The sequence below is a fragment of the Trichosurus vulpecula genome, chromosome 5, assembly GCF_011100635.1.
Source record: "Trichosurus vulpecula isolate mTriVul1 chromosome 5, mTriVul1.pri, whole genome shotgun sequence".
In the NCBI taxonomy this organism is placed as follows: domain Eukaryota; kingdom Metazoa; phylum Chordata; class Mammalia; order Diprotodontia; family Phalangeridae; genus Trichosurus; species Trichosurus vulpecula.
In genome coordinates, this window is record NC_050577.1 from 291,325,745 (window position 1) to 291,397,075 (window position 71,331).

At 46.1% G+C, this 71,331-nt stretch overlaps 1 protein-coding gene across 2 annotated transcripts; it reads left to right on the forward strand.

Moving 5' to 3' along the window:
- The first annotated feature begins 12,999 nt into the window (after positions 1 to 12,999).
- On the forward strand, positions 13,000 to 34,172 carry FBXO7 (F-box protein 7). Of its 2 annotated transcripts, none has more exons than XM_036761739.1 (9): positions 13,000 to 13,287; positions 16,866 to 17,163; positions 20,913 to 21,140; positions 22,479 to 22,620; positions 24,715 to 24,798; positions 27,825 to 27,923; positions 30,259 to 30,435; positions 32,664 to 32,701; positions 33,403 to 34,172. In XM_036761739.1, the coding sequence occupies exons 1-9, from the start codon at positions 13,166 to 13,168 to the stop codon at positions 33,787 to 33,789; spliced, it is 1,575 nt and encodes a 524-aa protein (XP_036617634.1). In that variant the 5' UTR covers positions 13,000 to 13,165; the 3' UTR covers positions 33,790 to 34,172. The 2 variants fall into 2 exon arrangements, with proteins under 2 accessions (XP_036617634.1, XP_036617636.1); XM_036761741.1 differs by having other exon boundaries at positions 13,043 to 13,287; positions 27,828 to 27,923.
- Positions 34,173 to 71,331: the final 37,159 nt, after the last annotated feature.

Genomic DNA, 71,331 nt, shown 5'->3' on the forward strand with positions numbered 1-71,331 from the left:
ATTGATTCATTACTTTCTTCTTTTCTGTCTTTCTTTCTTTTTCTTTTTCTTTCTTCTTTCCTTTCTCTCTCTCCTTCTTTCCTTCCTTACTTCTTTCCTTCCTTCTTTCTCTCTCTTTCTCTCCCTTCCTTCCTTCTTTTTTCTTTCTTTCTTTCATCCTTTCTCTCTCTTTCCTTTCTCTCTCTCTCTCTCTCTTCCTTCCTTCCTTCCTTATTTCCTTTTTCTCTCTCTCTTCCTTCTTTCCTTCCTTCTTTCCTTCCTTCTTTCTTTTCTTTCTTTCTTTCCTTCCTTCCTTCCTTCCTTCCTTCCTTCCTTTCTTTCTTTCTTTCTTTCTTTCTTTCTTTCTTTCTTTCTTTCTTTCTTTCTTTCTTTCTTTCTTTCTTTCTTTCTTTCTTTCTTTCTTTCCTTCCCCCATAGTGGTATATCCTCATCCCACTCCATCCAAAAGCAAAGGGCTGGGCAATTGCCCTGGTTTGCTTTCTTGGGAATTGTTTTGCTGGGAGCAAACAAAGGCAAGAGTCTCTCAGAGCTCTTATCTATTGTCCTCATAACTCTGAACTTTCCTCACTATGTTCTCAGTTTCCCCAAGTTTCTTCCAACTGGGAGGTGAGAAGAACTTTGACCTGGTGCAGTGGGAGGTAGGGAGGTTAGCACTGAACTTAGAGTCATAGGAGCTGAGTTCTAGCTCTGTTTAAGTGGCATTGGGTAAGTCACTTAACTTCCCTTTACTTCAGTTTCCTTTTCTGTAAAATGAGGGTGCTGGATTACAGGACCCATAAGGTCCCTTCCAGATCAAAATCCATGATCAGCAAGTGGTCATTCAGTCTCTTCTTGACAGGATTGGCCTTAGAGTCAAATGTGCCAGGTTCAGATCCTGCCTTTTATACTTACTAAGTGTGTAACCTTGGGCAAGTAAGGAGAGGTTCCCTCCTTGGTTCTTTGTGTCCCTCTATGTAAAATAAGTAGGCTCGATTAGATGTCCTCTGAAGTTCTCCTGGCTCTGATCTCTCACCAACAGCCTAGATTCTACTGATCACTGGGGAAGACTTGCTTCATGTGAAGACTCTGAAGAAGAAGTAGGGTCACCTCTCCATCTCTGCCCCTGCTCCAGGACAGACCGTGCTCCCTTTGGAGCTGCCTAACTCCACAAACAAATGCTTCTTTCACCAGGAAGCACTTCTTTCTGCCCTATTTTCACCCACTGCATCTTCCCTTTTCCTTGCAAGGGAGGGACTCACAGAATTTCCATTTGGTAAAAGTCTAGGTTGTCTTCTGTCATCTCAAGGGTTGCCACAAGGTTTGCTTTGTTAAAGCATTATCAACATCAAATTAATTGGAATGGGTGGCAGTCTCATGCAACAAGTAGGCACTATTGAAGGGAAGGAGGTGTTCTCCTTCTATTGAGAGGAAGGAAGGGCACTTCCTTGGCAGACTTGGTAAAATCCCAAGTGTTTGATGGGTAAGACATTCACAAAAATTTTCACCTAGATTCAAACTTTTTTTTTCAGGGGGGAAGGCAGGACAATTGAGGTTAAGTGACTTGCCCAAGGTCATACAGCTAGTGTGTCAAGTGTCTGAGGCTGGATTTGAACTCAGGTCCTCCTGACTCCAGGGCCGGTGCTCTACTCACTGTGCCACCTAGTTGCCCCTATTTTTTTCCTTCTTTAATTTTATTTGTTAATGAAATATCATGTTTTAACAATATTTTTAATATTCTGGGAAATATTCATGAAAGAGTACAAAAATATTATAGTGAGTAAGGCTTAAGGTTCACAATGGCAATTATTTATTTTGAAGGTGAAAAAAAATCACTGAGGTGATCCTTAGACATGAAAATCTAGAAACAAAAACTGGCTTCTATGTGCATACATATCACACCTGCATATAATTTCCACCTTATTTTCATCCTTGGTCTGAATCTTGCAGGCAGGTCTCTCCACCCAGGGAAGATGAGACAAGCAAAGAGAGAAAGTGAAGAGTGGATGATGAATATTCATGAGTACATGCCCTATCCTGCCAACTGTTGAGTTGGGCATCATCTCACCCATCCAAGATTGGGGTAGTTGCAAGAGGCTGCATTTCTCTTGGCCCCCTCAGTATAAAACCTCACAGCCCCTAACATTCAGGGGCCAGGCTATCATTTTCTGTAGAGACACACCCTTTTCAGAATCCCTATTACAGACAAGGCCGGTTCTGCCCCGCAGAACAGGTTCGTCCATGTCCTCTTGGTCCATTCCTCAAAGAGTGAATATGTCCTTGTAATTGATATATTTACTCAGCCCTGAAGTTATATCAATTAAGGATGAGGCTGTCTTTGTTCCTTGAATCCTCAAATTTGGCTAGCCCACTGCTACTTACCAACTGTACAGCCACAGACAATTTATTTCTATGATCCTTCATTTCCTCATGTAAAAATGGAGGGGGTTGAAATAAAGTGATTTCCAAGATCCCTTAGAGTGACTTAAAATGGGTTGTAGAATTTCTGAATTTTGAAGGAACTCAGAGATCATCTGATCCAGGCGTGGGGAACCTGCAGTCTTGAGGCCACACATGGCCCTCTAGGTCCTCAAGTATGGCCCTTTGATGGAATTTGTTCTGTGAAGTTTGGATTTAGTCAAAGGGTCACACTTGAGGACCTAGAGGGCCGCATGTGGCCTCGAGGCTGCAGGTTCCCCACCCCTGATAATCTAATTTAAACCTGAACAGAAATCTGATTATAACATCTTTGACAAGTGGTCATCTCATCTTTATTTTAATAATAATAGCTAACATTTGTAAAGCACTATAAGATTTTCAAAGCTGCATATGTATTGCATACCTTGTTTGATCGTCACAACAGCCCTGTGAGGTAGGTGCTATTATTGGCCACATTTTGCAAATGAGGTTAAGTGACCTGCCCAGGGTCATGTAGTTCGTGTCTGACATAGGATTTGAACTTGGCTCCTCTTGACTCCAAGGCCAGCACTGTATCCATTGTACCACCTATCTTCCTGAGAGCTCTGTTAATAGGCAACTCACAACATTCCAAGGCAGGCTGATCCAACTGTGTTTAGCTCTAACCACTGGGAAGCTTTTCCTTAAATGGAGCTAAAACCTACCACTTTGCAACTTCTATCCCATTACTTGTTCTACCCTCAGGTGAAACAAATCTCCTCCCTCTTCTATGTGACAACCTTTCAAATATAGGAAGGCAGCTATTATATGATGAAAGGGTAGGAAAATTAAGATTCTTCAACCTGGAGAAGAGAACCCTAAGAGGAATAAAATGAGGAAATGAATCAACTTTAACACACAGGAAAGAAACAAGCATTTATTAAGCATCCTCCTCACAACCACCCTGGGAAGTAGGTGCTGTTATGATCCCCATTTTACAGTTCAAGAAACTGAGGCAGACAGAGTGATTTACTCAGGGTCACACAGCTAGTAAGTATTATCTGCAGTCACATTTGAACTCAGGTCTTCTTGACCTGAGTCGAGGTCAAGTATCAGGCCCACTAAGCCACCCTTCTGCCTTTGTAGGTGTGAAAACCAAGGAAAGGGAAGAATTTCTTGAAGCAGCCCGTCTCTATGTCTAGGAGCACTTGATCTGGATCAGAAAAATCTAGTCCTCTTCATTGTGTGTGTGTCTAGGGAGGGAAAGGGGAAGGATGGAGAAGATTAAGGGAGCTTTTCATTGTCCTTCCTAAAGTGTGGCCTGTAGAACTGACCACAGTATTCCAGATGTGGCCTAGGGAATCCTTTACATCAGTGGTTTTTAACCTGGGGCCTGTGAACAGATCTCAGGGGGCACGTGAAGTTGTCTGGGAAAATGCCGCCATCTTTCTCGAAACTCATCTTGGGTTTCCTCTATGATCTTAAGGTTTTTGTTTTACATATTTAAAACCATTATTCTGAGAAGGGTTCTATAAGTTTTGACAGATTGACAACAGGGGAGCTGTGATATATAAAAAGGCAAAGACCCCCAATTGAAGGTGCCTACTAAATGTGCTGTGATTGCATTAAACCACAGAAAACCATGGATTGTTGAAATCTGTGTGCGTTCCAAAATGAGGAACCTAAGGAAAATAAAATGGATGAAGAATGGCTTATTATACAGACACAGTATGATGGGCAGTCCATTGAATGTTCATTCATCTTACATTGCAGAGAGTTGATGAGCCAGGCCTAGAAGTGAAGAGGATGAAGAGAAGGGGGTGGACTATATGGGAGAAATTACATACTACTTTCAAATATCATAAGAGCTGTATGTGAAAGATGGATTAGATTTATTCTTTTTGGCTCCAGAGCTGGGAACAATGGGTAGAAATTACAAAAACAAAGCAAAAAAAATTTTGGTTTAATGTCAGGAAAAAACCCCAACTTCTAAATTAATCAATCAACAAACATTTGTTAATCTTCTACTGTATGCCAGGTGCTGTGCCAGGTGCCATAGGCATCTGATGTTTGTTTGTCCTTCAGTCTCGAAAAGGACCAGTCACAACAGGAAGGTGATGTCTTGACTTGCAAGGGAATTGGATCTAAGTGAGGGAGGGTTGTGCAAAATTATTGTCCTCACTGCCTCTATGGTCATCTGAGTCCAGTGGCAAGACATGGGTTGGCATGACTGGCAATGGCCCGGGATGCAGTGGCTAAGGTCTTGCCCAGGCCTCAGTGTAAAGAACGAAATAATTCCTAGCTTATTTTCTTACCAATCAGAGCCATCCCAAAGTAGGATGCCTTTCCTAGGGAGGTAGAGGGCTCTCCCTCAGTGGTGGTCTATGGTGAGGCCTATGTGATCACCACAGATCAGGGGATTTTTGTCCCAAGTGGTATCTGAGGTCTCTTTCAATTCTACAGGGTGTTCCTAAAGTCTGGACACATAGGTAAAAAATGCCTATTTTCAAGAAATGAAATAATGAAATTTTCAACAACATTTTATTTAATTAGCATATCAACAAATAACATCTTCAATTTGATTGCCATCATTTGTGATGCAAAGGTTGATGGGCTTTGCAAGATGCACATGACCTCGATGCAATAACTCCACATTTCCTATATGTCCAGCCTTTAGGAACACCATGTAGGATTATGAGTTAGAACTTGTCAGTATGAAAACCAAGGTGTTACCAGACTGATAGCTCTATTCCATGGTGACCTTTTTCTCTTCAGAACCCCAATAGTAGCTTAGTATCTTAGATTCTTGGAATTGTCTTTTTAAAAATGAATTTATTAATTAACCTTTATTATGAATTTATCAATCATCCAGGCACATGAACATTTCAATATAGAAATAAGGACAGAAACATTTTAATATCTAAAAAAGGAACAGAAAAGAGGCTTGCATATGACCCAGTGAACTTTTGTTAGGAATTTTCCTGGAAATCACTTTTTTTTTATTCCTTTAGAGTCATGAGTATTCCTGGAAAGAACCATTAATTTATGACATTAATTTAGAATTCAGCCCTTCAAGAGACTTCAGAAGGCTCTTGGCCAACTTCTGAAGCCCCCGTTTTAGCTTGCGGTATCCTTTGTGGGCTATTTCAAGTTTGTGTTGGGCTGAATGGCCTTCGAGGCTCTCAAAGACTGTTTTGTCTCAACACAAGCAAGATAATGTCACAAACAGTGACTCTCAGTCCTCTGGGAAATGCTCTGAAACTATAAGAAAAGAGCCAGACCCAAGGCTCATGCAACGTTCAGGGTTAAGAATGAGGCTCTTGTGTGGTACACAAATCAGGCGTTTCTGAAACTGCGATGAGTGGAGCAGTGATAACATGGGAGTGTGTGAAGGTTTCTGTTTTATTTCTTGAAATAAACTGGACCTGACTGGGCTGGTCCACTAGTGCCAAAGTGGAATGACATGGAATACTTGTAATCCCTCTAACAGTTAACAAGAGGTCTACTTAGCCACAGCCACAGAAAGATGTTCAGAGCAGGGAAGAAGAGATGCTTATCCAGGATAAAGTGTGGACGCCTTTAAGCTGGGCCTCCCAGTCTTGCTGTTACTTTATGGCCCAAAGGAAGCATCTGGGAGAGTCTCCCAGTCCTCCTTGTCCTGCCCCTTCTTGCACCCCATTTACCAATAGCTTTACCCTTAGTCCCTGGTGACAATTCTCAAGGATGGTTTCAATACCTTTGGAGGAAAAATTATTCCTTTCTGTTCTTCACAGATGGTGATTTCATTTGTGTGGGTGATCTCTTCACCCACAGTCCCCTCTGTGATCCTTTAGATGGCCTTGAAGAATGACTGTGGTCAGAAAACTCAGCGCTCAGTAAATCAACCTGATGATTATATGATTCTAGATCCAGAACGAAAAGAGACTGCAGAGACCGTATCCAACCTCACCATTTTACAGATGAGGAAACTGAGGCAGGTCATAGGATCCTAGATCAACTGGATGGGAGCTCAGAGGCCATTCCATGGAACCCCTTCATTTTATAAGTGAGGAATCCAAGGCCCAGAGGATGAAGTGACTTTCCTAGGGTGACAGAGTGTCAGAGGGAAGATTTCAACTCATGTCCTCTAACTCCAGAGCCAATGTTCTAGGTTGGTACTTGGACAACAGACATATAGTTTACCACTGGGTTTGCACTCAGAATCTTTTCGTTTGCTTGAACCTGCCATTGCTTGTGTTCCAATGGCAGATCCTTCAAGGCCCCAGGGTTATGTCCTTGTCATGATGCAACATTAGGGAAAGACTGTAATTAAGGATAATATATGGAGTTATATGAAAAGTGAATGGAGAGGCAGTGTGGAATAGTGGATAGAGTGCTGGCCCTGGAGTCTAGGAAGACCCAAGTTCAAATGTGACTTCGGACACTTACCAGCTATGCAATCCTTGGCAAGTCATTTCTCTGTGCCTTGGTTACCTCATCTGTAAAATGAGGGGGTTTGATGAGATGGCCTTTAAGTAAGGTCCAAACAGAGCCCTATGAGAAATTCAGAAAGGAAGAGATCAGTAAAGATTGGAGGAATCAATGAAGACTTTTATAATAGTAGCGACCCAGGGGCTAAGCCTGACTTGGAAGAAAGGAAGAGTTTCAACAGGCTCAGATGTGGATGAGAGGCAGTGTACACCTGGACAAGATTGGGAATGGGAGGTACTGTGCTTCACAACAACCCTGGGAGGGAGGTGCTGTTATTATCCACAATTTACAGTTGGGGAAACTGAGGCAGAGGTTAAATGACTTTTCCAGGGCTATACAACCAGAAAGTGTCCGAGGGTAGATTTGGGCTCAGCTCTTGTTGACTCCAGGCCTGGTGCTATATTTCCACGTTGGCCACGTCCAAAGAGATGTGTCTCTTTCTGCACCCTGTGTCCATCACCTTTCTATCAGGAGGTGAGTGGCACATTTCATCATCTGTCTTCTAGAATCAAAGTTTGGCAATGGAGCAGATCAAGTCATTCAAAGTTATTTGTCCTTACGATGTTGTTATTGTGGTAAATTGCTCTGGTTCTGCTCATTTCACTCTGCATTAGTTCATACATGTCTTCCTCTGTTTCTCTGTAACCACCCCCTTCATCATTTCCTGGAGCACGATATTATTCCCTCACATCCACATGCCACCTTTTGTTTGGCTATCCTCTAATTAATAGGGGTCCTCTTAGATTCTAGGTCTTTGCCCCTAAAATGAGGACTGCTATAAATGGCCAACCTCTCAATTCCCTCTTTGGAATCTTTTGCTTCTTAGCTTTTCTCGTGGACCACTTCTTCCCTCTTGCCTAGGATCTTTGACTCAATGTTGTAAGTATAAACCCATTTTGCATTTAACATACACATAATTGCTAAGTGCTCCTAGCAAGAAGACAAATATGCCATTGTCTTGTAGGAACATGGACTAAGAGAAGAAAAGGATCCTAGATATCATCAAATCCCACCCCATTCCATCCCTTCATTTCATTTCATTTTACTTTAGAGGGTTGTCAACCTGTTACATACAGCTTCCCCCCTTTTTAAACATATGCTGAATCCAGTCTGTTACTTCCAAAGCTGCTCATCTAAACCCCTTACTTTAAACATGGGGAAACTGAGGCCCAGAGAAAGGAAGCAGTTTACCCAAGGTGGCACTGATAGCATTAAGTTGGAGTGATTAAGCTGGGATTAGAACTCAGGTCCTCCAACTCCAAATCCATCATTGAGCCATTTTGGAATAGTTTTATTCTTAATTTCCATATTTCCTGGCTCTCAAATGAAGCCATAACCCTCAGTAACCAGCTCTGATTTCCCCCTAAAAACTTCCTATTAGCTGCACTTTGGAGTACAGTCTGACTTAGAGCCAGGAAGACCTGGGTTCAAATCTTGCCTGGAGTGAGAAAGATCTGAGTTCAAATTTGGCCACAGACATTCACAGTCTGTGTGATCTTGAGCAAGTTACTTAACTTCTGTCTGCCTCAGTTTCTCCATCTGTAAAATGTAGATAATGATAGCACCTCCTTCCCAGGGTTGTTGTGAGGAGCAAATGGGATAATATTTGTAAAGCACTTTGCAAACCGCCAAACATTACACAAAGGCTAGCTTTTATTATTTTTTCTTTTTTCCCCCACTTAATAATATTTTATTTTTTTCCAATTACATATAAAGATAGTTTTCAACATTCACTTTTATAAGGTTTTGAGTTCTGATTTTTTCTCCCTCCCTCCATCTCCTCTCCCCTCTCCAAGGCACCAAGCAATCTGATATAGGCTATACACGTTTCCGCATTAGTCATGTTGTGAAAAAAGAATCAGAACGAAAGGGAAAAACTACTATTTCTTCCAAGTGGCACAGGAGATAAAAGATAAAATGAGACAATATTCTTAAAGCATCACATAAAAGATGGCTATTATTCCTTCTTACTAGAGAGGATGGTTTGAGCAAAGTCAGTAACCTAGACAGGGATTTCTTACAGAACTTTGAAGTAATAGGAGGAAGTGGGGTGGAATTTATCCTACCTTAAATCAAAGTAGTGTCCAATCTGCTGGGTGGCCCATTCTCCAAAGGGATTTCCTCACTCTTCTTTAAGTCAGACTACTTTGTAGCAGGAGGAAAAGAAGCCTTTGGTGCAAACCTAATGGAACACTGGTTCCTTCTGGAAACAGGGTAAAGACATTGGTTATACTAGCCCACAGAAACATGATGTACCCAAATCCTACCTCAAAGTTAGCTCTAAAGGCTGGGAATCTTTTTGTTGTCCCTAGTTGATCAAAGGTCAAAGAATATGAACAGGCAGTTCCCAAAGGAAGAAAGCAAAGCTGTCAATAGGCATATGAAAAAATGCTCTAAATCACTATTGATTAGAGAAATGCAAATTAAAACAATTCTGAGGTACCACCTCATACCCATCAGATTGGCTAAGAGGACAGAAAAGGAAAATGACAGATGCCAGACGGAGTCCTAATGCACTGTTGGTGGAGTTATGAAGTGATCCAATCATTCTGGTGAACGATTAGGAACTATGCTCAAAGACCTATAAAACTGTTCATACCCTTTGACCCAGCAATACCCCTACTAGGTCTGTATCCCAAAGAGATTAAAGAAAAGGAAAAAGGTCCTATATGTATAAAAATATTTCTAGCAGCTCTTTTTGTGGTGGCAAAGAATTGGAAACAGGCTGAACAAATGCGTTGTAAGAAATGATGAAGGGGATAGTTTCAGAAAAACCTGGGAGGGCTTATATGAATTGATGCAAAGTGAAGTGAGCAGAACCAGGAGAACATTGTACGCAGTAACAGCAATATTGTAAAGATAATCAAGTGTGAATGATTTAGTAATTATAATTAGTGCAATGATCCACCTCAACTCCAAAGGACTCAGATGTAAAATGCTATCCACTTCCAGAGGGAGAACTGATGAACTCAGAGTGCAGATTCAAGCATATTTTTTTTCTTTTCTGGAACATGGCTAATGTGGAAATATGTTTTGCATGACTTCATGTATGAGTAAAAGCACCTGATTCGTTTTTCTGGGATTTATTCTTTGAACTGATATTATTTAAGGTTAAGTCCGGAGACAGACATAAGCAGTGCCCCCTAAGTCTTGGGAAGGCCTGGATTCGAAACCTGACTTTGCCCCTTATTAGCTGTGCGACTTTCATCGTCATTCAATCTCCCTGGGCCTATTTCTTTATGTATAAAATAAGTGGGGAGGGGGGTAATGGTAGATGCTCCTTAAGGTACCTTCGAGCTCTAGATTCCATGTGATGATGATAGAAAGGTACTCAGACTAATTTTGGAATGTCATGGAACGTTAATCACATTCATTCATATGTACATAGTGCTTTACGAATTCATTTGATATTCACAACAATCCAGTGGAGTAAATAGAGAATGGAGTCTCTGAGAAGTTAGTTGACTTGCCCAAGGTCACACAAACAAGTTGAAGAGGAAACACTTTCGACACCAATTGTCAGATTCCAAGTCTTATCCAGCATGCCACCATTCCGCCTCATTAGGTTTTGGGGGAAAGAAGCAAGAAGGGGGGATTTTGAAGTGAAGTTGCTAGTCAGTTATTGTGTGTGTGTAGTTAATTTTTCTACTGAATGATAAATTTATGTGTGCTTTTAACTTCCAAATTCAGTTCCTCCTTAACTGCAAAATGGAGCTAATACTGCCACTTACTTTCTAGGGTTGTTGGCAGGATCGAATGAGATAATACTTGTGCTTAGCATAATGCCTGGCCCATAGTAGATGTGATATAAAAATAGCTACTATTTCTATTATGTTTATTATTATCAATAATTTATTAGTGTAATAATAAAATATAAATAAGCAACATCATACAAATCTGTATGACATAGAAATAGAAAATACAATAGAATAATACTGTAATTAATAATATTAATGTAATTTATTATTATTATTATAGCTCCAAATTACACGCTCCTCTTTACCCTGTACCTGTGCATTTGTTTCTAAGTGGAATCAAGGAGGAGAGCATTGAAAAAGTGGACAATGCAGGCATTGCCACCTATAGGTAGAAATTTTATTACAATGGTTTTTACTCTAATCTGGATGCAGGACAACATAAAATGTACAGAGAAATCTCATTACAGTGCCTGGATCGCCATTCTTAACTTTGTTACCCTAATTTTTAAACAAAATTACCTTTTTTTCTGAATTTAGCAAATATCAAAAAAGGACACTTGTGTATGAAGATTTGAGAAAGGATTATATGTGAAACCTTTTTTTTTTGGTATGTAATTATCTCATTGTGTTACTTTCAAAGCTTTCCTACTTTTCTATGTTTCCTTCTGAACTTCTTCTACTCTCTTCTGTACATTTTAAAAATGCTGCAATGACTTTCTTTTGGAGGGGGGGAACCCTATCACTAGCTCTCCTCTTCCCCTTCAGCCCTTCCCCCAAATAAATACAATCCTTATAATAAACAAGCATAAACAAAACAAATCCCCACATCTTCCACATCCAAAAATGGGTTTCATTCTGCACCTTGAGTCCATCATCTTTTTATCAAGAGATAGCTAATATGCTTCATTCTAAGCCCCCTGGACACGATCAAAGTCCTTTAGTCTTTCAAAGTTGAGACAACAGAGTTGTTATTGTATAAATTGTTTGATTCTACTCACTTCACTCTTCATCATTTCTAAGATGTGTTTACAAATTTCTCTGAAACCATGATTTCCATCATTTATTCTAGCACGATTAATAGTCTACTACATTCATATACCCTAACTTAATCAGCCATTTCCCTATTGATGGGGATTAATTTCCAGTTTGTGTCACCATGCAAAAGACTGCTGCGAATATTTCTGTACATATGGGCCCTTTCCCTCTTTCTCCAATTTCTTTGAAATATAGTCCTAGTAGTGGTTCTAATGGTCAGAGAATACGTGTAGTTTGGGGACATAGTTTCAAATGCCTTTCCTTCAGAAGGGCTGGACCAGTTATAGTAGGGAGACTCTAGGGACACTGTGCACTCTAAAAGAAAAAAACCAAACGGCAGGAAATGTAGATTTATGGTTTCATATGGAATTTTTTGGGGGGTTGTCCTGCTGTGAGTATAGAAATATTCTTTTTCTGGTGTACAGGTTTGGAATAAAAAATAAGAAAAATATTCTTGTTGACTGAAGATAGTTGTCATATGCCCCCTCAGTCTTCTCTCCACTAGGCTAAATTTGATAATCTACTCCAAATCCAGCCCCACCCCATTTTATAGGGTTCCCTTCAATACCACCTTTTCCAAGAGGCCTTTCCTTGCCTGCCCCCCCATTAGAACTGTGCAAAAGTGGAAATGGGCTTTCTTGTTAAGTCATAGATTTAGCACTGGATGGAACTTATTAATTTAATAAATTTAATCCAATGCCCTCATTTTACAAAGGAGGTAACTGAAGCCCAGAGGTGAATAATACATTACAGCTGGCATTTATATAGCTTTGTAAGGGTTGCAAAGCATTTTACAAATATGATCTCGTTTGCACCTGACAACAACCCTGGGAGGGACATATCCCTTTTTTACACTTAAAGAAACTGAAGTAGGCTGAGGTTAGGACTTGTTCAGGGCTAAAAAATGGCTGTGTGAGGCTGGATTTGAACTCAGGTCTTCGGAGCCACCTAGGTCAGAGGTGGGATTTGAACCTGAGTCGTCTATTCAATAAACAATTATAAAGCGACTACTCTGTGCCAGGCACTACACTAAGTCCTGGCATACAAAACGAGGCAAAGACGGTCCCTGCCCTCTGACTCCAAAGTCGGTGGTAGTGTTCCCCTCAGGACCAGGCTGTACGCCCACATATCGGGTATGCTAGCGGGGATTCGAGCTTGGATACAGGATGTCCAGGATTCTGGACTCATAGCAACGGTATCCGTGGGGACCAGCCGAGGGCGGCTCGCGCCTGCGCAGTGCCCTCCGGGGGGGGAGGGGGTGAGGTGGGGCTCCTCCCCCTCCCTCCGGCTCTCGGGGGCGCGCACGCAGCTCAGCGGCGTCCCTCAGCCGCTGGCGCGCGCGCTCCCGGGGCCGCGGCCGCAGCGGCCCCGCCACTCCCCCCCGGCGCCCGGGGTCGGCGGCCCGACAGCAGGGGGCGCCCTCATGGGAGGGGGCGGGGGCGGGGCGGAGCTCCCGTGCCCCGGACCGAGGCGGGCAGCGGACGAGGCGGCTGAGGAGGAGGAGGAGGAGGAGGCGGCAGCGGCGTCCCCGTCCCTATCCCTGTCCCGGCCCCGCGGCGGCCCAAGTAGCGAGAAGGGGCCCCGGCGCCATGAAGCTGCGGGTCCGTCTCCAGAAGCGGACAGCGCCGCTGGAGCTGCCGGGCGCAGAACCGACGCTCGGGGAGCTGCGCGCGCACCTGCGGCAGGCCCTGCTCCCCGCCTGGGGCTACAGGTGCTGTCGCTGCCAAGGCTGGGGAGGCCGGGGAGGGGAGCGGAGAGGAGAGGGAGGAAGGGGCGCATGCGCGGGGCAGCTCGCGGCGGGGGAGGGCGAGAGGGAGGAAGGGGCGCATGCGCGGGGATTCTCGCGGCTGGGGGCTATCTTACCTGGCCTGGAGTGACACAGAGTCGGGGGCACCCTGGGCTTGGGTGTGTGCACACTCCGCTGTCGCGTGTGCGTGTGTGAGTTCGTGCAGCTTGGCATCCAGGCCCCAAGGCTACCCTGAGCGTGTGCCAGGGATTTGCACCCCTGGTCTTGTGCACACTTCACTGTGGATGTGCGGCTTTGCATCTGGGCGCTGAGGCTCCCCTGACCGCGCCCGCATGGGTGTTTGTGCACCCGGAGCGTTTGCGAGTGACTCTGCCTCCGTGTGCATAGGTCCAACTTTTCGAACAAGTGCGTGTGTACTTGTGGGTGTGTGCCAGCGACTTTGTGCCCAAGTGGGTGTGTCTGCAGCTTGGCACTCGAGCGTTTGTGCCCCACCGTTTTGTGTCTGGGTGTTTATGCACAGCCGAGTGGGCAGGTGCTTTGCACACCTGCATGAGTGCATGCGACCTGTGTTGCACACCACGGTGTATCTATCGATGCACGTGCTTTGCTGTATCCCAAGAAGTTGGAATTCTAAGGCTTCTCTTTCCTGAGGCCATAAACATTCCGAGGCATAATGGTGTCAGCTTGTGTAACTGTGCCTCAGGTTGGGGTGTTCAGGATTTGTTTCCAATAGAAATTCCTCTAATTCTTAGTGGTGTTGTATAGGGGAAGCAAGAAGCTTGAAGGAAGCCTAGGGATTAATGTTTCAGAGTCTTCTAGTTTTCCTGGTTCCGGGGCTGTGTCTCTAAGGGAATGCAGAAGTGACTGGAAGCACTGGGATCCTGTAGGTCAAGCCTCCAGTTTTGAGGTAGAGGGGTACAGACGAGGTTGGTAATTATCCCCCAGAAGCAAAGCGAGGGTCGGGAACCCCTTCTCTTTAAATTTGAGCTAAGAAAAATGTGGCGCCCAGTTTCTTACGAACTAAAGAAAACCTTTCTCTTAACTTTAGAAATGTTCCCCTTATTTGAGTGTACAGGCTACCAAATCATTTATAAGGAGCCCAGTGAGATGAGACTTCAGTGATGAACTTGGCAAGGTTTTAATTTGTCAAATCCTGGTAATATTTTTCAGAAGTGAAATAAATTAGAGAAATACTGTGGCACAGTCTTCACTCCCCTAACCCGTCAAGTTCAAATGAAAAGTCTTGGTATTTTGAAAAGGAGCATAAACTGCTGGTTAACCCCTTGATGGTTTTCGGTTATTTCTATCAATACCGCAGATATTTTCATTTTAGACTCTTGTTAAAAAGTTGGGCAAGGCCATTCCAAAAGTGCTATATTGGCTTTCACAGCCTAAGCTTGTAAATAAACCAGTTAGTTTCACTTTTCTGTTCTTTTTTCATCATTGTAAATCAATGAGGGAAAAGAAACTGAAAGAAAATGCACTTTCACATGTTTTTCCCTTTTAATAATTAATTGGAATACACCAAAAAGGCTAGTCCATGCATTCTGTTTTTCTTTAAAGTGTCTGAAATGGGGGAGGCAAACGAGGTCCCTTCCAGTGAGTGCCAGGGCCTGTGGTCCTGCTGATAGTGGTGGGGCGGGGTGGCACAGTGTGAAGGATGCAGCCTCTGGAGCAGATGCCCTGGGTTCGTTTTCCAGCCTGGCCTCTTACTATCTGGGTGACTTTCCTTTCTCTGGGCCCCACTTTCCTCATTTCTGGAATGACTAGATAGCCTTTGAGGTCCCTCCCAGCTCCAGAGCCGGGGTCCTGTGGTTGTGTGTGCTTCTGGAGGCTCATGGAGCTATGCTGGAGCAAGCCTGGGTAGCTACATTTAAAAGTCAGTTGTCATTGACGTCTTGTTTTTTTTAATGGGCTAGATTTCCACTTCTGTCTCTACCCCAGTTCCTTTCCAGAGAGCCATCTCTTATAACCGAAAGAGGAAGAAGAGAAAAAGAAGCGGTAAAATCAGTTTGTACATTGAAAAAAAAGGGACCTGATTGTGTTCCACATCCCTTAAACATCCCCGCCCCCCAAGCCCTGAAAAGGCTCTCTCTCCTCAAAAGCCTTTAGGATGTGTTAGGGTTTTCCCATCACTAAGAACCTTCTCCAGCTGAAATAGCCATTCTTGGTTTTAGTAAACACAATTTTAATAATCCCCGCCAAAGACCTTCAACACAAAAAGCTTCACCCATCCGTCCCTGACTTATCCCTCCTCCAGTAGTTAGTGCTTTTCCTTTCTTTAAATTGTCCTGCATTTGTATTTACCCATGTTTGAGTTGTATCTCCCCCCTCCCCCATTGAAGCTCTCTTGAGGGCAGAAAGTACCGTAAAAATGTTTGTTGAACTGAAAACCGATCCTTGCTTTACCCGTAAAGGGTGGGGGGCAGGAGGGGGAGGTTTGAAGGGGGGGAGGGTGTTCAGGGAGGGGTGTATGGCAAAGAGTTCTTTACTGATGTAACAGCGAGTGGCTGCTGTAGTACTACTGTTCTACATTGATCTTTTCCAATGAACAAAAAAAGACAGTTCATCCAAAGGCATCCATTGAACTGGTGGTTCTTTTGGAGATGTTTTTCCTATTTCTGCCAAAGTTGGCACCGTCGTTATTTGAGCAGCTGGGAGGTTTTCGGCATTTTGTTTACAGAAGCATTTTGCAGATAGAAGTATAGTTGTTTTCTGACAACCAGGAATAATTTCCAGCCATTTAATTCCATTCTAAAATGTATGTATCACTGGCCATACAATTCAGCCCCCTATAACTGCTGAAATGAAAGGAACTTAAATAAGAAAGATCAAAAGCTAATTTTCTTAAGCACTTTGGGGAATGAAGCTCTATGAAGAAGGAAAATTATTTCCACAGAATCTGACAAGTTACTGTTTAAGTCGCCAGTTAACCCTCATCATCAAAAGGCATCATAAATATGCTCAATGGAGTGTCTTACACTTTTTAAAAGTCATTCTTTACAATAGTGTTGGTGCTTCTGTGACGGAGCTGTGATTGAGATTTGTAGTCACTGATAGAGCCTGTTTTGGGGCCCAGAGAGGGCTGCTGGCTGTCTTTTTTAAAGATGATGCTCCTGACACACCATCAGCAAGGCCCATATTTGGAGTCATTTGTCTAATAGGGATGATGAATTTGCCACGTTTGCACATTCTCACTGAGCCCCCTTTGTGATTAATAGTATACACCTGTGAAATGACATCTGGCCAGGTTAGAGATGCAGTTGTTCTTGGGGACGGAGGAAACTAAGCTGGTATGTGAAGGGATTGAACCCATGGCCCCAGCTTCTCTAACACCATTATTTCACTGATTATGTGAATCTTCTGAAAGTTGTCCCTGACAGATCAGGATCACGGTATAACTGACACTAAGAGGAAGGCTTTTGGCAGCTCCTAGTCCCTGGGGTTAGCCTTCTGTGGTTATACCACACATTTGCTATGATTCTGAATGTGTAATTAAAGTGCCTAGTATTAACTCTGTCCTTGTCCATTTTGTTTGGCAGTTCTGACATCCAGTTTGTAGTCACACTGAACAGCAGGGACGCCCTCACTGAAGATGAAAAGACCTTGGCTTCCTATGGGATTGTGTCTGGGGACTTGATCTGTTTGGTTCTTGAGGAGGCCGCTGCAGAATTCGCCGTGGCTCCATCTTCAGATTCAGCACCTTCTTTCCAGAGTAATCACGATCAGCCCTCTTTGGTCCCCAGTCAGAGTCAGTCTGGCAGTGGAGGTGAAGAAGAGCCGAAGGACCCGAGCCCCCCACAGGCAGCCCAACCTGCTGTCCAGAGGGCGGATGGCATGGTAAGGCCTAGGACTGAAACACTGATGAGGGTGCTAAGCTAACCTGCAGTCAGGCCCAAAGCCTTCATTTACTCCTGTCTCGCTTGGGGCGACTCCCATCAAGCTGCCTCAACGTCAGGCCTGGAAGGGAGGTTCTTTCAGGCTGGTCACATGGGTCATCTTGGAGCTCGTGTTTCCCCCAGGATCAGCTCTCTGTCCTCTGCACCCCTCTCCCCACTGTTTTCAGGTGTTAAGAGCAGTTGTCAACCTTTGTTGCTTCAAGAGTCTGACCTTTGCTGTCTGCTTGTCAAGCTTGTACCACTCCCTGAAGCCCTAGTTCTAAATATCTCCAGTTTCCTGTGGGATGCTTATACTTGGGTATCGCCTGTCATCTCCATTTTCCCGTTGCTGTGATAGGTACCACTGTGTTCTGCCTTACCTCCTGCTACTCCTGCTTGTCCTTGGTCCCTTTCCTCCTTTGCCTTCGCCTTCCTCTGTGTTCTCTGGAATCCTTTTGTAAACAGATTTCTCTTTATCTTAGACCTCATATTCTTTCTATCTTTTTGCATTCATGAAAACCTGGTTTACTTCAGAATAAACTGCGTCCCTGACCCCCCTCTCTAGTAGCAAGTGCTCCTGCTTTGCCCTGACACGTGGAGCCGGGAGAAGAATTCAGAGCCCTTGCTCCTCTGTGCCAGTGCAGGCCCTCCCCCTGCTAACGCCTGCCCTCACAATCAGGGACTTCAGACCCTCTGGCTCCGTAGCTTCCTCTGGCCTTCCTCCTCCTCAGTTAGCCACCTCCAAGGCGAGTTCCTCCCGCCTGCATTACTGTGCCGCTGCTGCCGGGACGCCGAGCTCGGCCATTGTTGTCATTTTTCTTTTCTGGCCTCCCATCTTGCCTCTTGGTCACCTTCGCTCTCTCTGTGACCTTCAGGTCTTCTCCCTTGTCCTGTTCCCCCAGGCTCTTGCCCCTCTTCTGGCCTCAGTCTTGGCCCTGTTTCTGACCAGTTCTGTTCTGCATCATCCTCAGCCTTTGGATCCCTCGTGCTCTTCCTTTTGCTGCTCATTCCTGGCCAGATCCCTGCCCGTAGGTGTTCCCTGAGGGCTGTTCTGGACCTTTCTGTACTCCTGGTGTCTCGTTCACTCTCAGGGCTTCTGTGAGCTCTGTGCACCAGGTGCTAAGGCTTTCTCTCCTGCCCTCGGGCCTGTCATCACTAGCTAACCTTCGGGCGGCTACACCCGATGTCACACCTGCATCTCAGGTTGAACATGCTCAATTCCTTCCCCCTTCCCACCTGCCTTTTCTTCTATTTCTGTGGAAGGTCCCACCGACCTTCCTGCAGCTTGCAGCCTCAGAATCATCCTGGACTCTTTCCTCCCCCTGTCCCCCTTCCCCATTTGCCTTTATTCTTCCTCTATATGGCTTCCACATCTGCCCCCTTCTCCTTATCTGTATGTCACTGCTCTGATTTGGGCCCTTATCACCTGTGGTCCTGGCCTATTGTAGTCACCTCCTGAATGATGTCCCTGCTTCGTAGGCCATTGGCCCTCCTCTGTTTTCTCCTAGGGAACCAACCCACCTTTCATATGGCTGCCACTGTGTTCTCCTCCCCCAAATCTCCACTCCTTGTAGACTTTAGGATGAGATTCATAGCTTTCCAACCTGTCTCCAGGCTCCCTTTTCAGACTTCCTTTTATTTCTCTCTTTCACACCCTCTCCAGTCTAGCCAGCATTGTCTACCTGTTGCTTCCCCAGATTGGTGGTCTGCTTCCTGCTGGAATGCTCCCCCTCCTCTCCTTCTCTTCAGATTTTAGCTGCTTTCATGGCTGGGCAGGGCCCCCTCTCGTATGAAGCTTTTTCTGATACCACAGTTTGTTTTCTCCATCCTCATATTTCTTGAACGTCATAGCTATTCTCTCAGCCGAGGAGAAGGTAAACTTCTTGGGGGCAGGGCCTGTTTCAGTTTTGCCTTCCCTTAATGCCTAGTACCGTGCCATGCATGGAGTCAGAACCAAAGCTCTTTGTTCTGCCTGTGCTATGATCCTGGACTTGGAACTCCCAAAAGCGTCCCCTCGTTCTACGACTCAATACTTCTTTCTTTTTATTTCCCCTTTCTTCGTAGATGCTAGACAATTTACAGAAAGATCAGTAAGGGAGAGTCTCCTCAAGGGTTGTTCCTGGTTGTGCCCTCTGAGGCCAAGCAGACAACACTCCTACTTTCCCTTCGAGACCCCACTTGCATACTGGAAGACAGCTTTCCTCTTGTTGTGCCCAGGGCTGACCTCCTGCAGTTACGTGGCCCAATTCACATTAGGGCTGCTGGTCACCTCCTCCCTTTGGGTATGCCTGCGCCTTCTAAAATGCAAAGCTGAGAATTGGGCCCAGGGGAAGCTCCCGCAGGAAGATGTCCCCTTCCCGCCTGTGTTTTCAGGGGCCCTTCTCATAGGGCAGCCCACCTTGTCTGCCATTAGTTGGCTCCTAATTGAGCTTAGAGGCTACTAAAACCCAGAGGCCTTTTTCACTCTTATCCTGTGGTTATACTTTTTTGGAATATACACAGTGTCAGAAGTGAGTCTCTGAATGGACCTTACCTCACTCACAGTGAGTACCTGAAAAGACCTTAGCCTGAAAGGGCCAGGGTCTCCCATTGCATCCTGGGTCATCTCCAGTCATCCTGGTGAATATCAGGCCACTGGACCTAGATGGCTCTGGAGGAGAAAGTGAGGCTGGTGACCTTGCACAGCCCTTCCTCACTTAAATCCACATCCACTGCGAGTCATATCATCATCTCTGATGTTGTGGTCCTGTTTGAGAATGAAGGACAAACACAAGATAGTGTCACATTTATTTCTCTTAAATTCTGTCTTGTTAGCTTTAGCCCAGCATCTCAACCCATCAAGGTAGCGTTTGATCCCAATTCTGTAGTCACATGACACGTCAGCTGTTCTGGCCAATAGCGCATCTTCTGCTGATTTAAGAAGCATTCCAGCAATGCCTTCATCCAAATAGTGGATGAAAATGTGGGAAACAAGCGTGTCGTTTGGTGTAAAGAATGCTCACTAGTTTTCAGTCAGAGGCCTCTGTTTGACCCCCGCCCTGTCTCCCCTGTGACCCTTGGCATGCTGTTGACCTCTTCAGACCTTGGCCTCCTTTGCTGCAGGGGTTGGACTCTGATCGTTTGGATGGGCTGAGGACAGAGCTGGGGACGGAAGCCAGATTGTGAGGAGGTTGACATGCGAATGGGAGAGAAAACAGGCCTTGCCTTTTTCTAGGAGTTTGGCTATGGAAAGGGAAAGATACAGGACGATAGCATGAAGGGTGGCAGCCATGTGAGAGTATTTTAAGGATGGTGAGAGATGGAAGCATGGGAGGGGTGGGTTCCCAGGATCCAAGGGACACATCAGGGGTTGGCCTTGGCGAGGGAAGGGACCATTGTGTACTCTTTGACCCCATAAGGTACAACCAGGAACCCTGGGTGGTACTTAGGGGAGGGGTCAGTTGGTCAGCTTTTATTAGGAGAGGAAGGAAATTTTTGTAACAACAAGAACATGCCAAAGGAGCAGGTATGTCCCTTTAGTCCCTGAGAGTCTTTGAAAGCATTCTCAAAGCTATCCAGGGCTGAGGGCTGGGTGGTGCTAGTCTCTAGGTTGTGCTGAATGAACCCTCCTCTCAGCATTTCCCCTTCGGATCTCTGTGCCGGAGCTGGAAACCAAGTGTGTGACCAAGGACAGGGTGACATTTATGGTGGTTCACGTTTTTTCTCTTTCAGCTGGGATCTGGTCTAGATTTTAATTCTGGGTTAATTCAGGAGGATGTGGATATGGAAGAGCGTGCAGGGTCCTATCCCATGGAACCAATGCTGTGCAGTGAAGCTGTGGATGGGCAGGTGCCACATTCCTTGGAGACGCTGTACCACTCGGCTGAATGCAGTAGTGCCAGTGATGCCTTGATTGTTCTGGTGCATCTTCTGATGCTGGAGTCTGGCTACACCCCCTTGGTGAGTCCTGCGAGAGAGCCCTAGGCCTGGGGTTGGAGTTGGCTGAGTACCTGGCCCCAAGCCAATGGTGCAAAGTGGTGGGGCAAATTACTGCCCCTCTCTGGGCATCACCTGACTCATCTCTAAAGTGATAGCATTTTGTTAGGTGATGGTTCTTTCTGTCTTGTCTCTGACTCTCTCCTGTCTGTGAAATGAACAGTAAACTAAAAGTCAGCAAGGGGTTGTGGTCAGCTTCCCAGGGTGGCTTTTTCCTCCTCCCTGAGCAGGGTTTGGTTAGGAGGCTCAGGGTGAATGTGGTAGAAGGATCGCAGGTGTGTGTGTGTGTGTGTGTGTGTGTGTGTGTGTGTGTGTGTGTATGTAGGTTCACTAAGGGGACCGATGGGAGCCGGAAGGCTGGGGAGGAACTTCTCTTCTTTCAGGAAAGACTCTGGAAACAGTGGTAGGAAGGGACAGGAAGCCCCACTCCCTATCCACCCTCTAGCTTGTTAAATGTAGAGAAGACTCAGCACAGCTACCATCTTCTTCCTCCTTGCCAGGACTCGAGGGGCTTTTTACCTAGTAGAGCCAGGAGAGCTGGTCTCTGTGGCCCTGGAGAGTGGCCAGGGAGGCTTCAGGCCTCTTCTCTGTGCTCGAGCTTTGGATACCCAGGAATTACCTTCTTTCCTCCATGTACTTCCTTTTCATTCTTTCTTGGCTGTCTCTTTCTCATCTCTCCCTCATCTCTGCTTCATTCTGGGTAAGGGGTAGTGAGGTGAGAGGCAAGAGTGGCCTTGGCTGTAAGAAAAGTTAAGGGAGCCATATTGCACCCCACTCGAGATGCAGGAGCCGCAGTCCAATCTCTCTGCTGCCCAACATACTGGCATCCAGGGGAGTCCTGTCGCCAGCTCAGGGTAGCAGGTTCTTCTGGCTCTTGGTCCTGTAGTACCATATGTAGTTGTTTAAAAACAAAGGCTTAATGTCAGAGTGCAAATTAAAGATCCACACTTTGTGTTTTTTTAATTACATCTGACATTTTTTTCATACTGTTCCCCCTGCCCCACTTCCAGAATCTTTTGTTCTTTATGCTATTTCTCTCACCAGCAACAAGACGACCAAGCTTCTTTGGACAATGTAGGATGAGGTTTTGTATTATTGATTCATGAGCATTTGAAGCAAATTTTATTGAAAATCTTTGATTTCTTCTCCCTCAGTTTTTACAATACAGACAACCTGATTTGGGATGGGAAGAAATGGAGACTAAGATGGTTATTTCTACAGACTCTGAGCTTCTTGAAATGTTCATTTGTTTGTGGGTAACACCTCCCTTCTCTGTATATAATCTGTTTCTTTTGTGCCTAGGGCACTGAAGCAAAATCCGTGTCCATGCCCGAGAAGTGGCGATCGGGAGGTGTCTATAAGTTGCAGTATACGCATCCTCTCTGTGAAGATGGCACCGCTGCGCTCACGTGTGTGCCTCTGGGGAGCCTCATCGTCATAAATGGTAATCTGACAGGTTGGGTGGTTGGCTTCAGCCTGGGATTACTTTTTAACATGCTCTCTCACATGTCCCAAATGTACCATTTCTGATTTATCTGCACCATTCAGTCTCTTAGCCCCTCTTGGCCTTGGTTTCCTCATCTGCAAAATGCACAGTGCTTTGTGACTGTAAAACATTCTACAAATGTAAGTCATCCTTATCATTATTATTAACACTTCCTTTTTTCTGTTGCTCATATGGATAGGGTAACAGACTGACTGGGGGACATGGTATGGGTCCAGTGAGGACGATGGCTTAGACTCTGCCTGACAGGTGTCTTGGGAGGGCAGGGTACTGGGATGACTTACCTTGGTCAGTGTTGCTAGAGAAAGATTTTTGTCCCCTTTCTGTAGGGGAAAGGAGCTTGATGCAGGGAAATATCTCAGGGGAGATCTCAGTAGGCTGTGAGGGATGGTAGACATGGAGAAGGAGAGAGCCTGGAGGCTCAGCTGTGTCCTTATCTCCCCTTCATGGGGGTAAAGCTGAGATGTGGTGAAATACTGGCCATTGACTTCATGTCCCATTTGGTAGCAGGTGTGTCACTAGCACCAGGGTCTCATGCCTAGGCGGTGCATTTGGGACAGTGCTTTTGGAGGAAAGTCACTCAGAATAAGTAAATTCTTATTTATGGCTAGGATATTTTCCTTGATGCTGGCACCTAAGAAATACCACTATGGCATTTTATGGCACAGTCCAACATACTACCCAAGGCCCTTCACCAACCACTAGTGGCATGTGGACAATACTTTGAGAATTAGCAGTCCTTTTGAAAGCTTTCTCTAGCCTTTGTTTTTGGTATTTTGGGGATTCAAGATTTTGTTACCCAGTTCGTAAGCCAAGATTGGAATGGCCACACTTTGAACAACAGTATTGTTCTTATCCAGCCCAATAATTTTGTGTATCCCTGATTCTCAGAGTCGAGTGGGAACTCAGAGGTCATCTAGTCCAGCCTAGACCTGACTCAGAATTCTTAGTTCAGTGATTTTGATGCGAGAAGGCATTCCAATGACATACCCTTAACTCCTTCTTATCCTTAGGAAGGGAGATTACCCTTATTAGGTAATTCTTGGTATTTTGAATTAAACCAGTAAATTCCATTTGAATTGTTACATGCAGTCATCCGAAATTTGGCTCTGATTGCTTAGGTAGCATCTTGTAGTTCCAAGGAATATGTACTCTGACAGCTTGGCCAGTGGGTCTGGGCTCCTGCACATCCTGCTTTTGAGGAGGCCCCCTGGGATATGGCGTTCCAGTGATCCGCCTGGAGACTCTCTGGGCTCGGTGTCAGGCTGCCGTTTCTGACGTGGTGTCACGGAAGAGGTTCTTCAGCTGCTTGGAGGCCATTTGCTGTTTATAAGGCAGATACCGGCTTAATGTGGAAGTAAAGATGCCTTTTGATGTTCGGGCATCTACAGCTTGGGCCTTGTCCTTTGGTGCTTATCAGTCCCTCGCAGGCTGTCACGGGAGGCACACATTTCAGGCCTGATTCTGAATTCTTCCTTCCCAGCGCACATGCACAGGAGCACGTCACTGGGCCTTTCATGGATGTGAAGAAATGTCCCTTTGTGTATGTGACTAGAAGGAGGCCTCAGGCAGGGGCAGGGCTGCGTGGGGTGGAAAGCACTGAGGTATTCATCTCAGGAGCAGCCTCTGGGACTCACTGCCAGAGGTTAAGTCAAACACAAACCGAGTTATTAGTGACCTCGTTAGAAGTGATGACTTCCTTGTGCTGAGCTGCCTCCCTCCCACTAGCTGTTAGTCTTGCTGTGTTTGTTTCAATTGCTGACAAGCTGCTGTTGGCGGCACTTCCTAGGCATACGTAGACAGACTGTTCCTGTCTTTCATCGTGGTGTTTTACAGGGACTTCACTTCATGGGAAGACTCATCTCAACTTGGTAGCTCATTGGTTAAGGAACTGGTTAGTGGTTTACAGCGATTCATCATGTCTAATTTGTGCCCTTTAAGGAGGGCATAGCATAGACGAAGGAACAGAAGACGTAACCAGAAAAGAAAGCGGACGTGAGCCCAGTATAATCTCGCTTGTTTTTAATTTTGCAGCTACGTTGAAAATCAACAATGAGATTAGGAGTGTGAAAAGACTACAGCTCTTGCCAGACTCTTTCATTCGCCCCCACGAACAAGGTAATTCAGCTTTATGGGTCATTTGAAAACTGAAGGTCTTGGGATGAAGCTTTGCGCAGTTGGGATTAGGCTAGAAAGTGACTGTGCATGGTGTTTGGCAGAAAGAAAAGCCTCTAAACTAGATTTAGAAAAAGATTGAGGAAAAATGTTACTGAATTTCTAAAAGCACGAAAAGATTTTGATGATGGGACCTCTTGTCCTTGTTCAGCCCCTTCCCACCCCAAGTGGCCTTGATGAATTGCAGTAGGGATAAAGAAATCTTTATCTGCGGTCACACTATTTTTTTTCTATTTTAAAAAGACCTATTTCACCTGGCTTCTGTGAATAACATTTTTCAAATTCCAAAAAAAATTATTAAAAATGTTATTTCTCTGTCCCTCAAGAGCACTGAATTACCTAATATTTATAATGTCACTATAAAATGGTAATAGTTTGTCCTGCTCAGTGGGGTATGGTTAGGGCTCAGTCATTTTTGAGAAGCAATGTCATCTTTTTGGACTCTTTCTACTAGAATATTCAGTGAAAAAGCAACCATTTATTAGGTATCAGCTGTATGCCGGGCCCTGTGCCGGGCACTATGGATGCAAAGACAAAAGTGAAACAGCCCTGCCCTTAGGGGGCTTCCATTCAGTCAGGGGACACAACACATCCACGTGTAGGCCTGTACAAGATACATACAAAGTCAGTACTTAGTAACCATAGAGGGGAAGGCATGAGCCGTCGGGAGGACCAGGAAAAGCTCCTGGCAGAAGGAAGCCCTTGAACCAAATTTTGAAGCTGTACACATGATGCTGAGAGGTAGAAGTGCTGGGGGACAGCATTTGGGGGATGGGGCTAGCTAGGGTGAAGGCGTGGGGGTGGGAGATGGAGCATGTGTTGGAGGAGCACCTGTAGGCCAGTGCAGCGGGATGGGAAGGTTGCCTGAGAAACCTCCAGAGATATGGAAGGATCAGGTTGGGAAGGGTTCTGAATGCCAGCAGAAGGGTTTATATTGATTCTAGAGGCAGTAGGGAGTCACTAGAGTTTATTGAATAGTAGGTGGGTATACAGTCATCCCTTCCACATTGCGATTTTCCTCTTTATGGTTTTGATATATCGTGGGTCAGTATAAGAAATTAAGTAGGAATTGTTTGAGAGTTTTGCAGAAGCCATGATGACATGCAAAGGCTAGCAGATGATGCAGAAAAATTTGGAAAGTCAGAAATGCATAAAATATATGTATAGTAAAATGTCAACCCCAAATTTAAGGTAAGGTACTGTAAACACCTCAAAAGAAAAAGAAAAAATGCAGACTTCTTCTCTGGTACAAAGGGAGGGCCCAGATTTCCTAGATTGTGGGGGTGCTGTGCCCCTAGCCCCCACAGTGTGGAAGGGATAACTGTATAGTGTGAGACTTATGCTCCTTGAAAAGAACCATATATGGCGTTAACATTTTAAGAAGCCGAAAGAGGAAATATTGAAAGAAAACATCCTCAATGGTTTTTATGTCTATATAAGCCTGTTTGTTGCCAAGGATGCCAATTTTACCAGCTTGGGAAAGCCTGCTTAGTGCTCCTGCTGAGGAGGGTATGAGTGTGAGCTAAGCCGAGGCTCACTTGGCATTAACCCTGCTCCATTGGAAGTGAGGCCATTGCCTACTGCAGGCACTGGATGGATGTGGTGTCTGACCCTCACCTGGAGGTTGGTATTTTGCAGGGTGACATTGCTCGTGACCTTCCAGAAAGTGTCCCATGGGGCTGCTTTTAGAGAAACTTTGAGGCTGGGTGGGCCATTAAACATCTAAGCTAATTACAGCATTTCTTACAGAATGGGGCTGAGTTTATAAAGCCACAAATATGCTTGAAGTTGGTTTGATTCAGATCAGGACATTTCTTGTAAGTATCGGCTTAGGATAAATAGAGGGACAAGGTGTATGTAGAAAACAGCAGTGTCCCACATGAAAGTCTTGTGAAGCTGTAATGTATCCCCTGAAATGCTGGTGTTGTGCATGATGTGAGTAGGGAGAGAATTTTGGAGTCTGTAATATTTTCCCTTCCTAAATATCGCAGGCAGAAATTATGTATGTATCAAAAAATACCATGCTTGGCAGATTTAAGTATGAAAATTTTCTTTTCCCTGGGGGAGTTCTGTGCCTCTAGACCAACATTTATGAGTCATTTCATATGTTTCTAGCCTAAACTGTGACCGAACTGAGTTTTGTTGTAGTGTACCTTCACCAGAATACATGTCCCAGTCAGATGCCTTATTGGACTACTTTTAAATAGAGACAAAGGTATTGAGGAAACAGAGGAAAGGTGAATAACAGGACATTTATTCATAATCTGCTTCAACTGAAAACCATTTAATTCTGAAAAGTGATTTAAAAAAAATCTGTCTATAGGCTATTTTTTTTGTCAGATTTTTTATAATGGATTTTTACTGCACTGCAAACTCATTAGTTATTGATGGCAGTCTCATAAGTCTTTAATTGGCATAGTCCTTCCCATGTGAATGGTGCCGTTATTTATGGCCAATTTGAAATCTCCAGCTACATCTTGAAGTGTGAAACTATATTTTCCTCCACAGGCTATGTTAGAAAATCATGAATTCACACTTGAACGAGAGGCCACAACCCTTAGATTTTTTATATTGCACTTCTGCATTGGATTTAAATGTCATTAGGGTTTTTGGCAATGCCAGGAGCCTGGGCTGTGTGTGTTTCCTGATGCTTACCCATGATGTGCCTACAGAAAACCTAGCTTGGCACTATGCAGTGGGTAGATTGCTGCTGCTGCCACTGCCACCATGGGGCTTAGGCAGCAGCGTTCAGCTTTTTTCCCTTTTCAGACCTGAATGCTGCATCCTCCCAGTCACAGAGGGTTGGTTCTACTTCCTTTGCTCCCAGGAATGTGTGTTACTCCAGATGTTGGTTTTAATGAGAAATTTGGTTTGTCAAAAAGAGCCAACTTTTCAAACCACTGAATTAACTGGCTGCTTTTCAGAGTGTTGGGTTGCTTGGCTTTACACTCTTCCATCTTTTGTCTCAGCAGAGGAAAACGTGGCCAGCAAATACAAAGACCTCCAGAAGCTGTCCCGCCTTTTTAAAGACCAGCTGGTCTATCCTCTTCTGGCTTTTGCCCGACAAGGTGAGTGATGACAAAATGCTGGGGCCTTCCATTGGTGATACTCATTCACACACAGGGTCTGGGCTAGGCTGCTGTTTGTTAAATTGAATGGGTATTAATCTTGCCTCTGCTAATTAGCTGGGTCACCTTGGGCAAGTCATTGACCTTCCCTGGGCCCCTGAAGGGGGTTGGAGGAGATGATTTCCCCAGGCCCTTGCAGATCTGAGTCCTTAGAGGCATCTGTGCAAAGCTCTGTGTGAGGTGCTAGCAGAGACCGAAGAATGTCTCCCCTCCATGGAGTCTGTCATCTAGAATGGTAGGATGCATGTGCTGTGTCTTTAGTGCAGTCAGGTCAAATCACCAAGTATCCAGAAAGCATCTGTTCTGTGCCAGACCCTGGACTAAGCACTGTGGATACAGAGAAAGGCGAAAAACTGGCTCTGCTCTCCATGTCCCCCAGTCTAATGGGGGAGACCTCATGCAAACAACCAGGTATGGATGAGCTGTAGACAAAATACTTTGGAGATGGTCTTAGTGGGGGCTTTGAGGGGGATCAGAAAAGGCTTCTTGCACAAGGAGGGATTTGAACTCACCTTACCCCTCAGCTGGCGGACCTGAAGGAGGCCAGGGGAGCCAGGATGGGGAGATGAGGAAGCAGAGAGCGTTCTAGTCATGGGGCAGTCACTGCAAATGTCTAGAGTTGGCAGATGTTAAGTGTTGAGTGGGAGGAACATCAGAGAAGCCCCTATCACTGGATTGCAGAGTGTGAGGCATGGTGAGGAGGTAAATGGTAAGATGCCAGGAAAGGTAGAAAGGGGCTTCAGTATGGGGGCCTTTAAAAGCTAAACATCCTGAAGGTGATAGGGGGCACTAGCTTTGAGTGAAAAGGGGTGACCTGGTCACACCTGGGCTTTAGGAAGACCAGCCTTGTGGAGGATGGACAGAAGGGAGAAGCTGGAGGCAGGCAGCCTCCTCCTGCCAAGCAGCAGCGGCTTCTCAAGGTGGTCCAGTCAGGTGTAGAGCTAAATGGAAGAGAATACAGTAATCTGAGAAGTGGACAGTGGTGTGAGGGCAGAGGAAGGGACTGGGGACCAAGGAAAGATTCCTGGAGGCTGTTACATTTCAGCTGGGCCTTGAAGGGTGGAAAATTAACATTGGGTCTTTCTTTTTCCTTTTCCATTTATCCTGGGACACTGAAATTGTGTTATCATCAGTATTGGGAACTCTTGGCGTGGGATCAGTGACTCTGAGTTTGAGAGGGTCGTGTGGCCCAGAGAGAGAGGTTCAGTAATTTCCCCATGGACGTGCAGTTTTGGATATGTTGGTGGCAGCACTTGGGGCAGCCTTCTGCCTCCCTGCCGAGTTGCCTCTCATCTCAGGGAAATGCCCCACTGTTTGCTTTTACTTAGAATGCCTTCTTTTTTCACACATTCATCTTTACATGAGTGTGTAAAGAATGTCAGCACTCTACGTTTGCCTTTGTTGATTTCTTTTTTATTATATCAACAGTTCTTAATTACAAGCTCTCCAAATTGTAGCCAAGGGCCTATTTAAAAAAAAAAAAAGAACAATATATGCAACATGTTCAGATATCAGTAGAACCAAAGAAAACCCAAACAAACTGGATAATTTCTTAAGAGTTTACAACAAACAAGGGTTTTACTTGCATTGGTCTGAGAAATAAATCTATAGGGGAAAATCCTCACTGATCCATGTCAGAGCCCTGTGTAATGGATGTTTCGGTCCTGTGCATCCTTCCCTTTTTCCATTAGAAAGGCTCAGAGGCTTATGGGAGGGAGCACTGGATCTTGACCTCATCTGCAGTGCTGGTCAAAGGCCAAGTCATCTCATTGGTTATGACCCAATGTTAAAACACTTGAAGGAAAACACCTAAGCATATTGTTTAAAACTCAGTTAAGACTTCAAATGGGAGAATGAGTTCTCTTTGTTATTAATAAGAATGTTATGAAAATTACCTCTAAAATCCCGTAAGAATTTAAATTTCCACAGGAGCTGGTCCTATTATAGACCATCCCTATTAATGAAGGTGTGACATTGTGCAACTAATCTACAAATGGAGTCTGTTTGAAGACTAATGCACATCCAACCCGATTGTTAAAAACGCTCTAAGGAATTATCCTCTGGCTGCTCAGGAGTGTTGGAATGGCCTCTTACCTTCTTCGCACTTGTTGACCGTATGCCAGATAATCCCTTCTGGGCAGAAATGTACAGGATTCAAAGTTTGCTGTGGGTCATGAAGGGGCATAAGTGCCTGGCTTCCAGAGGGCAGGCTGGGGGCCCATTGGGAGATCTCAGTGCCGCAGCACCAAAGACTCATTTTTCTTCTCTTTTCTAGCTTTAAACTTGCCTGATGTGTTCGGATTAGTCGTTCTTCCGCTGGAATTGAAACTGCGGATTTTCCGACTCTTAGACGTCCGTTCAGTCCTGTCTCTGTCTGCAGTTTGTCGTGACCTTTTCATTGCTTCGAATGACCAGCTTCTGTGGAGGTTTATGTACTTAAGGGATTTTCGAGGTGATTTTCAGAACATTCTAATTAATGCCGAAAGAGACCTAGTTTTCCCCGTCTCCATTTGAAGTCTTAATTGAGTAGGATTTGCCAAGAGTTTTTAATAGTATCCTTTAGGTGTTTTCCTCGAAGTGTTTTAAAATTAATTGATTGTAACTAATAGCATGAATTAGACCAGAAAGAGTTTGGCCTTTGTGTTGCTTTGCAAATGTCCTGAGAGCTCCCACTTCACATCTAATTCCCGTATTCCCCTAAACACATATGGCTCATTATTTAAATGAGTGTTGCAGCCAGCTTCCATAAGAGGGAAGGACTATAACGTACTCTCCCAGCCCAGGACATCCCCACTGAGCAAATAATCTTTACTAAGAATTGATAGCCCTGATCCTGCCGGGAAAGCTGTCCTGTAAAAACTCAGAGCACTTAAAGATGAGGAGGAGAAGCTGCAGGCAGCCAGGGGAGCTTATGGGACCGAGCCCTGAGGAAAAAAGCCCAGCAGGACCGACTTGTCTGGGCTTTGCCCATGTCCTCCTCTCCCTCCCCTGTTTCCTGACAGCAGTCTGAAATGCTCCCAATTAGAGATTTATTTGGGCTAGGAAACAATTCTTTTAAGTGATGATCACACCTTAGTATAAATTGTTTTGCCAGACATCTTTCCTCCTGCTATTAGACTGAGCCTCCCTTACCCCAAAGGAATGGGGATTTTGAAAGAGCCCTACATTTGGAGTCAGAGACGCTGTTTTCTGTGACCTGGGGTGAATGACTGCCCTCTCTTCACCCTTGTTAGCAGAACTGTAGCATGGAAGTGTCAGAGTAGATGGTCCAGCTCCCTTTGGACTTTAAAGCCAATGATCCTGTGCTTGAGAGAGGACCAGGGAGAAAGGTGGGAGGGGCTGAGGAGAAGGCAGGCAGGGAGTTTTCTTCTTCCTCTCGAGGGGTCTACATTGAGTTCTCAGAGAGGGTCCATATGGCCCAAGTCCTGGCCCTTCTGTCACACTAGGCCTGGGTGTGGATTAGCCTTTCTGCACTCAAAGGCTCCTTGCCTTCATGTTGGCCACCAGGAGACCGAATTTGGTGTGAGAGGTGGAAGAAAGGGGGTGCGCTATACCCCATGAGCCCAGTCTGCCTCAGGGAGTCCTACATTTATGGGTCCTCTTTGAACTTTGACTTGGAGATAATTATTCTAGAATGGTTTTCAAGCGTGAGAAGCATTGAGATATGTTGGAGGGCCAGGCTTGGCTCCCTGAGATTGGGGGTTTTGTTTCTGGGCGTATGACTGCAGGGGGTTAAGTTATGGAGGGAGTGATCAGTTTGCATCAGTGGATGGTATTCCCATGCTTGGAATTCCTCTCGCTGGTGAAATGACAGATTGGGACCCCTCAGGGTTGGGGGAAGGGGAGAGAGATGGCCCGAAGCCATCAAGTGGCACCGGGTGGCAGCTCCAGGCTTCTGGCATTGGTTTGTTCACAGACAGCATGCCAGTTATTCTCTTAAAATCTTTCTCTTCAGGCCCCTTGAGCTCACTCCCAAGACCAGGTGCCTTCTGAGGGCTCTGAGCAGCCATTAGCAGAAACTGGGGAGGAAGAATGACTTGCAGGGTGCTCCCTGGGTGGAATCACTGATGGGGAAGAGGTCCTGCTACCCTCAGGCTCTGCAGGACATTTGGCCATTTCTGAGAGTGTGACCTTTCCTAAGAAATAGCCTGGGAAACAAGGAAGCAGGACAGCTGCTCCAGGAAGGAAGCTGAGCGGAACCTTTTCAGCGGGGAGGATTCCCATGTTTGTTTCATGACACCGACATTGTCCGCAGAGCCTTTTTGTTGTGAGCCTACGTCCATCCCCAGGCTGGGAAAATGCCCTGATAGCCGCTCCTCTTCGGAGCACGAGGCTTGGTTTAAGAGCAGTGATCAGCGAGCCCCAGAGCTCAGAGGAGCTGGCTGAGGAATGGGGAGGCCACAGAGAAATGATCTGGGGCTGGTCCATGCCACCACACACAGCCCTGCCCACTTCAGGAGGCTCTGGGGAAGGACTGGGCTTAGAGTCCTGAAGACGGGGCACACTTAGGTTCAGTCTGCCCCATTTAAGAAAATGGGATGTAGGCTTTGGTGTGTAAAATGAGGGGGTGGTCCTTGCGTTCTTCATAAATTTTACTTCTGTGAAAAAACCCCTCCCCGAATCATGTTGGATAGGTGAGATAATAGGGGAATTAATTTAGAAATGTGTCTCTCTTTGTAGATTGTGCTGTCAGACCTCGAGACACTGATTGGAAAGAGGTGAGTGCCTTTAAATACACTTTGATGGCTCTTGTCCATAGCGGGGAAGAAGGGTCAGCCAGGCGGTCAGCCAGTGTGGCTGGTGTGTTGTGATGTGATGATTGCAAATGAAGGTGTTTGAGGGGAGGGGCCCCTTGGTAAGAGGAGCAGGGTCTGGGGTGCCTGTCAGGCCTCACCTGGGCTGATGCAGTGGAGGTGGGGTCAGGTCTAGGATCCGTGGATTTGTTCATTGTTGTCTTTAGGTTTTGGGGTGCTTAATCATTATTGTAGGGTGTGTGTGTGTGTGTACATGTACATGTATGTGGTGCGCATAGGTGTGTATGTGCTGCACATGTATGTTCATGTGTGTGCCCATGTTTGTGTGGTGCGTGCGTGCGTGCGTGTGTGTGTGTGTGTGTGTGTGTGTGTGTGTGTACACATGGACTTTCTACCTTCACAAAGAGGCTGACAGCTTCCAGGCTGCAGGCATTAACTGTAGGCCTCATGGGCTCCTCTCCTCAGGAAGTCGAGCTCTTCAGAAATGGTTGTGAATTTGATCATGCTGTGTTTGGATCCACACCTAGGGCCCTTTTTCTTGTGCAGGAAGGAAGAGGAAGGGGACTTCTCTTGGGAGTAGTGTAGGTGAATCTGTAACTTGAAAACTAGTTATAGTCAAAGGAAAAACAACCCTCCCCTTACTCTCCTCCGCTGTTTTTCTTCAGCTCTACAGGAAGCAAAAACAGAGGAAAGATGCCCTGAGATGGAGGCACCCCATGTTCCTGCCCCCTCCACCCCACCCCATGCCGTTCCACCCCAGTCCCTTCTACCCCAGCCCCTTCCCCCCCAACCCCATGTATCCCCCAGGGATTATTGGCGGTGAATTTGATGAGAGACCAATGCTTCCTTATGTTGGGGACCCAATCAATTCACTCATCCCTGGCCCTGGGGAAACGCCTGGCCAGTTCTCCCCATTCAGACCCCATTTTGATCCCATGGGCCCGTTTCCCGGTCCCAATCCTGTCCTGCCAGGGCGAGGTGGCCCCAGTGACCGGTTTCCCTTCAGGCCCAGCCGTGGTCGGCCAACTGATATCCGTCTCTCGTTCATATGATGGTTTTTAAGCCCATTCGAGCTTGCTTTAGGTTCTGTTTTATTTTTCCCTTAAAACCACAATGTCATCTCCTTGGGGTTACGTATCCCTAGTGTTTTCTCATGGTTGTGCACTCCGGGGCCCTTTGACTAGGCCTGCTTCAAGTTTCCTACGGGGAGTGCGCTTGGATTACCAGGTTGGTGAAGGCTTCCCTGAGAAAGGGGTGCAGCTCAAGAAGAAGAGCCGGCTGGGGCTCCCCGTTCTCTCTACCCCATCTCAGAAGGGTGTTGAAGTTACAACATGCTGCATCAGATAGACAGCTTAACACGCAAAGTAACATGTCTGCTCTGACTTTTCTTACAGAAAGATGTATAATAAATACTTAGGAGACCTTCCCAACCCGACTTGGGCTTTGTTAACTATCAGAAACTCTTCTCTGTGTTGTTGAACTCTAGAGGATTTCAGCAAGGCACAGGGATCTTACCTCTGGGGGCCTTCTCAATTAGGGGATGCATGTGATGAATGGGTGATGAATGATTTCTTCCTGAAAACCAATTTTGTGTCGTCTTTGAACACCTTGATGCCTTTAAAAAAATTATTACATGAAAAGCAGTTGTAGTTTTAAGACCACAAATACACAAAATTCAAGATTTTTATTTTTCGTGTAACAGAAAGGACCAAACACAAACAGATCATTGTACAAACAACTATATAGAAGCCTGCTACAACATGACCAGCATTGAAAATCTGAATCAGAGCATGAGGGGAGAAAAAGACTGTTAGGGTCTGTAGGAAGGGTCTTATAAATATTGCAAATATGGCTTCCTCCTTTGTTTTTTTTTTTTTTTTGTTGGGGGGTCAGGAGAAGGCAGGGCAATTGGGGTTAAGTGACTTGCCCAAGGTCACACAGCTAATAAGTGTGTCAAGTGTCTGAGGGCAAATTTGAACTCAGGTCCTCCGGACTCCAGGGCCAGTGCTCTACTCACTGCCCACCTAGCTGCCCTTTTCCTCCTCCTCCTGTATATAAAACAGTGGCTTGGGAAAGTGTTAAGGGAACAATTAGTACTCTGAATGTAAGAGCACACCGTTCTTTTTTGCCATAAATTGAGACCTTTTAAAAATGACAATGAATAAACTTAGATCGATAGTGTTCTTCCACGGGCCACGTCACAGCAGTAGCATAAGTGATCGGCTCTGTGTATCACATGGATGTTTCCACTGCAGTTTGATTAAACAGGTGCATTTAATGCAGTTTAGCTTAATTTGGTCCTGGCTTTGAGACTCACCCCTGAAATTTTAATGGAAATAAAAAGGGAAAGAGATGTTCACACCTGTGTTTTATTTACCAACACACTTTGTAGAGCTGGTGATGTAAACAGCTCTCAATCTGTAATGGCCCTTCTTGGAGACAATAACATTGAGACATTTGCAAGCATCAAAGGTCCCATATCTAAAGGGGATGATCCTAGTATAGCAGGTTCTGGAGTATTGTCCTTGAGGTGGTGGTGATGCCGGTGCCCGTCAGTTACAGCTACCAAATCTCCAGCCCCACTGGCCACTCGCTGACACACATGTCCAGTTTCTTCTGAGGTCATGATTATGCGCACTTTGCCACGTTCCTTTCACTGAATCAGATTGTAGAGTTCATTGAACTGCTGGTGCGCAGCATTCAATAATTCCTTAACTATAGTGTTTTCATGGTTCACCTTTGATAGATGGTGAAGCAGGGAAGACAAGTCAGGTATGTATGGTTCATGGCCACATAGAGCACACCTACACAGGATCGTGGGATCTCTGAGGTTATCTTGTCCAGTGTTACCTGTGCATCAGGCCTGTGCTTGGCAAGGGGTCATCTATCCTCTGCTTAAGGTCTCCAGTGATTAAGAACCTGCTACTTCCCAAGGCAATCCATTCCTCTGTTAGCTCTCATTTCTAGGAAATCTGTTTCTTTCTAATTTCTGCCCATTGCTGCTGACACCTCTGGGACTCGGCAAGACCAGTGTAAGCCTCCTTCTACACAACAATCCTTGGAATGGTTGTCAAGATCAGCTCTCACATCTCAGAGTCCTCTCCAGGCTACACATTCCTAATTCTTCCAGCTGGTTTCCAGGCCCCTCACTGGCCTGGTGGCCTCCACTCTGCCTGCTTCAGTTTGTCAATGTCCTTCCTCAAATATGGTGCCCAGAGTGTGACATAAAACCTTAGATATGTGGCCCTAAAGCACCTTTGCTTCTAATTCCTCTAATTTTCTATTCCAATTGAAATTGAAGTTCAGTTTACAATTCCTGGAAGTGAATCTTGGGGAGTCACAAAGGGATTGGATTGTGGGGATGCTGACGTATGTACTCAAGTCCACACCATAGAAGGTGAGACCGCATGATGATGCCCTTCGAGGACTTCCCCAACTCTAAGATTTTGCAACCTTTTATATAGAATGTGAAGGCAGCACAGGCACATTTCTTTTTTTCCCCTGCCACTTTGACTCTGCCAAACCCCAGGTCCTGAGATAGGCATTAGCTTTCTAGCTCTGAATCTTGGTAACTTGGGCATGGTGGTGGTGGTGTGCCAGATAGGCCTAGTAAGAAGAGAAAAAGCTCCCGAAAACCAGACAAGGACATGCCCACCTCCCATTTTACAAACTGCAGCAGGGGTCCAGTTTGAGTTAGGCACTCTGGGGTTCCTTATGATTTGGGGAGCAAGTTTGAAATTTGACTTATTACTCAATTGTGTGCCAGGCAGGTATAGCTCCATAGACTAAAGGCTCACCTGGCCAGCTTACACAGTTATCCTGTCTTCCCAGTAGGAGCATAGGACTTAAATGTATGTTCCATTCCAGATTAAAACACTTTAAATCTGAAAATTAGATTGAGGAGGACAAGGGAATATTTCCTTGTTCCCCTGGTATCCCCCTAGTCACTGAGAAAGCAAATGCGGCAGAGTATATCAGCTGGTTCTAAAAATAAGTCAACTTAAAAAGTTTAGCAGGTGGCTGCAGGCCCCCACACATGGTGTCCTGGCCTTTCCTAGATGGAAAGACAGGAGCTGCACTCTTAGGAAAGCTGCTGCTGTTCTACTGTAGAGGTGAACTGCTGGCGTCAAGGCAAAGGCTATTTAATTACTGCCCTTCAGGACCCTGCCAAGACATTCTTCTAGCTGGTTCCTCCAACCTGTTGGGCTCTTCTCCCAGACCCCTCCCCTGGACCCTTCCCCCACTTCCAGTGCAGTTGTCTGAAAACAAGACCTGTGTGTGTCCACACACTCTTCTGCTTCTGCTCCCTACTGGTTCTGCCCTGGGAGGGCACAAGGGGCCCTTTGTGCCCTTTATGCATTGTGCCTTTTGTCAGTGCACTGATAGGCCTGGGTTTTTTCCCATCCTACCCCTCACCCATATCCAAAAGGCCGCCCTTGTATTAGTCAGAATCTGAATATCAGAGAGCACCAAAACATGTATTGCAGCAGTGGCTCCCTTGTTGATTATGTCAGCCTTGTACAAAGCTTGTGAGTCCCAACCCAAGCTCCCTCTAGAAAGCTCAGAAGGAAAGACCTGGAGATGCCTTGGAGGTCTTTATAAAGGCCCTAGGTAAACCAGCGGCAATGTTAGTCCCCAGTAGAAGTCCCTCCTTGCTCACCGAGGTAAATGACTAATTGCACAGCTGACTTAAATAGCCAGGATTGAGTTTTTAAATGATTCCCTCTTCTGTCCTCCTTCCGTCTCCCTGTCCCTCAGCTCACTGGAAACCAGAAGCCTGACTCCACCCAAGCTTCTTCCTAGACTGGGAGAAAGCTTCTCTTTAGGGAGGTTGCGCTCTGGGCAATGGGATTTTTCTCATGCTAGCTTTAGGGACACTTTGTCTGCCTTGTGATTCAAGCAGGATTAGCATCATTTTAAAAACTGTGCAGGGTCTGGTCAACAGAATCTCACATACATATGGGACCTCCTGACTTGGCTTTGGATCTTGCCCCTTTTTTGCCACAGACCTTGACAGACAAATCTCGTCTGCTTACTGGAACCCCTAACTGACTCAGGTATGTTTCTAGTGAAGTGCTTCCCACCTGTCAGTGGGCAACAGCCTTGTCTGAGCAGCTAAAACACAGTCCTAGGTGCCAGCTGGTGCAGACTTCTGTGCTTTGCTTCCAATGGAATGTGGCCACCGTGACCCGCTTTTCATGTTCCCCACTTGTTTCTCCAGTTTAGATTTTCTCTTTGAAATGGAAAATCTGGCATTGATTTTCTTTGGCCTTAGAGTCTCCATCTCACTTCAGTACTTTTCCTAGGTGGTTTCACTCCCTTATTGATGCTTCTAGGAAATCTCTTTTCTTCCTAATACTTTGTCATTTAGTTTGGTTCACCGGTAAGCAGTTAGCAGGTGGGTTATAAAATAACTATCTTAGCTTGCCTATAGGAACCACTTTAGGGCCTTCAATGGGGTAAAAAGGCCCTTTTTATTTGAAATGTGACAGAACTTTACTTCTCTGGAAAACCAGCTTCTGGGAGAGGTGTGAAGGAGGTGGGTGGGAGAAACCAGATGTCAGATTTTCCTGTCGCATCTTTCTAACCTTCGTGTGATATCACTGTGGTGTCATACAATATTTCAAGAGGTTTGGGTTAGGATCATGAAGAGGCAATGCCATTTAGCATTCTGGCATTTATTGGGGTGTTTTGGTAGTGAGGGAAGAGGGTCCCTTGAAATGTAGAATGTCTTTGTTAGGATCTCTGCTTCCTCCTGGATTCAGTTAGGAAGCATTTACAAGGAAGTTAACACAGGGATTTGTTAAACTAATGAGTGGAATCCCTGAAGATAAATGACCCAGGAAATTGGTTTTATGCCTTAGTGTATTGAGCCAGCGTGGTATCATATTGGTCCAAAGATAGCCTTGGGTTTTGGAGGGAAAAGAACATTTCTCCAACTACAGGGGAAGACCTATGACAATTATTCCTTCTCTTTTCATCTCATGGGTTTCAGTACTGAGTCAGCCTCTGAGTTTCTTGTTAAACATGAAACCTTGCTACAGTGAACATCAGCATTATCTTAGATTGTGCTCTTAAAAGGAAAATACACACAAACACATACACCAAATAGAACCTGAAGGTAGTGACTTTAGCATCCAAATATACAGTGCTATTCTTCTGCTTTCAAAGTGATACGGATTAAAATTAGCTTAAAGAAAGGGGGGAAATGGTGAGAAGTGAGATGTATATATATATATATATATATATATATACACACATGTGTGTGTGTATGTATATGTATGTATGTATTTACATACACACACACACACATATATATGTATTATATATATATATATATATATATATATATATATATATGCCAAAATACTGATGAACTTGTCTTTGAAAAATCCCATTTTCAAAGTGGGTTTAGGAGTTCTCGAGGGAAACATTATTCCCATTTCCAAGATCATTGCAGAGCAGTTAACAGCAGCATGCTTGGAGATACGCCCTTAAGGAGAGCCGTGTTGCATTAGTGATGGGCCAGGGTATGGTCTATAGATAGTTCTTAGGCGGCTCTTAAGAGCCCCAGGAGTGTTTTGTGATGCCTGCGGGAAGCTTCCTAAGTGAGTTCTTATTTACCCAGAGCTAATCTTGGCTCATCCAGCATGTTTTGGGTCATCTGAGCTAGTGTGAAATTTTGTAATGGTGTGACTGCCTGAGTACCGTGTCCTGTACCAATCTTAATTAACACAAGCCATCTCGGGCTGCCTGGAAACTTCCTGTATTTTCTGTGTCCAAAATGGCCAGAATGAGTGAATGCAAGACCACTGGTGCTGCCCACCTGGACTTCACATTCATCAGGCAGTGTGAGCCCCCAAAGGGATAGAAAAGTCTTTTTTATTTGTAATGTTACTTCCCCCAAGAGAGACAGATAGAAGAAATCAAGTATCAAATCCTTATATATTGCCAGAGGCAACAGCCTTTCATTTGGTTGCCACAGGTGGTGGTGGTTTCTGAACCCAGCCATCCTTTAGTCTTTGATGGGACTGGAATGCTTTGATCCCCTTACCATTCTACCCAGTAGCACCTCACTTCCCAGAGAGCCTCATTTTTGTCATAGTCAAATTTACTTTTCTTTCTTTACTGCAAGAATGATAAGTTCTACTGGGGAAAGAACATAGTTTGAAAAGCATGGGTGCAGCAGATGTGGGACAGCCTTTTCAGTTACTCATGGGGAGAAGGATGGACCATTTGCATCCATGGGGAGATTTAAAATCTCAGTTTTCTAGTCACTTCATCCTTCCTCCAAACTCTGCCCCCCACCCCCCACCCCATGGCTAACCATCTTGGTTTGAGCATCACTTCTTGACCTTATCCTCCCTCATGCTCATCATTCTATGGAGCAGTGGGGTGGCTGGATTGGGCATTAGGATAGGAGGTGGGGACAAAGCAAAGGGTCCATCATCAGTAATTAAATAGACGATCAGCCTCCTGGGTAATGAAGTTTAATTAAGCCAGTGTATGGGGGCAGGGATGCTAAAATCTAGTCAGGCCTTTTAACAGAGAGCATTGTGGCACCAAGAAGAGCCCCGAGAGGAATGCGGAGTGGGAGATGGATGCCTGAGTCACCCAGCTCTGCAGGTGAGGGCTGCCCCTGTGGGCATGGTGGGCAGAGTGGGCCAGCTAGTTGTGTAACTGGAGTTACAAATAAGGGGTGTGACCTTCAGAAGTCCTGACAGGTAGTTCTGGCATTTGCAGCCTGCCCTAAACCCTTGTATCTGTACCAAAAGAATGAATAAAGGAGAGGGAAGGAATTCTCCCAGAGACAACTCAAAAAATGAAAGTATCAGGGCTTTTCTTCCCCTCCCTTACACTAGACAATAGCCCCTTATATGGATTTTTTTGGGTTCAGCTGGTGCCAGCCAAAGCCACAATATCTTGGGAGTGTCATCAATTACTAGTGTAAGACTCAGGTGCCAGTGGGACTAGCTAGGCCAGGATCATTGCAAATAACTGCAGACATGGGAAGTAATCCTAGCCAGAGGACAAGGAAAAGGCCTCCTGAATTGAAGGAGGGGAGGGAGGCCAAAGTACCAGCTGTGCCTCCAAGGAACCTCCAACCAAACCATACTGAGTCAAGAATCTGTCCTCTAAAACCAACAAACGGGTCACCAGCCACACCACACCTTTGGCAAGGAGGCCCTACTATGACATGGCTCTTTGAATGCTGACTTGAGTTGGGACCTGTTGTTCCAGGCCAACAGTACAGTTGCCAGGGTAAGCAGAGGAAAATAACCTTTGGTCTGGTCTCCACCTCATTGGTTTGGCCTTGAAAGACAACAGGCGGGGCTGGAAGAACAGGAAGGGGGTCCTTCCTCCCTGGCTCTCCCAGAGATGGATTTCAGGTGACTGCCAACCCTCCAATTTTCTGAGAGCTGCTGGGGAAATGTCTCTAGGTTCTGAAGTCTCTTCAGAGGCTACCTCTCCCACCTCACGTGTAAATTCAGGCTCATTGATTAAAAGCTAGAAGGGGCCATATGAGGACATCCTAACACTCTCCCCTCGCCTGCATGCCTTCTTATGCTACAGAGAAGGCAAATGGCTCTTCTCAGATGACAGGTGGAAGAAGAGCCAGGATTCAAACCTGAGGCCACTGTTTTTCGAAAGCCCCCGACTTAACATGGCCCCTGCTGCCTCCTCGAAGGGAGTGGGAGTGATAAGGGAATGGCTAGCATTCATGACAACAAGCAGCCTATCTCCCTTTGGTGCATTCTTGTTTGCTTTTCTCCTTAGCAGGACTCTTGGGCATCCAGGACACAGGCCCCAGGTGCTCTGTGAATAGAGCCTGCTTGGGGTGTGTATGTGTACGTGACATTGGGCTCCTGAACTCATTGGGTTTGGACCCATCCCCTGAAGGGGACCCAGGGCCTCTGGTGGGAGCTGAGAGGGCAAGGGCGGTGCATCCTAAGGGCGGGCACAGAGGTTCTTAAATATGTTTTCTTTATGGGACCTTCGTCTTCCTCTTAGTAGCAAAACTGGAAGGAGACTGTGGACTGCCCAGATGCGCAGGTCTGGATATATGATACACATGGTTAGGATCATACATTCCTCTCATGGGCTCACAGATTCAGAGTAGGGAGGGACCTTGAACATCCTTGAGTCCAACCCCCTGCATTCATTTTACTTCTCTGGACACAGGCCCAGAGAGGAGCCGTGTGGTCCTAACTCTGCTGAAGGGCCTTCCTTCTCTGGGCCTCAGCTTCCCCACCTGTAAAAAGAGGGTGAGAATCTGATGATCAGAAGGGTCGTTTCCCAGCTCTAAACCTGGGAAAGAGGCTTGTGGTGGGTCCCAAGGGTGGACGCCAGGTTCTGAACCCCGGGCTCTGACTCCCAATTCATTCTAGTGTACCTCCCTCCCTTTCTCCTCTTGGCTGCCACCAGGCAAATGCGATAAAGCCTGTGTATTCAGTGGCTTGGGGAGGACTGTGGAGAGTTTATAAGCCTGTCCATAGCTGGTAAGTTAGAGTATGGGAGCCTTTTAAAAATGTTTGCAATGTGTCGTCAGAATCCTTACTGCCTGGCGTAGTGTTGAGGTGTAGTTACGATGTCAGATTCATGTGTGGGGTTAAACATGTTTGAGGTTTGTTCCCCAAGGGAGGCCTATCACAAACCAGGAATGGAAGTCTGGTCACAAAAACAGAGACTCTAGCTTGGGTGCTTTGGGTCGGAGAGCAGGCATCTCATTGGAGCACCAATCCTGCATCGGACAATTCCCCGACTTGCCAACACCGACTACCCAGTTGGACAATTTAGGACAACCATAAGAAGTGAAATTAGAACACAGTATGGAGAATCATTTTCTGGCTTAGAGAGAGGCCATCCAAAGATACCCCTCCAGATTGCATGTGGACCATTAGACATTGCTGTCAGGCTGATAGGAACGGGAATGAATGATGGGGGTGATGGTGCAATATTTAAGGGCTACAGATAATTTGCTAGAGCACGCACCACTACCCTCCCTTTGATTCCCCATCAGGGTGGGGTTAATCAGAAAATAGGCTGGCAGAGGCCTTGCTCAGCTTGTGGATGGTCTCAGCTTTGGTTTCATCTTCATTGGGATCCCCCCTGCCCGCTGGGATGAATCAGGGGTGCTGAGGCTGTTAGGGACTGGGATTCGCCGAAAGGGGTGTGAAAGGTTCATCTAGGTGCCTGCCCTGGTGTGGATGGAGGAGGTACAAGGCAGCCTCCAACAGGACTCTTCATTAATTCAACAATCACCACATTCTTTGCCTTGTACTTGCAGAGCCCTGTGCTAGATAGTGAGGGTCGTACAGTGAGTGATGAATGAGCCAGATCCTGCTCTCAGGGACCTTCTGGTCTCTCCAGTAGGGGAGCATTCGTGTGAGTATGAACTAGAATTCAATGCTGTCACAAGAAGCTGGAGCAAAGTGAGGCCTGAGGAAGGATCATTTCCTCAAGTGCTGAGAGCCTGGGGCAGTAGTGGTGGCTTCAGAGGTGACCGAGGGAGGGAAAGGTAGAAATAAAAGAACACTACAGTTTTCTGGAAATGACACCTCAAGGCCTGGACTCCACACATTTCTCCATTCCTCCATTACCAACCTGACTCCTGTCTCCTGTGTGAGACTTTCCCTAATTGTTCCAACGCACACAAATGTCTTTGTTTTCTTAATTCCTAAAGCACTTCCTGGCTTGTAACACAATCAAGGCAGGCAACTGGTTTGGGGGACAGGAGGTTAAGGTAGCAGCTGTTAATAGTCATTAGGTGCTAGGATTTCCTAAAGGGCAGAATGTGGCTTTTGCCCTCTTTAGATGGTCAGCCTAGGCATAAAAAATGCTCTCTCTCCGCTGCTTTATTTCCTCATCATTTCTCCAAGCCTGTTTTAGGCATCCCCCAAAGGCATCTATTCGAGATGGGGACGGGGAGGCACTGACTGTTTGGAATATCCCACAAGCCCTTGCTGAAAAGGTCCTCCTCTCTCTTTGTGGGGCAGGGCTGTGAGGTGAGGAAGGTGCCCTGTTTGGTGGCCTGGCTTGGGGTGATGCTACTGGCTGCTCTGGATGGCTGGGGTAACCAGAAGACCGCTGCTGCTGTGGTGAGCCAGACTGGGGACTCTGGGGCTGCTGGCCTTGTGGCGAGAGCCTCTGCTGGGGAGGATCTCCGGATTGTGGAGACTGAGCAGGCTGGGCTTGTGGAGGGCTTCCCGGAAGAACCAACCCCTCCCCCTAACAGTAACAAATCCCTTACATATCTATGTGGGCAGCTAGTCAATGCAGTGGATAACGTGCTGGACTTGGAGTCAGGAAGACTTCATGAGTTCAAGTCTGGCCTCAGGCACTAGCTGTGTGACCCTGGGCAAGTCACTTCACCCTGAGCTGGAGAAGGAAATGGTAAACCTCCCCAGTATCTCTACCAAGAACACTCCAGATGGAGCCATGAAGAGCCAGACACGACTGAACAACAAATGATACCTATCTATGCAGATGTGTGTATAATTTCAGAGGGCAACCCTTCTCGAAATCATGTTTTTAGATAATTGAAAGAAATGCTGAAAGAGGCACTTTTTTCTATCTGAGTTCACAGACCCCCCTGAAATCAATCCACACACTCTCTTCTCCACCTCTCAGGTTAAGAACCCCTGCCCTAACCAGATACCAATCAACCTGATGGCAGTGATCTGAAGTGTAGAAATAGTTCCTAGGCAGGAAACAAATGTGTCTCAAAAGCTACCTTTGCCAACCCAAACTTCCAGATGGTAACCACCTCAATCCCAGTTACCACTCTGCAAATGACTCTCTCTGTACTTTTATAGCAGAACCCATAGGTAGATAGGTTGACTATTAATCAAAAGGATGATTTTCTTTTGTGGCTACGGGTAGCCAGGCTTTTTACTTGAGAATCACAACTAGTGTGTACACATGCCCTCACATATTTATCAGAAGGCTGGCAGGATGGGGAGGTTGGGGAGCTTGTCCAAGCTGAGGCCCCAGCGACATCTGTCCTTGGGATTTTGTGGATTTCAGCTGTACCTGCTGAAATGGGGTGAAGAGGATGAGGAGAAAGAAAAAGACTCTAGTTACCGAAGCAGGATGATAGAATTGTAGTAGCACAGGTGAGAGGCTGAAGAGGCCTCAGAAGCCATGGAGTCCAGGCCTTCATTTTACAGACTGAGGCCCAGGGAGGCTAAGTGACTACAGAGGATGACAGATTTACAGATGGAAGGGACTTTGGAGACCCAACCATCTGGTCCATCTTCTTGCTCCTTTAACAGGAAGAAGATAAGGCTGAGAAAAGTGAATTGACTTGCCCCCTGTCATCCAGGTAGCAAGGGTCATGGAAGGGATTTGCACCAGGGCCATATTCTTTCTACTATGTAATTTATAGTAAGCAAATGAAGAGATGGCCAGGGGACTCTTATTGTAAAGTTATGGAGATTAGAATGACCCTGGAGAATCTGGAGGTTGCCCAGGTTTCTGGGGGGAATCCCATGGTCTTTCATGCAGGGCAGAGCCTATGTGAGAGTCCCTGTTCAGGCTAAGACAAGAATGATTGCCTGTAGAGATGAGAAGCTGGGGGACAGAGACGGGCCCCAAACATAAAGACACAAAAGTCTCCATTGACTAATGTCTCTATGAGAGTGTGCACACACACAGACACACACACACACGTTCACATTCAGTACAGAGGGGTGAAGAGTCCCTGACAGGGCAGCAGGGTGGGGGCTGAATGGGGGACAAGGCCCACTTGTTTGCTTCTTATGTTAATGGATCCCCAACCACTGTGGCCCAGAGTACAATGAGGACACTATTTTACTGGGGGGGTAGAGGATGGGAATGGGGCATGCTTGTCTTAATAGGTCCTGCAGAGACTCTCAAACTGAAACACAGGAGAAGGGCTGCTCTTCCTTCTACCCTTTTCTACAGCCCCACTCCCACCCTCTTCTCTTCAGGGAGCGATGTCTTGTCCGTGAGTAGAAGGAATTTCAGGGGTGTGATAGGATGGGGAAGGGCTCATTGAGGGTGGGCTCAACCCTTGCTTCTGGCCTGCCCCCCCCCTTGCTCAGTACTGGCCACTAGAGGAAAACCCCACCAATTACCTGGGGGATTTTCCCCTCCCTGGCCTTTATCCAGGGTTTTAGGGGCAAAGGAGCTGCTGCTGCTCCTGGCCCCAGGAGCTGATTTATGTTGCAGACCACCAGATCTGCCATCAGCTGTTTGTCCACTTCCAAATGTTCTGTGCTCGGAGGCACGGAGCTGTCCACCCCCTGTAAGAAGAGAGAAGGGGCCCCCACCAGGTGGGTCCGAGAGAGCCCAGCGGGTGGCCTCTGAGCTCACACCCTGGGTGGACGCTAGATGGCAGACTTCTCCATAGCAAACCCCTACTTACAGGGGTGGGTGGAAATCAACAGTTAGGAATTGTAGTCCAGCTGCATGGAGCTGGGAGCTAACAAACAGCTGGAGGGCATCCTGCCTTAAGCTGCAGTCCGCTCAGCCCTGCCCAGCTCAGCTTGAGGAGGAGGCTGGTGGTGTCCCATGCAAACCTCTGGGATTTCAATAAGCCTAGGCCCCCTGGTCAACCCCGGCCAGTAGGGCCTATTCGCAGGCCGTGGCAGTGGGGATGAACACTAAGGATGATTAATGTCATACCACCACCGACATTAGTAATAAAAGGCAGCATGATGGAATGAATGGATGGAGGGGGCTGGGTCTGCTCTTCTATAATTGCTACATGACCCTGGGCAAATCACTTGACCTCTTGGTCCTGCCTGGCCACTTGCTAAGACTACCGGTTACAACTCAACAGAGTTGGCGATCTGCATTAGTGGGTAGAGTTTCCACGCCAGGAGTTCTCTGCACCATAATAAAAGGTCCATGAAAAAGAAAATGATACATTACAACTAATTTCATTGATACAGGGACCTCCCAATGAGGGAGGCAGATAGAGCGCTGACCTGGAGTAAATTCAAATCCTGCCTCAAGACCTGGAGTAAGCACTTAATATCCCATGCCTCAGTTTCCTCTTTTGCAAAATGACTCATACCCCTCAAAGTCCTTTCTAAAGCACTGAATCTATGAAATTCTTTCTGCCAATACAAATCATCAACTTCTCTGCAATTAGAGCTTAGAGCACTGAGAGGTTAAGTATTAATAGCTTGTGTTTATATAGTGCCTACAATGTGTCCAGCATTGTGCTTTACAAATATTATCTTATTTGATCTTCACAACAACCCTGGCAGGTAGTTATCCTTTTATTATAGTTGGAGAAACTGAGGTAAAGAGAGGTTAAGTGACTTGTCCAGAGCCATACAGCAAGCGTCAGAGGCTGGATTTGAATTCAGGTCTTCCTGCCTGCCTTCCTTCCTTCAGCTGCTTCTGAAATGAACTGTCTAGGATCACACAGCTAGGATGTGTCAGAGGGAGGACTTGCACCCAGGTGTTCTTGGTCCTGATGCCAGATCTCAATCCACTATGCAGTACTGCCTCTCATAATAGCAGAACAGTGATTTGTCCTAGGACCTTTCCTATCTGACCTCTATAAGAAAATGAGGTGAATTCTAATGACGGCTGATATTTGTATGTTGATCTAAAGTTCACAAAGCACATTGGGCATCCATGATCTCATGTGGCTGATCACGATTCAAAGGAGCGCTAGCCGCCAGGTAAGCGGTCTACACCACCCTGCAGCAATGTAAGGGGTTTCAAATTCTGTCCTGATCAGAAAATGAGCTTAAACCACAGAGTCTCTGGGTTGGAAGGGATCTCAAGACGTCACCCGATCCAACCTGTGCCTGAGCAAGAACCCTATCTGTGAGATTTGCGACGGGTCTTCTAGCTTCTGCTTGTGGACCTCTAGTGGTGGGGAACTCCTTTACTCATGCCTTAATGCATTCTCCTTTAGGACAAGTGATACAGTTACATTTAGTAAGGTTCAGAGCTGACTGACCCATAGAGGGCGATCGAAATGGACTGGTCAGCAAGGAGGGAGAAATCTGGTGGAGCATCAGCCTGTCACCCTGAGGTGCTCTGTATTTCCACTGATAACATGGAGGAAGAGAGGTTTATCAGCTCTGAGAATGACCCAAGGATGGGAGGGAGGGCTAATGCATTGGAAGCAGGGTCAGGATCTAGAAAAATCTCAAAAATAACATTAATGACAACTAACATACATCACTTAACTCTGTTCCAGGCGCTATGCTAAGTGCTTTACAATTGTTCTCTTATTTAGGTCAAATTGGATAGGATGAAATGTAGCAGCAACCCAGGTCGAGTCCTTTACTTGCTTTCAAAATACCAAATATCCCAGGTCAGAATAAGGAAGATGTACCTAGATAAGAGTTGAAGATGATCTGGGGGTTTTGATAGACCTCAGTTGAATCTGAGCGAACAAACAGCGTAACATGAAAGAGCTAATGTATCTTCGGTTGCATTAATAGAACTTTGTACTAGGGAGGTGATTTATCACAGGAGGGAGACTACTTCTGGGATACTGTAGTCAGCCCTGGACACATCTACAAACGAGACAGTGCCTTGCTGTTTGTCCTTCATTCTCAAAGAGGACCATGACATCAGGGAGGTGATGCCATGATGTGCAAGTTAATTGGATTTAAGGGAGGGAGGGCTGTGCAGAGTCACCAGCCTCACTTTCTCCTTTGGAGCCATCTGGGTCCCGATATAGATCAGGACAACTGAAGAGGGCCCAGGATGCAGTGGAGGATCTTGGCCTTTTCAAGCTAAGGTCTTTGACAGGTCTCAGTTTGACTGAGGCAGCGCCTTTTCAGAGATTAAGGCTTTAAAAAATGAGGCAAAGAATGGCTTCTTGAAAAAAAAAATAGATCTGAGAGGGGAAGACTCTTAGGATTTCTGGCCAAAACAGAAACAATTGTTACTTACATTCATTCTGAGCCAATCAGGGCCCAAACAGTGACCAAGGCTTGATCTGGGGCCAGAGCAATTTGGGATTAAGGCTGGCCTTTAAGAGAAGAAACCAAAGCAAAAAAAAGTTTCAGAGATTAAAATTTACATTGTTTTTGGGCAGAACACCAGCAGGTAGGGGTGTGATACCCTAAGTGGAGAGAGAAGGAAGGAAGGAAGGAAAGGAAAGGAAGGAAGGAAGGAAAAAGAAAGAAGAGAGGAAAAAAAGAAAGCTAGAAAGCTGTGTTGCCCAACTGGAAGCTTGGTTCCTAGTGGCCAGCTCCTTCTCTACTCACAGAGGTTGCTGTTTGTCCTTTGTTCTCGAAGAGGACCACAACAACAGGGAGGTGATCTATGACATGCAGCGGTGAGGCCAGCTAGAGGCATATGTGGAATGGTTAAGGGAACTGGGAATATTTAGGGGAAGAGCTGACCTCGCAGGGGAAGGAGAGACTCAGAAGCATAGAATCAGAGAATTTTAGAGCTGGAAGGGTTCTTATGGGAACAGTCTTTAACTATCTGTAATAGCTTCAGAAATCGGCCTTCCTGTAACTTCTACCTGAGGGTGTTTGCTTCGATTATTGTCAGATCTACCTCTCTAGGGGGTCAACCTAGAGGATTTCTGAGGTCCCTTACAATCAATCAACAAACATTTATTAGGAATCTACCCTGTGCCAATAACTGAGGGGTTGACCAATCCACAAGCATTGATTTAGGGTTTCTATGAACCTAGATCTGTGCTAGGTGCTGGGGGTATAGAGACAAAAATGAAACAGCCCCTGCCCTCAAGGAACTGTCTACATGTCTCTGATAAGTAAATAGAGGCTATATACAAAATAAAGGAAGGAGGGGAGCTACTCAGTCAACAAACATTTAAGAAGTTAATTTAATTTTAACATGCTTCTATATTTAATAGTATAATATATGTTTAATAAATTAATATGCTTATGATGGGGTCTCTCTGAGAACCTGTGAACACTGAGGCAGCTCCCACATCCCAGAAACTCTAGAAGGCTGGTGGTCTACAAAACTCAGAAGAAAGTTGGGTTTAAAATTTTTATTTTGTTTAATTTAAATTTGTCCAGCTTGCCATCTCCCCCTCTTCTGGGGAGTCCTCCTTTCTTACTCTTACCCCTCTATGTGGGAGACTCAGGTCTCTTTTGGCCAGTGCCCAAGAAGGCTTAGACAGTCTCAGACATTTCCTCTCATCAACACCCATCATCTTGGATCCCAAGAGTTGCTAGATGTCGTTCTGAGAGTTAATGAATAAATTACCGAGACAAAAACAAATATTCCCACCTGCTCTTAAGAGTTTTGTTAATATATCACACATGGAAATTCATAGCCTTTTCAGGCTGGAAAGTGCCTTGTCAATCTTTTAGAAGAATCTTCTCTCTTAACAATGAAGAAATCGAGGTCTAAGAGTGCCAGTGACTTGTCCAAGGTCATGTAGCTTGTTTAAGTGGTGGAGCCGAGGCAGAAAAGGGCTCTCCTACCTCTTAGCACAGTGCTCTTCCCGTCACTTCACCCAGGTCTCTTTAATGATTTTTTCTAGTACTTGAAGGTTTATAAAGTACTTTCCTTACAATAAATCTGTGAAAGAGAAGATAGTGCAGCCTAATAGGAAGTGCCCTCACTCTGGAATCAGAGGCCAGGGGTTCATAGGTTTAGATCTGGAATCTTCCACATAGCTAATAAGTGTCAGAGGCAGAGACTGAACTCAGGGCTTACTGACTCCCAAGTCTGGCACTCTATCTGCTATAACCCTTGCTAGCTGTGTGGGGGTTGGGCAACTTAATTCACACCTCTCAGACTCAGTTTCCTTCTCTGTAAAATGAGGGGATTGCATAAGGTTCTCTAGGGCTCCTTCTAGCTCTAGATTTAGGATCTTCAGTAGGCAAGGCAAATATTATTTTCTTGTTTCTCTGTCTCTGTCTCTGTCTTTGTGTCTTTCTCTGTCTGTCTCTATGTCTCTCCTCTCTCTCTTTTTCTCTGTCTCTCTGTCTTTCTCTGTCTCTCTCTGTCTCTGTCTCTGTCTCTCTCTCTCTCTCTCTCCCCCTCCCTCTCCTTCTCTCTCTCTCTCCTTCTTTCTCTGTCAGTCTGTTTCTGTGTCTCTAACAGTGGAGGAAACAGGATCAGAGACTGGAAATGATTTAATGATTTGCTAGGATCAGCAAGCTGGTGAGTATCACAGCTAGGATTGCAACCCCGTGTTGTTTTCACTGTGCCATGCTCTTTAACAAGAGCCCAGTGAGAGCTGGAAATCTTAGGCATCTTGGATGGATGATGGGGATGGGTGTTTGGGAGGCAGAAGGGCCTGTCAATGTGGAAGGGTGTCTCCATTCACCGGGTTGCTCCAGGGGAGGCCACATTGGAGGATCTCCTAAGGGTGGCATGCACAATTCAGTCTTTCCCTCCACTCTTTTCCTGGCCCCTAGGCCCTCTCCCCAATTCTATTCTGGTTTCTGATCCCTAGAGAGTATTGGGGCAGTACCTGGGCCCAGCCAGCTGGGGCTTCTATGTCCAAAGGACGTTGAAATATTGGGCTTCTCTGGGGGAATATTTTTCCATCCCAGAATGTCATTCCCTAGCTGAGATCAGCCAGGAGGAGTTCATTGGCCTTTCCTCAGTGAGGACTGTCACAAAATATTCTGGAGAAAATTTTCCATTCCCACCAAGGAGGAGGAGGACAAAGAGGAGAAGACCATTTCGGGATTTTCCTTTCCTCCTGTTCTTATCATAGAAAAGAACTTTTTGTATTTCTGACAAAAATAACTCCCAACAACAAAAGCATAAGGGGGCACTCCAAATAAGAAATGATCACTCACAAAAGTACTCCCCAAAAGTATTTGTAAGGCTTCTCCCAAGAATTTTGAAAAATTTCTATTTTTTCCTCTTGTACCCGAGGCCCCCCAGGTCAGAAGGACTTAGAGTGGGGTGTATCCAGAGCAGAGCAGCCAGCGTGATGGGGGGGGGGCTGGAAACCAGGCTCTATGAGAAACCAGGGGTGTTTAGCTTGGAGAAGTGTAGTAGGTGAGGGCAGCTAGGCGGTGAAGTGGGCAGAGCATTGGGTCTGGAGTTTGGGAAGACCAGAGTTCATATCTGGCTTCAGAGACTTACTAGCTATGTCCTGAGCAAATCATTTTGCCTCAGTTTCCTCATCTGTCACAGGGGGATAGTAGCACCCACCTGCCAGAGTTGGGAAATCAAATGAGATAATCATCGTAAAGTGCTTAGCACACAGTAGGTGCTATAGAAATGTTAGCTATTTTTGTTATTATTACTATGGCGAGACCATGGAGGAGAGCCGTATTTCAGGCATCTGAAGGACTGTTATGTAAAGGGAGGTTTCCATTTTGGATTTCAGGCTCTAAGGGACCGTAGACACCCAGAGAGGATCATAGGGCCAGATACCTAAAGCCGGACGGGATTGTGGAAGGCATCAAGTTTAATCTCATCATTTCACAGATGAGGAAATAGGCCTGTGGTGTCATGGATAGAAAGTGCTGGAGTCAGAATCCGACCCCGAGACTTGTGGATTGGAGAGAGCACAGGACGATGCAAGCGCTCGCTCCCGGGTCCGAAGCCCTGGACTGGAGTCCCAGTTCTGCTCCTCACTACCCGTGTGACTTTGGGCGAGTCGTGTATCCTTTCCGTGCCTCAGTTTCTCGTCTATGAGATAAGGGGGTTGGTCTAGATGACCCCCCAAAATTTATGATCCTGGCTCTAGGTTTGGGCATTCTTGCTAGTATCCCATTCCCCAACCAGAGTTAAGTGCCTCGATGGAGACACAGCATGGGTCACAGACGGGACATTATTTTGAGGTAACTCCTCTCTTTAAAAACTGCACTGATTTTGGGGTTTTTGTCCGCTACGTTTCCCAATACATCCCACACCATGCCCCTGCCAGGGAGCCATCTCTTAGAATGAAGAATAACAAGGGGGGAAAGTCTAGGAAAATTGACGGACACATCAGATGAGCCCGATGTCATATACCATGTACCACACTTGTAATCCCCCCACCCTCGTGGGAAAACAAAAAGAGGAGGGACGTGTGTTCTCCTATCTCCTGTTTGGGTCCAAGCTTGGTCATTATCATTTTATTTTAGAGACATCATGTGGTGCAGCGGATGGAGTGCTGGATCTAGAGTTGGGATAGGTCTGAGTTCAAATCCAGCCTCAGGAGCTTAATAGGTGTGTGGCTCTGGGCAAGTCCCTTAGCCTGTCTCCCTCAGTTTCCTCATCTGTAAAATGAAGACAGTAATAGCTCTTCCCTCCAAGAGTAGTCGTGAGGCTCCAATGAGATAATACTTGCACAGTGCTTGGCACATAGCCGCAGTAGCACTTAATACATGTGGATTGGTTTACTGAGAAGGCCACCAAAGCTAAGCTTCCTTGGATTCTTAATTTGGCTCAGGGCTAGCCTAGACAAGGATACCTCTCAGCTCCCTGGAAAAGGTAATTCATGAAGTTCCCTTAAGATTTTTTTCTTTTAATACTATCCATTCAATAGACATATTAAGCACCTACTGTATACAAAGCACTGATTGAATAACGTTCTCGTGGAGCCAGGGTCAGACAGTTAAATGACATTTTGTTTTCCATGGTCCGGTCTGATGGGCATGCCTGAGTACAGTTAGAGCAGCCTTCATTGACTCTGCCTTACCTAAGGTTCAAGAAGAAGTCACCCTCACCCTCCAGCTGGTGAGGATGGATGAATTCCCCGAGGGAAGTAATGCATTTGCCATGGAACCATCTGTAGTCTTTGGCAACTCAATTCAACTTAGTAAGCATTTTTAAAATGCCTACTATCTGTTAGACTGGGTAGCCATGTGGCACAGTGGATAGAGTGCCAGGCCTAGAGTCAGGAAGACCTGAGTTCAAACATGGGTTCAGACACTTATTAGCTGTGTGACCCTGGGCAAGTGACTTCACCTTGTTTGCCTCAGTTTCCTCATCTGTAAAATGGAGAAGGAAATGTCAAACCGCTCTAATATCTTTGCCACTAAAACCCCAAATGGGGTCACTGAGAGTCAGACACAACGGAAATGACTGAACACAATCTGTTAGGCGTTGGGCAAGGGAAGGGTCATGACCTCAACTGCAGTATAGTAGAATGAGCCTTTGACCCGAAATCAAAGACCCGCAGTTCTCATCCTGGTTCTCCTGATCTGCCATATAACCTTGGGCAAATTTGCCCACCTCTCTATGCCACCGTTTCCTTCTCTGTAAAATGAGGAGGTTAGACTAGCCAACAAATAGGGATAGGGACTGGATATATGATTTCACTGGGATAGAGATCTCCCAGAGAAGGAAGCCACCTTCACTACTGCAGGTTGGAGCCCTGTCTGCAGGTTGGTCTCAGAGTTACCTAGATCACTGAGATGTTAACATAGACAGGATGAGACTTGAATCCAGCTCTCCTGGCTGTGAGATAGACTCTCTATATACTATTTAATGAGATCTATTTTTTTAAAAAAACCTTTTTTCCAGGACCTATGGTCGTTAGAAGGCCAGAGTGGCCTTGGCCTGAAAAGAGTAGCCCTGCCTCTCCTGTGGATAACAGGACCCAGGCTGAATCAGTCTCAGGGCTAAGCTTGCTTTGGGCAGACCAGGCTGTCACATGGCCCCAGAGGAGCAGGGACACATGGCTAGAATGGAATCCACAGACTTTGCAGCCGGGGCTCATGTGATTCTCATCATCTCTAAACCTGAGTGGGTGGGAGCGCTCTCCCCCACATACTTGTGCTCTGTGTCAGGCTTCTGCCTGCTGCCAGTTCAGCAGAGCAGGCTGGAAGGGGGCAGGAGGGGACAGAGGTGGGGGCCAGTGGTAGTGGGAACTGGGTGGGACCGTGAAGGACATAGTAGGGCAGGGGAAGAGCATGGAAGCAACAGTTACTCATTCTTCTCATTCCAGATGAGACAGTGACCTCTGTCCCTAAGGACTGTTGCTGATCTCTCCTACATTAACCTCACCTTCACCCTCCCTAGTTCTTCCAAGGTCTTTTCCCCTAAGGCTGGATTTTCTGTTTCCTGATACTTGACCCTGGGAAAAGTTCTTTCTGAGCCTTAATAATGAGAAGGCAAGTTACCCTTCATCTTGGTTAATCTCCAAGTGGAGGTCTCCAGGAAAGAGGGGTCCCCTGTTGCTTAGGCAGAATATGCACCTCAAAGCATGCATGCCTCTCAAAGGGTCATGGCAAAGTTTGGGAGGCCCCAGATTGAAGGGACTCTTAAGAAGAAAGGCAGAAAAGTCAGGTAGTGGAGACAACACTGGCTTGGGAGTGACAGGACATGTGGATGGATCCAAGCTCTGTACCATGGCAAAGGTAGGTTCACCCAGAATTCTCTACACTGATGAAATCAGAGGTCTGTTTTTTTAAAAAATGTAGGTAATTAACCTGTTGTTATAAACACAGAGACCCAGAGTGACTTGCCAAGAAACCAAGGTTCTGCCCTCAAGCCACACTGCCTTCTCCCTGCCTCCTTGCTTTGGAGAGCACATTTGGTTGTGGACCATCTCTAGTGCTACTACTGTGGGTGTTCTCTGAAGGTCTCCCCCAGGCTGGAAGGAACAGCCCTGAGCTGGTTTCCCAAGCCTCAGCCTTGGGGCATACCTAGCATGAAGCACATGTGGGAGTTTGGATCTGTTCCGGGGCTGGACCTGCTTACCCCAACCCCACCCCTGCTTTGCACTTTGAGGACAACTGGACCAAGGCAATTCATTTGGATGAGGCTCGTCCCGAGCCGACCAAGAGGTCTTTTCCATGGCCAACTTCAGGAAAGAGTACCCTGGACTCCCAGCAGAGGGCGCTCCCACTTCTAGCACGCTGGGTCAGTTCTCTCCTCTTGGCACATTCTGCCCGAGGAAACACAATGTCATTTGCTTTGTGGGCACACAATCAATATTGGTTGATGGGGAGGATAGCAATTTGGCCAACTAAGCCTGGAACTGTATGCTGTAGGATTTAGAGACTTCATTTGGTCCAACACCTACATTTTACAGATGTGGAAACTGAGGTCCAGAGTGGTTTTTATAACTTGCCACACAGACAGCAGTTAGCAGATCCAGGATTTAAACCCAGGACCCAAATCTGACCCCCCCAGGCCAATGTTAACATAGACTTCTCTTGCACCAACCAAATCCTGACCTGCAACAAAAGATATCAGTCATTAATTGTTAAATTAACTTTCTTCCCCAATGCCTCATGGTGATGTGGAGAGGAGTCTACACTCTCAAAGGCTAGGTCAGTTGAGCTTTGATGGCATTACAGAATCACAAAACCTCAGATTTGGAAGGAACTGAATAGATCACGCAGTCTAACTGGTATCTGAAAAAAGCAGCCTTTCCCTTCCCTTGCAGCCTCCCTGACAGGTGTTGTCCAGCCTTTGCTTGAAGATGTCTGATGAGAGGAGAAAAACTTGCCCAGCTGGAAAGACTTTGAGCACTGGACCCGTGATGGGCTACATGGCCATAATTCCCCAAAGTCAGGGCTCTGCACACAAACAGAACTTAATCACGGTGCCATTAAGAGCTTAGACATCCTTTATTCCAGGGATTTTTACCTGGGGGTCTGTGAACTTAAAATTTTTTTTGATAACTATGTTTCAGTGTAATTGGATTCATTCATAATCCTATGTATTTTGTCTCATGCAGTTCAAATCAAGATTCCAAGAAGGGGTCCATAGACATAACCAGACTGCCAAAGAAGTGATGCCCTCAAAAAAGGTTAAGAGCCACTGGTCTAGTCTAATTAAGAATCACTTAATGGCTTGACCAAGACTATAGACCTTGTAAATGACAGAACCCATATTTGAACTGAGCTCTTCTGACTCCAAATATTGGACTTTTCTGATGAAATCACACTGCCTCTTGTTCAATAAATGCTTTTAGAAGGAATGGTTAAAAAGGTAAATCGAGGCAAGCACCCACCATTTTGCCTAGCTGCATGTACCCCATGAACACTTATCCATAAGTTAATGTCATTTTCAACTCAGTGATAGAATCTCTGTCATATTTGCTGTAGATGGCTTTGATGGCACAGATGTCCAGGCCCCCAAACATCTCTGAACAGGTGCCCACCCTCAGCTTATACCTGTAGGGAGTACAGCGATGCTCAGGCAAAGCTGTTTCTGGGTTTCTTCAGGAATCCCCAGAAGAGAGGAGAACATTCCCAGTGGGTTCACCAGATTTAGAATTGACTCCATGGGCTATTTTCCCCTGGGAACACTGATGCTTCCCCTTTCTTAGAATACAGAGGGTTCCACCATCTGCCTTTCCCTTGAGACCAGAGCAGGCGTCCCCTGGACAATGGGCCTATTCACCCTGCACTGCAACTTGGGACTGAGAGGAGGGAAGGAGCAGGGGATGTGGCCTCAAACACTTTGTTCTCTCTTTAACCACTTGATTCTAGAGTCAAGTTTGCTCTGTGGGGAAAAGATCTCGAAGCTGGACTTTCACCCCTGAAACAAGGGGATGTTTGTATCAAAGGAAACCTCTCTGGCTGCAACTTGGCCTTGGCTCCAGGCTGGAAGATTGGGGAGTTACAGGGTGCTTTGTGTGGATGCAGCACCCCTACCTTCCCTTCCCCAGGTCCCATGGAAGGGGGGGTGCTGCTACTCTGAGCCCTTGGTATTAGAGTCCCCTTCTGCTCGAAGTAGAGAATTACAGCTCTAGAGCTCAGATGGGATATTAGAAATCATCCATGCTTTGGGGATAATTTAGTGGAAATCAGCCTTTTTTGGAAATGTCTTAAGATCACACACAGATCATTTGAGTTAGAAGGTTATTGGGTCCAACATTGAGAGGGGAGGAAATGGAAGCATGGAGGCTCGGTGGGGCTTGAAATCACAGGAGCATTGACTTTGGATCTGGAAGGAATGTGGGAAGTTGTCTTCTCCAGTTCCTTTGGTGTTCAAGAGGAGGAAACTGAGGCCTGGGTGGGGGTGTGGTGAGTCTTACCTGAGGTCACACAGTTGATGCTACATCAGTGGACTTGAACTCAGGTCTTCCTGACTCCAAAGCTGGCTCTCTCTGGCCCCCTCCATGCTGCTTCTAAGTATATATTCGTCATAAGGAATTGATGATCATGATGAAGTAAGCCAGAGGGGAGCCTTGGATTTGGGGTCTATGCACGGCGAACCCCAGCATTGCCCAGACCTCTCTTCTACAAGTCACTTGTATAATCTTCCAATAATCGAGTTTATTCATGTGGGACATGGGTGGGTGGGAGTGAGGACTGGGCAGAAGGTGAGAAACCCCCCCAGGCTCTGGAATCCGAGGACCCAGGCCCCTCCTTCAGGGAAGGGACTGTCTTTCTTTTTCTTGTTTGTTTCTGTGTCCTCAGTGTATAGGATAGCACCCGGCACGTAATAGGTCCCTGATAAATGTTTATTGACCAATAGTCCTTATAGCTCTGTAACATTAGATTTTCATAACCACCTTATGAGGTAGGCAATATTACTGTCACCTTCATTTTACAGGTGAAGAAACTGAGTCTCAGAAAGCTTATGGGATTTGCCAAAGGTCACTCAGCTTCTGTGTCTGAGGCAGGATTGGAACCCAAGTCTGTCGGATTCAAGGTCTTTGCGACCACCGTAGTTTCTCTCCGTACTTAGTAACTGCATAAATTTGGGAAGTCATTTTCCCTTCTGTAGGCCTCAGTTTCTCTAATGGTAAAATGAGAGATTTGGGTTAGCTTGTCTCTAAGGTTCCTCCCAGCTCTCAGGTCTATGGACCTTTCCCCCCAGAGACATTGGGAAGGTCAGAGGCCCCTGGAAAAGCTTCTGAGTGAACCGGCATCCAGGGAATTTGCTCGGCTGAATATTCTGAGGTTGTGTCACCCTCTCAGGAATGAGTATGAGGTGGTAGTGTGTGCATGCTGAGAGGGAGTGTAGGGTGGGCTGCCTGGGAGCACCCAGGTCAGAAATCAGCCCAGGCAAGCTCCATCCCACCTCCATCTCGCTGGGGAAGCTATGGGATGAGGAGGTCTGGACTGGGGTAGAGGCCTAGCTAGAACTGGACTTTGGAATGCCAGCATTTCTTCTTTAGTCACCCAGTCTTTACAAAACCAACCAACCCACAAACCTTGGCCCCTGCAAAGGGGACAGTTCAGCCCCTGAGGGGTGAGGATGGGATCCTGGAGAATCTGAGCTCATTGAGGCCGAGACTTTCTGTCACTCACTGCCTGTGGGCTTGAGTCCCCAAGTGAGTGACAGAGACAGGAGAGGGACCCAGATTCTCCTCCTACGAAGTCACAGCACTTTCCATTGTAACCTTACTGCAGCTCACAGGGGCAGAGACCTAGAGGTGGAAGGGACACCACCAGCTATCCAGTTCCATTTTACAAACTGTGCCCAGAGCTTGATGAAATGACTTGTCCAAGGTCACACAGTTAAAATCATAATCATAGATTTAAAGCTGAGACCGTCGAGGCCATATAGCCCAACCCCCTCATTGTACATAGGAGGAATCTGAGGCCCAGAGAGTTTAAGGGACCTGCTCAAAGTCACACAGAAAGTAAATGACAGAAGTGAGGTTTGAACCTAGACCTTCTGAATCCAAAGTCTCTTTCTCCTACACCCCATTGCCCAGAGGGTACTGAGGTCACAAGCTGCCTTCAAGGGCTAGGGGCAGATATTTCCTTTGTGCAGCTCAAGGATGGGAGAGGCCTAGGGCTCCTTCCATCCTTGAGTTAGTCTGTCTGATGACCAGGCCCTGTCAGACCTGGCAAGGCCTCTTTCCTTTCCCGCCCTCACAGGGAGACTCAGGATGAACTCATCACTGGAGAAGGGAGCCCCTGGAGGGAGGAGGAGTGGAGAGGGGATGCTCAGCTCGTGGGCCTGCATAACCCCTGTAGAATTAAATAAATTCCAGTTCTCTGAGTAAGCCCTTTCCCACGCCAGATCTCTGGAAAGGAGGATACCACGAGGAAGGCACCTCTCATCCTGGGGGATTAGGCTGCAAGTCTAGACTCCACCCAGGACATCTCCACCCAGGCAGGTTGTTGGGCAGCTGGCAGGGTCAGATTTAATCTTCAACAGCTAAGACAGATGATGTCTGAGAAGGGTCCCACATGAGGCTACCCTGGCCATCTCCTAGTAGGGTTCCCTGAAGGGTACCTTCCTCCCCAAATGGAAGGGACCTTCGAGATGATTGAGTCCTCGGTAGTGAGGTTACGACGTCCTCACATTAATGTTACAGAATGAGTTGCATGTCTTCATTTTATAAATGAAGACGTTGAACCTCAGAGTGGTTAAGTGATTTGACCAGGGTCACATAGCTTACTGTGTCTGAAGTGGGATTCCGGCCAAGGTCTGGTGCCAATCACTGAAACACCTTCCTTACTCGCTTCTCACTCACGGCCACCTGTTCCGGCATGGTGGAGCCTGTGTTGGCTTTCCAATTTCCTGAGATAGATGTCCTCCTGTGTTGGAGCAAGAAAACACATCCAGCGATGAGAACTCAGAAGCCCATGATGCTCTGATGCCCACGATGAGATGAGATGAGAACTCAGAAGCCCATGATGCTCTGCCCCTGAGAAGGAGAAACAGGGGAGGCCCCAGGACAGGCTTCTTACCCTGGGGGCCATGGGTAGATTTCAGGGAATCTGGAAACTTAGATGAGAAAAAAATTATACCTCTTTTCAATATTATTGGCTTCCTTTGGAAGCCTATGTATTTTTGGTGCATTCAAAAACATTATTTTGAGTTGGGATCTGTAGGCTTCACTAGAGTGCCTGCCAAAGGGGTCCAGGCCACTGAAGATGAGAAGCTCCAGTCTTGGGACTAGGAATTCTGGAATCTTCTTAAAGACCCGGTGCTGTAGGGGAGACAACAAGAAAGAGATCTCATAAGAATATAGACCCTGAGCCAAAAGGGGCTTCAGAATCCCAGAGGCTCATCTTATAGTTGAACAAACTAAGGCAGAAAGATGAAACTATTTGGTGTCAGCACTGAGATTTGAACTCTGATCCTCTTCCTGCCTGACTGTTATTACATAATTCAATCATGGGAAGATGGCGTGTAACTAAATCCATAAAATCTTTGGCGGGGGCCGTGTGAGTATAGCAAAAACTGGAGTGACGCATTGTGTCTGATTTAGGATGAAAGCAAGGCGTGCAGTTTGGTGAGATTAAAGGGATATCTGTGGAAGTGGGAGTGAGGAAGGGGAGTGGGTGAATAGGAGGACAACATCAGTGGCTGAGGGAAAAGTCAGGAAGACCTGAGTTCAAATCCTTGCTCAGCCACTTCATAGCTGTGTGACCCTGGGAAAGTCCCTTAGCTTCTGTTTGCCTCAGTTTCCCCATCTGTAGAAGGGAGATAACAATAGCCCCTACTTCTCATTTGTGGTGAAGCTCATATGTAAAGGGCTTTGGAAACTTTAAAGCACTCTATCAGTGCTAGATGTAGTCATTGTTATAATACCACCTAATATTTACACATGGGACTCTTTTTAATCTTCACAACCCTGCCCATTTAAAAGATGCGGAAACTAAGGCTTTGAGAGAAAAAGCAATTTACTCATGGTCCCAGAGCTGTTAAGTCAGAAGCAAGACTCAAACCAGGTCTCTCGTGAATCCCAGGTTCAGGGTATAGGGTCCCAGGTCTTCCATGAAGTTGTTGTTTGACCTTGGGCAAGTCACACGACCTCTCTCAACCTCAGTTCCTCCATCTGTCAAATGAGGGGGTTGTGTTAGCTGACCTTTCAGCTCTAATGATCTATGATACTGATCTTGTGACCACTTAGGACAGGGTGGCAACCACTAAGAAAATTATTCTCGGTACATGAGGAAGGTCATTTGACGGCCACAAATGATATATGATGACCAATGGAAGGGCTGGGCAGAACACAGATCAGCAGCAGGAACAATGATATCGTGTCAGAGGGGTGAGTTCCCACATGTGAGTTAATAAATGAGTGAAGAGCATGTTGTAAGGATGGATCTAAGAATATATGGAGAGCCTTTAACAAGCTACATTGGGCCCGAGCCAGGAAAACAGCAATGTGTTATGCCTGACTGGGACCTTCTGATATCTGATAAACTTACCAGCAGCTGAGTTCATTGGTAAATCCACAACTCCACTGAGATCATTTTCTAAAAAGCTACCGCCAGGGCATCTGACCTAATGACCAAATGGCCTTTTAACAGTCCTTCTTCTCCATCACCTCTATGGGATGAGACCAGGTCGTCCGCACCTTCCTTCTGGAAACTCTCTCTTGTCTTAGCTTCCCAGGCACCACTGTCTTGGTTCTCCTGCCTTTCTGATTACATCTTCTGTGTCTTCTTAATTGGACCTTCTTTCTCATCCCACTCTTTAAATGTTGATGTTCCCCAAGGTTCTGCCCTCAATCATCATCATCATCATCATCATCTCCTCCTCCTCTTCTTCCTCCTCCTCCTCTTCCTCCTCCTTCTTTTCCTGCTTTTTCCCCTTCTCCTCCTCCTCCTCCTCTTCCTCCTCCTCTTCCTCCTCCTTCTTTTCCTTCTTTTTCCCCTTCTCCTCCTCCTCTTCCTCCTCCTCCTTCTTCTCCTTCTCCTTCTCCTTCTTCTTCTTTTCCTTCTCTCTTTGTCTCTCTCTGTCTCTGTTTCCCTGTCTCTGTCTCTAACTCCCTCTTCTTTTTCTACCATCCATTTTATCTGACTATGCTAATGACTCCATTTTTATAACTTGAGCCTCAACTTCTCTCTCAAGCTCTGGACCTACAGAGACAGCATTATAATGAGTAGGCATTGGAATTGAAGTCAGAAAGACCTGAGTTCGAAATCAACTAGCTGTATAACTTTGGTCAAATAATTTAACCTTTCTGTGCTTCATTTTGCTTATCTGTACATGACGGGGTTGAGCTAAGGTCCATCTTAGCTCTAAATCTAAGATCTTATAATCCTATAGTTTCAAATTGGATGCCAGATAACTCCATCTGCATATCTAACTCAACATTCCCCAAATGAAATTCATCGTCTTTTCTTCCAAGAAAATGACTCTACCTACCTTTTCTCTCCTCAGGTAATAACACCACCATTCTCTTAGTCACCCAGATTTAAACCTTTATTGTCATTCATCTCTCTCTCTCTCTCTCTCTCTCTCTCTCTCTCTCTCTCTCTCTCTCTCTCTCTCTCTCTCTTTCCCTCCCTACCTCCCTCTCTCTCTCTCCCCCCTCTCTCTCCCTCTCTCCCTTTCTCTCTTCTTCCCTTCTTTCTTTCATACACAATGGATGTGAATCCCAAGATCATCAGATCTTGATGATTCTGCCCCCATCCTACATTCATCACTTCCCTGAAATCCTCAGGTGCTTATAACTGATTTCCTTGCATCTATTCAGTCTCTCACGCATCCTTAACTCGCCTCACACACATTGACCAATTTGATCTTCACCAAACACAGTACTGATATGGCATTACTTATTTTTTTTTTAAATTTCTTTATTTATTTTTAGTTTACCACACAGGCATTACTTATTTTTAAAAATCCTTCAGTTTGCCTCTCAAATTAAGTCTGAACTCTTTAGGTTGGAACTCTCAAGGCCCTCTACAATCCCATTCCCACTTACTTTTTGAGCCTTATGCAGACTAGCATCCTAAGACCCATTAGGGGAATTTAGGAATCAAGACCCCAGTGGCTTATCTCTCTGGTCCTCTCCCACCCCAAATTGATTGAATTATCCTCCAGGACCAATTAGATGAGCAATATTTCTTTCTTTCCTAGAAAGTTACCAAAAGTGTCTCATGGAGGACAAGGAAATGGGGTGTTCTTGTATAGCCATCTCTGCCATTTTCCTCCTACTCCTGACTCTTACGCATCTTCTGAGGGGCTGAAAGTCCTTCCTCATCCCTCCAATGAGCCTTGAGAAGCCAACTATCCCTTTCTCAATGTGGGGAGTGAGTCCACATTCCAGATGTGGGGCATAGAAAGAAGTTTCCCTCTTTTGGTTCCCACATTTCCGTCAACCTCAGGGTCCCCAGATCATAGAGGAAAAATCTTCTTTCTGAAAAGGGAGGGACCCAGGCTACCAACCTGGCTTTTGTTAACTTGCCAAAAGGGATTAGACTTACTCTGCTAGACCCCAGAGGACAGAGCCACGGGCTGTGGGTGGAAGATGCAGAGACAGATTTATGTATGTGGTAAGGAAAACTTCCACACAACTGGAACTGTTCAAAAGTGGTTTGGGTGCCTTTCGGGAGACTGAATCTCCTTTCAATAGGGATCTCTGAGTAAAGGCCGGGTGACAAATTGTTGGAGACTGTTCCCATTACTCTCAGAAGCTGTGTGGCCAAGGACATGGTGCAGTATCCAACACTATTTAAAGGTAACCTTCTTCGTTGAGAGCCACACCGTCCACACTGTCGGCAGGAGCTGTCCAGCTACAACTAATATAGGGGAAACTTGGAAGAATGGGACTGGCCTTGTGTGGCCAGACTTAAAAATCTGTACATGTCCACAGGGATAGAAGGTGGCAAATGATCTGAATTCAGTCTGCCTTTCCAGCCTGGTTTCACATGACTCCCCTTCACATCCATAATATTCCAGCCAAACTGTATTCCTAGCTGTACTCGGTATTGGAATCTTTACCCAGAACATCTCTACCCAGGTTGGCTGTTGGGCAACTGGCAGGGTCAGGTCTGCTCTTCAGCAGTTAAAACAAAATGGCAGCAGGGTGAGTGGGGCTGGTGCCATCTCTAAAAAATGTGGGGGTTGAAGGAAAAGCCATTGATAGAAGAAGGTCTGCATCAGTCTCATCAAACCCTCCCTAAGAGGCAGTGTGGTGTGGTAGAAAGGCCTCAGATTTTGTGTTTAAATAGGATATGGGTTCAAGTCATAGGATTGTGGATTTACAACTTGAAGGGAGTCAACTTAGAAGTCATTGAATCATTGGAATAGCAAAACTGAGGCCCAGAGAAGTGTAGTCACCTGCCCAAGATCATACAGAGAGTCAGTGTCTGATGTGAGATTTAGACTTAGTTCTTTCTGAATTTAGTATATTATAACTAGAGATCTTCATTATATATAAATTTATACAATAATCCAGAGTCATTTTCTGTTCTGCTTTGGATATTGAAATTCTTCTTTTTTGTTGTCATTCAGTAAATTCAGAATAAAAAAATAAGAAAGAAGCAACTATACTGTATTAAGAAATTTGAGTTTCTCTCACCTTTGCCTGTAGAGCCATAACTAGCAATTTGGGTGCCTGGGACAAGTGATACAAAATATGCTCTCAAATCAAATTTGGTTGAATGGGGTTGGAGGAGTGGAGGAGAAATTTCAAGAATGGGTAAAGCAGCTGGTGCAGGTGCCCCCAGTGTGGGGTGTTGGGTGCTGGGGCAGTGAGCGGGGGAGGGGCCAGCTGGGGAAGTGTTTGCCACTCGAAGGAGAAAGCATATAGTCTGCTAGCTTCATCTGAATGAATTTTTCTGGTTAACTAAATGCTAAGGCCAACTGTTTCTGTGCAGATAAAGAATGACAAATTCTAACAATTCTCTCCAAATTGTGAGCCACATTTGCTTCACCCTACTGAAGGCTTTAGCTGTGGGAATATGGGCCATGGTGGGAAGGTTGGGGGTGAGGAGCCGTGTCTGTATTTCCCACAGAGAGTAGCAGTTGGGGGACACCACTGCTCATGTCTCTACCTGGGCCTTTGGAGGAAGTCAGTGAAGGGACCCAAGGCAACAACCAGCAGCAGTATGGGGAATCCACCGAGGATGTGGAGGTGTCCACACTGCCAGTGTCAGAGAGGAGCCATCAGCCTGGCAGAAGGATGCACTCAGGATGTGGAGGTGTCCACACACTTGGCAGTATACCATACCTTACGACATTCTCCTCTGTTTAAGACAACAGCTTGGGCCAAAGGACTTGGCTCCAAATAACTACTTCTCTACATGCGCCCTGTGCTCTAAGCAAACCAAATTATCCTGTTGTCTGTACTCTGAACTTGCCCTATGTTTTTTTCCCACCTCCATAACTTTGCTTGTGCTGTTCCCTCCCTCTGGAATGCTTTCCTTCTTATTTGCCTATTGAAACTCTGCCCGTGCTTAGAAGTCTAGCTTATGAAGTCTTCCAAGACCAGTCCCCTAGAAGTGATCTCACCCTTCTCAGAAGTCCTACAGTACTTCATTTGTCCCTCATTTATGGGATTTGCCATAGTCTGCCATGTATTCCAGGAATGTACATTCATGTCATACCCCCTTTACTGGATTGTAAGCCCTTGGAGGGCATGGGCCATGTCTCACTTGTCTTTGTATTTCCTGCAATGCCTGGTATAATTATAGTCATAATTTAATAAATATTTGATGATTGAATGCATAGATGAACAAATGAATGAACAAATGAAATAACTTAAGACCACATACTGGGAACATCCATGAATATAATTATATAGATAGAACAGAAGAGGGGAAGCCAAGGGGGGGGATTGAGACATTTCCAAATAAGGTTTGAATCATCCTAGGACAGGAGGCATGAACTAAGTAACCCTCTTGAAGAAGGGCATTGTGGTCAGTGGTCACATAGGGAAAAGGGCCTCATCGGACAACAGGAAGCCAACCAAAGGAACAAAAGGAACGGCTCGTGGAGAGAGAGGCTCTCCCAGCTTCTCATTAACAGAAACACCTTCCCTCGGATGCAGGCCAGCCCTAGAATCCAGGAAACTCCACTACCAATGTCAGAGAGGAGCTGTCGGCCTGGTGGAAGGCCTTACATGATGGATGCTGCAGTGACGTAATCTGTACAAGGTGGAAACTGGGGCACAGAGATGTCAGTGTCGAAGGGGAACTGGCATGGTGAGAAACTGCTCGGGGATGGAATCATCACGGACCAGAGTGGAGCGCTGGGAAGACACAGAGGAATCCCCAGATCCCGAGTCAGAAGGAAGGGCCTCCAGAGTCAAGCAGTCCATTTGATGGAAAAAGAAACTGAGGCACGGGGTGGGGGGAGTCCACACAAAGCAGAGTCCCCTGACCCTGAATCTTGTGGGCAGGGAAGTGGCAAAGTATGTCCTCCCAGGAGTCTGACCCCACGCGTGGAACATTTCTGGGATGGAAGAGCATTTCTGTGTCTGTGCAGAGGCTGTCCTTCGTACCTGGATTCTAAAGATTGGAAGTTTGTGGAGGGCAGGGACTGTCTTTCTTTTTATTAATTGTATCCGCAGCATCTAACAGAGTGCCAGGCACACCATAGGAGCTTAATAAATGTTTATGGGCTTGAAGTGCACTCTTTCCTCACCTCTATCTCTTAGGACTCCTATTCTTCTTCAAAGCTGCAAGGTGTCTTTGTATCACTAGAGCCTTAGTGCCATGGTGGGCATATAGTAGGTGCTTAATAAATGTTGATTGATCTGTTAGGAAGAAGATGGCTTTTGTGAAGGGGAAGTACAGTTGACTTGTAGACTTACAGGATCATAGATTTGGAGCTAGAAAGGATCACTGAGGCCATCTAGTCCACCTCCCTCGTATTATAGATGAGGCTAAGTGACTTACGCAAGACCACACAGGTTGTGATCGCGAAAGACCTGGGGATTTACAATGCGTTTCCCCATTGGATTTGATTGTTGTGGTGCCTGCAGCACTGAATCGTAACTGGTTTAGAAATGCCCCTGGCAGTCACTGTGGCCTCTTGTTTCTTGAATTGCTTCCTTGTTAGGGGGGCGTTGAATGGAGGCAGTGCTGGCCTTGGAGTCAGGAAGACCTGAGTTCAAATCCAGCGTCAGACCTCACCAGCTTTGTGACCTCGGACAGTCCCCTTCACCTCTACCTGCCTTGTTTTCTTTATGTGTAAAATGGGGATGATAATAGTTACTTCACACGATTATTGTATGATGAATAATTATATGAATATTATGTGATTATTATGTGATGAATAGTAGTTACTTCACAGGATTGTTATATGGTCACGTATTAATGTATATATTGTGTGTATGTATGTAGTATGTGTATTAATGTACATATTAAATATCAGTATATATTATATTATTATATGAGATAATACTGTATAGGTAAAGGGCTTTTCAAACTGTTATAATTAGAGAAGGAAAAGACAGATCCCTGGCGTCTGGCTTGGATCTGACACGAACACGGACTGTTCTGTTAGTCCTCGTTGATAGACCTGTCGATCAGCCCTTGGCTGGACACCAGGGCCAGCTGGGAGCAGCCCCTTTCAGAATCTTTGGGGTCACTGCCCCCAGGACTAGAGGAAGCTGTGCCAAGGGAGGAGCCTCCTTCCTAATTGCCTCTGACATGTGAAGTCATTGCCTGCAGCTGTTCTCCAGTGTTCTTTCTGTATCTCCTCTGTGGGTTTGATGATTCAGAGTCTTGCTCCCCTCTACCATAGGATGCCTTGATTTCTCACGATGTCAGCATTCCCAGTTCTTCCTCCTTCTCTTGACAAGCAGCAGGGTTCAAGGAAGGATCACTGGCTCTTGGTTCACATCTTGCTTCTGATGCTTACTATCCTTGAGACCCTACCGCAAAACTCCATCCAGGGTGTTGTTTGGAACCAACAATGGCATGGGGCCTTTTCCTTCCCAATCTTCTTATAACTCCCCTCCTCCTAAACTCCCTGCCCCATCATTGGACACTGAAACCCCTACCTCTTTCCCACCTTTGTGGGAGGGAACTCAGACCCCCTCTTCCACTTGGACCCTCGGGATCATTCTCCAGTGGTGCTACGCTGGGCCCCTCCAAGTTAACACTCTTGGTCTGCAGCACCGCCCCCCCCCAAGAGCAGACACAGCCAGCCCCACTGGTTGGCTGAGCAGAGAGTGACCAACTACAATCTTTCTGGCAAGATGAAGGACGACCAGACCTTACCACATCCTAAAATACTCAAGTCCTCACCATGTACCATGTTGGTGTGCTCTCCAGACCCGTGGTCACTGTTGTCTGACCTGCCTATGTACCTGAAGGACCCTGGGTCATACCACCCATCATGATGCAGCACCATTATGCTTTTCAGGCCTTTCTACCTGCCTTGTGGCTAACCTCTCCTCCTTGTGTTTTGTCTCCTAATTAGAATGTGACCTTCCTGACCAAACTGGGGCTTGGCCCATGGTAAGCCCCTTATAACTATTCTCTCATTACTGATCACTCATTCATTCATTCATTCATTGATCATTCATTCATTCGTTTGTTACACTGAAGGCTACATTCCAGTTTTTTATAGCCTGTTGCCTATTTGGAAGGCAACATTTCCTACACTTTTTTCCTGACTTTCTAGATTCCTGCCTTATAACCAGGAGATTTACTTGTTTCAAAATCTCAATAAGAGCTAAATATAATCCATGTCCCCTTCCTTTTTTTGTGAGGGGTAACACCAGATTAATCCATGCAGTTAAGTGAATAGAATCAGACTTTTAAAGCTGGAATGGGCCTTCAAGGTCATCTCCTCTGATTGCCTGATTTTACAGATGAAGAATGCCTTGGCCAAGGTTACGCAGTAGAAAAGCCCTTTTTCTCACTCCCATTCATTTCCATTTCTCCTCAATCATGTTGCTTTTACAGGAAAAACTTCCTGCCCACGAGAGCCATCCCAAAGTGGACTGCGTTGCCTTGGGAAGTAGTGAATTCCCCATTATTCATAACCTTCAGGCAGAGACTAGATGGTGGGTTCTGAGGCTTCACCCCCTGCTGAAGCTCTGTGAGTCTGGCCCCAGCTGCATCTACGCTGCTTCTATGGCATCTTTCTCTAAGGGAACCAAGGTGTTTCCTCCTAATGTAGTAAGGGGTGATCTCCTTTCTTTTGTCTTTTATGGCATAGAGGGAAATGAGGGCGTGAAGGTGCTAAATGACATTCTTTGACACAGTGAGTGACTTGGTGACTACGGATGTAAGGAGGTAAGAGGGGGAGTTGGAGGGCCCATGGGAGGAGCGAGGAGTGGCTGGTTTGGGATATCATAATATTGGAGATTCAGAGCTGGAAGGGACCTTGGAATCAGTCATTCAACAAACATTCATTAAATGCCAAGTATGTTGTCTAACAGGACACCCTTCCTTCACTTCTGTGGCATTCGAGGCCCAGACAGGTAAAGTCATTTGTCCACAAGGTCACGCAGAGAGTTGAACCCAGGTCCTGTGACTCTAAATTCTTTATACTTTCCTCTGGGCCACATTGGCTCCATTCCTGTAACTGGGTGTGGGATTGGGAGGAGGACGGAGGTGCTGACTCTTGGCTCCTTCTCACTCTCCAGTGGGAGCTGATTGTGGACAGACGGACAGACCTCAGTCCTGGTGCACTCTCAGATGGGAAGGCAGATGGGACTAGCAATGCTTGGACGATGGAGATAACCAAAGGGCCTGGGGAAGGAACAAAACCGAAGGAATGAATGAATGAATGAATTCCCTGCAGTGGCCATCCTGGACACTCTTAGATTGTAAGCACCTTGAAGGCAGGGCTGTCTTTTTCCTCTTCTTATATCCTCAGCACTTAGGACAGTGCCCGGTATATAGTAGGAGCTTAATAAATGTTTATTGATGGCCTGCCTGCCTGAGGAGGTGGAAAGGGGAAGAAGGAAGATCTCGTGCCCTCCCATAGTCAGTGCTTGTATCCCCAAGTGAAGCCTGTTCCCCCCATTCTTTCCCACTCTGTCCCCACTCCCACGATTCCCCCATCCCAGGGTACTCACATGGAGGCCTTGCCACTTTTGCCAATTTTCTGGATCTGTATGTCATACTTGGAGTCACTGAAGTTCTCTGTTGTGGTGTAGGTTTAGGCCATGGCTTCAGTGCTGGTGATGTCCTGATAATCATAACTGTTTTCCAGTTGCACCTTTGGGAGACACAAGGCACCACGAAAGGGTAGAACAAGAAAGCATTGGCTCATGGTGGGGAGGGATTGGAGTGTTTGGGTTCACCTGTTGGGAGTTCAATGACCTAGGCTGGGATCCCAGGTATGCTGACCATCACATGTGGCCCTGGCTAAGTCAATTAACCTCTGTGGGTCTCATTTTGCTATTGTCTTCAATAAGGGTGTGGGACTAGATGATTTCTAATGTCTCTCCCTGCTCTGATATTCTCTATTCAAAGGCCCCTCCCAGCCCTCACATCCTCTGTTCTAAGGCCCTGCCCAGCTCTGACATTCAATGTTCTAAGCTCTCTCCCAGCCCTGACATTCCCTGTTCTAAGGCCCCTCCCAGCCCTGACATTCCCTGTTCTAAGGTCCCTTCCAGCCCTGACATTCGATATTCTAAGCTCTCTCCCAGCCCTGACATCCTCTGTTCTAAGGCCCCTCCCAGCTCCGACATTCCCTATTCTAAGGCCTCTCCCAGCCCTAACATTCTCTGCTCTAAGGCCACTCCCAGACCTGACATTTGATGTTCTAAGCTCTCTCCCAGCCCTGACATTCCCTGTTCTAAGGCCCCTCCCTCTAAATCCTACAATCCTATGTATGTATGTATGCATGTTCATAGAATCAGTCATAACAGTGGATTTGGAGCCAGAGAATCAGTTCCCATTCTGGTGCTGTTATTTATTACCTGCACAGCCTTCAGTAGTTCACTTAATGTCTCTGTTTCTCAGTTCCTCATCTGCAACATAAAGGGGTTGGAGGAGATGGCCCCTTGATGGCCCCTGGCCTCTTTGGGGCCATCTCTTGACCCTGTGATGATGGATATTTAGAGCCCAAAGGACCCTCAGTGTCATCTACCTTTTCCTCCTCTACTCATTGTATAAAGAGACTGAATTCCAGAGAAGGGA

Coding starts and splice junctions, on each gene's coding strand:
- FBXO7 (XM_036761739.1), top strand. CDS start 13,166: ATGAAGCTGCGGGTCCGTCTCCAGAAGCGGACAGCGCCGCTGGAGCTG. Junction 21,141..22,478: donor AGTCTGGCTACACCCCCTTG/GTGAGTCCTGCG, acceptor TTTTGTGCCTAG/GGCACTGAAGCAAAATCCGT. Junction 24,799..27,824: donor CATTCGCCCCCACGAACAAG/GTAATTCAGCTT, acceptor CTTTTGTCTCAG/CAGAGGAAAACGTGGCCAGC.